The 64,937-nt window shown below is 38.5% G+C and overlaps 3 protein-coding genes across 3 annotated transcripts; 2 read left to right on the top strand and 1 right to left on the bottom strand.

The window, feature by feature from the left end:
• The first annotated feature begins 4,804 nt into the window (after positions 1-4,804).
• Positions 4,805-22,237, top strand: LOC110730405 (ATP-dependent 6-phosphofructokinase 5, chloroplastic-like). Its single transcript, XM_021910198.1, has 14 exons — positions 4,805-5,734; positions 6,110-6,437; positions 6,597-6,702; positions 7,102-7,175; positions 11,587-11,698; positions 14,740-14,835; positions 14,910-15,011; positions 15,151-15,225; positions 16,687-16,827; positions 16,951-17,067; positions 17,179-17,283; positions 19,828-19,908; positions 20,073-20,201; positions 21,802-22,237. Exons 2-14 carry the CDS (start codon positions 6,124-6,126, stop codon positions 21,979-21,981), a joined length of 1,632 nt encoding a protein of 543 aa, XP_021765890.1. The 5' UTR covers positions 4,805-5,734; positions 6,110-6,123; the 3' UTR covers positions 21,982-22,237.
• A 676-nt stretch (positions 22,238-22,913) lies between these two features.
• Positions 22,914-26,736, top strand: LOC110730366. The gene is made up of 4 exons (XM_021910154.1): positions 22,914-23,354; positions 25,221-25,364; positions 25,536-26,417; positions 26,509-26,736. The coding sequence occupies exons 3-4, from the start codon at positions 25,554-25,556 to the stop codon at positions 26,734-26,736; spliced, it is 1,092 nt and encodes a 363-aa protein (XP_021765846.1). The 5' UTR covers positions 22,914-23,354; positions 25,221-25,364; positions 25,536-25,553.
• A 23-nt stretch (positions 26,737-26,759) lies between these two features.
• Positions 26,760-27,590, bottom strand: LOC110730365. The gene is made up of 2 exons (XM_021910153.1): positions 27,117-27,590; positions 26,760-26,891 (listed from the first exon to the last, which is right to left on the bottom strand). Exons 1-2 carry the CDS (start codon positions 27,588-27,590, stop codon positions 26,760-26,762), a joined length of 606 nt encoding a protein of 201 aa, XP_021765845.1.
• Positions 27,591-64,937: the final 37,347 nt, after the last annotated feature.

Below are 64,937 nucleotides of genomic sequence, written 5' to 3'. Positions count from 1 at the left end.
CCTTAAAAGAAAACTTTAGTGCATACTCAAAGGATTTGCCTTCGGGAGAAGTTATCACTACTCCTGCCCCCGAACCGTTTTCGGTGGAAGATCCATCCGTAAACACGGTCCAGACTTTCTTTTCACTGTCTAGCGCTTCTTGGTATGAGCATTCGGCTAAGAAATCCGCTAGAGCTTGAGCCTTAATGGCAGCCCTCGGACGGTAGTTGATGCTGAATTTGGTGAGCTCAAAAGCCCACTTGGCTAGCCTACCAGATTTTTCAACCTTGCCGAGAACTTTTTCCAACGGCTGATCAGTTAAGACCACTATCTGATGGCAGTCAAAATAGGGCCTCAGCTTCCGAGCAGCTACTACTACCGCGAAAGCAACTTTCTCGAGTAGAGGATAGCGAGTCTCGGCATCCGTCAGTGTATGACTGACGAAGTAGATCGGTTGCTGACTTTTACTTTCTTCCTTCAGCAATACTGCGCTGATGGTGGCTGGGCTAACGACCACATATAGGTACAAAGTTTCTCCTTCAGCTGGGCTAGCCAGCGTTGGGAGTTGAGCCAGATGCTCCCGAAGCTGTTTAAAGGCGTCTTTTTGCTCTTCCTCCCAAACGAGCTCTTTTGTTTTCGGGAGTTTCAGGGCTTTGAAGAAAGGTAACCCCTTATCCGAAGCTCTGGAAATGAACCTCGAGAGGGCTGCCATTCTTTCGGTGAGCCGCTGAACATCCCGCTTCGTTTTCGGCTCAGGAAGGTCGAGCGCCGCTTTGACTTTAGAGGGATTGGCATCAATCCCCCTTTTGCTGACTATGAACCCAAGGAATTTCCCTGACTTCACGCCGAAGACACACTTCTTCGGATTCAGCTTCATTTGATGCTTTCTCAAGGTGGCGAAAGTTTCAGCCAGGTCCTTTACATGGTCCTCTGGTTTTTTTCTTTTGACGATCGAATCGTCAACATAGACTTCCATGTTTCGGCCCTTTTGATCGGCGAAAACTTGATCCACCAGCCTTTGATAGGTTGCCCCCGCATTTTTCAATCCGAAGGGCATCATTTTGTAATTGTACACCCCAGCGTTCGTGACGAATGCTGTCTTTGCTCGATCGTCGGGGTGCATAAAGATCTGATGATACCCCGAGAATGCGTCCATGAAACTAAGCAAGGCATGGCCACTTGTCGAATCGACTAGCTGATCGATCCTCGGCAAGGGATAGAAATCCTTTGGACAAGCCTTATTTAGGTCCGTGAAGTCAACGCACATCCTCCAGGTACCATTGGGCTTCTGAACCATCACCACATTTGCCAGCCATTCTGGATATTGGCAAGGTTCGATGAATCCTGCCTCCAACAATTTTTTGACCTCGGCTGCGATGTCTCGGTTCTTATTGGCGGAGTAATTCCGCTTCTTTTGCTTAACTGGTCGACACGTCGGGTCAACATTAAGCTTATGGGAGATGAGGTCTGAACTTATCCCGGGCATATCAGCTGCCGAGAAAGCAAACACATCTCTGTTGTCCCGAAGGAGCTGAATAAGTTCACAACGGGTGTTCGGATCAAGGTCCATCCCGATTGTTACACATTTCTCAACGTCTCCTTCGGCCAACTCAACTGTTTCAGTCCGTTGGTCCATGTCCATTGTTGATGGACTGGACTCTTCATAATCTGGCCTGCTGCCAATGTCGGCAGGTGTCCCAGTCTTTTTGTTCTTCGGCTGGCTCTCTGAGTCTTGCGGCTCAGCTGAAGAGCTAGCCTTTTCCCTTTCGGGCCCTTTACCTCTGGGTACAGATCCTTGGGCCGAAGCACTTAGGCCTTTCGGCTTTTTTGTGCTCGGCTCTCTTTCTTTTTCTTTCTCCTCCTCATCCTTGTCATCTGGGCGACTATTGGATGGTTTGAGGTAGTTGCACCTTCGGGCGTCCTTTTGGTTGCCCTGTATCCTTTCGGGGAAGCCGGCGTCTGAGACGTAAATCATCAGCTGATGATAAGTTGAGACGACCCCTTGGATCTCATGAATTATGGGTCTCCCCAAAATCACGTTGTACACTGAAGGAGCGTCAATTACCAAAAATTCAATCATGACGTTCCTGGCTGCCTCATCGCAGCCGATGGTGACAGGAAGTGTCACCTTCCCATCTGGATAAGTTGAAGCCCCGTTGAACCCGGATACCGGGTAGGGTACCGGCGTAAGATGCTTGGGCTTCAGCTTGATTTGATTGTAGGCCTTTCGGAACAGAATGTTTGCTCCGCTGCCACCGTCAACAAGGACCTTACTGACGTCGTGGTTGGCCACCGTGGCGATGATCACCAACGGATCCTCGTGAGGGAACGCTATCCCCTGGCAGTCGGCGGCTGTGAACGTCATGTTCGGCACCGGCGACTGGGGAGATTGAATGTCAGCATTATTCACCTGGTGAGTCAAAGCTCTAAGGTGTCGCTTGTGCTCCCTCCGAGAGTCTATTCCTCCCGAGATAACATTGATCGGAGGGAATTTCCCCTCCTGCTTTTTACTGTTCTTCCGGGGGAAGTCGAGGTCTTGCCGAGAGTCCTTTGCTGACTTCTCGGATTCTTTTTTCTCGCGGTGATCCGCGATGTATTTGTTCAAGTATCCCTTCCGGACCATGTCCTCTATCTGGCCCTTCAGTTGGATACACTCCTCAGTGTTGTGTCCCGAAGACTCGTGGAACTCGCACCACTGATTTTTATTTTTTCGCTGATACCACTCTCGGAGTGGTCTCGGCTTTCAGTAACTCTGCTCCTCCTTCGTCACGCTGTAAATTTTGGCGCGTGGAAGAGAGAGCGGAGTGTAGGACTCGTATCTGCCTGTGTATGAGGCATATCTTTCCTTCTTTGGGTCGCTGGCCAAAGATTGCTCCGAGGCCTTTGACTTTCCCTTTGCCTTATGGCCTTGGCCTTCAGACAAGGGTATTTGTCTTTGTTTCCCTCCCCCAAATTGAGGTTGGGTTTTCTCTTTGTTCCATTCTTCGGCTCGGATGAACTTGTCCGAGGCATTCAGAGCTTCCTCCAAGGTCTGCGGGGTATGCATGACCATGAAATCTAGGAACTTTCCGGGCTGAAGGCCATTCTGCATTGCAAAAACGGCTAGCCCCTGGTCCAGCTGAGAGACGCTGGATGACTCGTTACTGAAACGGGTCAGATAGTCTCGGAGGCTTTCGGTTTCCCCCTGTTGTAGACTCATGAGCTCTGCAGTAGTCTTCTCTCGGCGGTTAGCCGTGGAAAACTTGCTCCTGAACTTGGAGGAAAGATCATCCCACCCTGTTATGGAGCCTTGCCTTACTCCCTTGGAGATCCACGCTTGCGCGACCCCCTTGAGAGTGGTTGGGAAATATTTGCACCAAGTCGCTTCAGATCTGGGGCAAAGATGCATATGAGTCTCATACGAGGCCACGTGATCCTTCGGATCCGAGGTCCCATCATATGTGATGTGCGACGGTATTTTAACCGTGGGTACGCGCTCTTCCAGTATCCATTGCTCGAATGGTGAACTGGCGGGTAGCATAACGGCCTTGCCCTTGTTCCTGGCCGAAGGGACCGCGCTCCGCCCTCTTAGAGAGGTAGGAGTGGTTTTCGTCCCTGGCTGGGAAGTCTGGGCCTCGGCTGCAGGGAACGAGAGGCGACTGCGCACGCTCGGTTCCTTGCCGCCGAGTCGGTCAAGGACGCTTCGGCGAACAGTCTCAGGTTCTCGGTGAGTAGATTCTGGCCGAGAAGCTGAGCTGTTGCTCTTATGCGTTTCTGGTCTTGAGGATGAGGATCCTTTTAAAAATTGAGGGTTCTTTTTCCTCTCTTTTTCATTTTTCCAGGAATCCTCTTCCCACTCTTCCAGTTCCCGAAAGGAAGGAAGCTTCCCACCATCATGGTCTAACTTCCTCCGCTGATGCCGGGTATGCGGAGGAGTTCGATCACGAGGTGGTGGCATATTTTGTGCCCTCATCGCCTCCATGAGCACTGCCAGTGCTCTTGCCACCTCTTCCGAGCTGGGCCCCGTCAAAGGGGTCCTCGGCCGAGTATGGGAATGAGGGCGCACATCCGATGGTTGGCTTTGGGGCACTGAATGTGTCCTATGATCGGACTCACCCCTGCTAGACCGAGAGTGACTCGGCCTATAATGAGAGTCATGAATTACGGGAGAAAGGGAATCCTCCTTGTATGATCCTCCCCCCGAGCTGGCACCCTTGGGAGAGTTCCGGTCCGGCGAGGGTGATGGTGTGGGGGTTTTAGGCTTTTCGCCCGCTCCTTGACGGAGGCTTTTGCTCTTGCGGTTCTTAGCCATTGCTACTAAGATAATTGCAAGATGATCATGGTTAGAAATTTGGCTTAAAGATTTTTGAAAGTCTTCCCCACAGGCGGCGCCAAATTGTTTCGGGTGAAAACAATGGGACCTTGCCGAAGGTCCGCTGAAACGGAGAAGACTGGATTCGGTCCAAGTTATGTTGGGCCGAAGGTTTCCTGCACAGTAAACACACGTAAACTAGCCTCGGGGGTGTTGCCGAGGAAGGCCCCTCCGATGCTAAAGTCAGTACAATGTGTAGAAAGAGAACATTATGCAAGAGAATTAGTTGCTTGAGGCTTTGCTTGAATATATGAGAATGTATGGGAATCTATGAGAATATGTGAATCTGTGAATCAATACCTGAATGTATGAATATTGATGGCTTTTATACCTCTTCATACATGGAGAGGTTGGGCCTTAGCCCAATTGGCTTGCTTTGAGGGCTGACCTTTGACTTTAGCACAATTGGAGAGTTGAACCTTGACCTTGGGCTTTTAATTGGATCATTTAATGCCTAGGCCCAATTGGACTAAATTGAACATTATGTTTTTGTATCAAACTCATATTTAAATAAAGAGCATTTCAATCCTAACGACTACTTTGCATTAACAGAAATATTGTGCTTTTTCAATGCTTTTCAAGTCATGTTAGTGATATATAAAAAATAAAAAAAACAAATTATTTTCATTAACCGGGAACTGCAAGTTACCTTAGCCAGCGAACTTGTTTGAGTCCCCTCTTTCAAACAACAACTTTTGTGTGCGACTGGCTACACCGTGTGGCCATCTGACACACACCAAGTAACTCCTAACTGACGAGTAACTCCTGACAGACCAAGTAACCCCAAACCGAGTAACCCATGACCGACTTAGTAACTTCTGACTGACCGAGTAACCCCTAATCGACCAACTAACCCATGACTGACTTAGTAATCCCTGACCGAGTGAGTAACCCATATAGCACTAACAAAGTAACCCCCATAATAATTGGCCACACGGTGTGACCTGTCACACATAAAAGTCCCATTTACCCAAAAAAAAAAAAAAAAAAAAAAAGAAAATTAAAGGAAAGTTGAGTCCCCTATTTTTGACAAACATCAAACTTCAGTCCCCTCAATTATGCTTTACTCCAATAATTTTATACGGACCGGGTCCATACAAGCCTGTTTTAGCTTTGTACTCGTAAAATACCTAGCCTTCTAATTTGATTTTTGTCACGCGTTGACCTGAAAAGCCAAAGAAAGGCATGCCCTTTCAAACTTTCTTAAGAGACTACAATATTCTACAACTCACTATTTGATTTTCCCCCTTCAAAATAAATACTGTATAAAAATAAAAAGGATCATATTCCATTGACCTTGAGATCAGTTTTTCTGTTACTCCATTGTTCTACTACATACTCTTTACTTCCATAACTAAAATCTCGAACCACCATCCTGACTCTTCTCCCTGCTATTTTTCTCAGGTATCAATTTCAACATTTCTCAATTTATTAATTTTTTCGACTACAATTTTTATTTTAATTTATTTTGTTAGGAATCAGTTATATGAAATTTCGATTAAAAAACCTATAAATTGTATCCTTTAATTTAGATTGTTTAATTTTGATGTTAATTCACTCAATCGGTAAATTCTGTTGTTTTTATTTGATTTTATTATTTTATAATATGCTGAATGATTGTCCATTATTGAATTTATTGATAAATTTAGCTCCTTTGTAAGCATAATGCTAATTTCTGTGATTTATTTATTTATGTTATCTATATTATTAAGAGTTGTTTTGTTGTTCTTCAATTTTCTGTTAAAATTTGTGATTGTTGTTTGATTTTTAATTGTGTAGGGTTTTAACAATCAATGGCTTCTGTTTCATCAATGAATAATGTATGTTTTAGTAATATAAGTTCACATGTTTCTCTATCGAACCGAGATCAACACCGGCAATTGTATTACGGAAGTTTGAGTTTTAAGTGGCTGGGAAGACATATTAGTAGTAGGAAGAAGAGATTTGGAGCATGTAGTATTGTAGCCGAGAGTTCGGATATTCATTTTAGTGATCCTGAATGGAAAACTAAGTATCAGAAGGATTTTGAGTCTAAGTTTAATTTGCCACATTTGAAAGATATTTTGGATGTGAAGCCGAGGCCAAGTACGTTTTCCCTTATGAAGAGGTGATTATTTTTTTCTGATTTACTTCGAATATGATTGACACATTATCGAATTTCATGCATTAGAATGCAATAGATTTGAACTTTGGCTAGTGCACTTTGGTTTATTTTAAGTTGTCTTCGTGATGTGTTGTGTGTTGATGAATTTTTGGGTGGTGATAGGGAAGGTGCACGTTGGGCAGGAAAGGAAAATGTCATTGATAGTGCTGAAAAACCAAAGGATCGGAAAAATGATTATGTTGACAATGATGATAGGACGCTGCTAAAGGTATTTTTTTTCCCCTTTTAGTGAGTTTTTATATATGGGAAGCCAAAACCTTAGAATTTTGCTAATTGCCTACATCATAAGAATGTGATAAAAGTTCAATAGCTTTCTTTCGAGGGGTCTTAAATGTTCTAGGAATCCATATTTGGGGATGTTATTTGCTTGGTTTGTTTTGTTTAATCTATATCATTATTAAAAAGTAGTGTGGTGAGAGTTGAGAAAATGCTCATTATATAAATCTCATTAGTTTTTTTATTTGAAATCCAACAACGATTTGCTACTATCAAATAACTTCAAAGCTTATTATTATGCTGGTAATATGAATTCATTTTCGCGTTTTTACAATTGCTACTCAGGAAATTTATTTATTATTTGACTTTTTATTTTATTTTATTTTTTAAGGTGATCAAATATGCCTCACCAACTTCTGCTGGAGCTGAGTGCATTGATCCTAATTGCACATGGGTGGAACAATGGTAAATATTATGATTGTGCAATTTATGTTTTTGTTTTTATCTTCCCTTCTTTTAATTATATGTTGCCTGCTTTGAATAATATTACTTATGTATTAAAAAGTATGAATTTGATTAAGTATACATAATTCCATATTCAAAATTTTCAATCTGTTAAGTTTCTAGACTTTATGATCTCCATGGTGCGATCTTGAAATTTTCTTAGTTAAATCTTACCATGCTGCTGAGTGCTAACAAATTATTTACTGGGAAACTGGAACTGGAAAAGATATGCCAAAGCCCCTTTGTGGAATTGATAAAGCTATGTACTTTCTTGTCTAATATTTGTGTTTGTGTGTATCTACATGTAGATCTCATTCATCACGCTATACTAGGCTTTGATAAAAGAAGATGTGCATTGTGCGTTTAATATGAAATAAAAATACTAATAATGGTCACGCTCAAAGGAGAATAATACAGGAAAGCTATAAATTCTGTAATGCTATGTGAATTCTCCTAAACATCTAAAAAAAAAAAAAAAACTATGTGATTGTTATAGGCTGCAGAAGCTTCACGTTTGCAAGGTGGGAGCTAAAGAAACGAAGATGTTATGGTGCATTTGTAGCCCATACAATTACAGTTAAAATCAACAAGGATTGCAAGACAAAGAATTGGCTTTTAAGCAGCATAAATCAGTGAGACATGTGTTAGATGGTTTAAACTTCTTAAAAGTTTTCTTCTAATGCCCTATGAAGATATGTGAAGGCTGGTGTGGATTTTCAGAAATTTAGGCTAAAAATGAATTGAAGGAAGAATCGTAACATGACCCCATTAACTCATTAAGTGAGGTTTCAGAGGATGATCTTTCTTTCTCCATCCATCTCACGGGATCTTAAAAACTTACTTATCTCATTAGAATCATCTATTGACTAATCAGCATAATTAGGCATGGATATGAATATTCTACTCCAAACAATTACAATTTTTATATTTTTCATTTATATTCCCAAATACACTAAGATTTCTCTATATTCCTTTATTTTACTAAATATCTGTGCTTCGAATCTCCATTACATCTCCTTCTGTTTAATGAGTTTTCAAAACATACTTGATTTGAGGAATTTTGAATTCAATATTCTTTCTGCTCTGAAAATTTTGTAATGCATAACTTAAACTGTAGATGAAAATGGGAGTCAAGGAATTACAAATATAAGAGATGGATGGTAACATGCATTATAATTTCTGATTCTAAGATTACAATTTGCTTCAAACAGATAAGAATGACATAGGAGTTCTGAATTTCTCCCTACTTGAGAATAAGTAATTACTTGAAAATAACAATGAATGGAAGTTTTGACCAGAAGAGAGAGCTTTTCCCACATTGTCAGGTGGTACCATGGTAGCATGATGCTTCATAAAGATTATGATCTATGACATAAAAGGTGAATGAGCATTAAACAGTACCTTTTTTTTATTGGACATAAATAGGAAGCAACTATGTTGGTCCTGAAGGCTAGATCCCCTTCTGGCAACATATGCTAAGGACTTGGTTAATCTGGAGTTAATCTCTTATTTCCAGCCATAATGTTTGATGGATCTCCGTATGCATTTCATCAGCTACACTCTTATCAAACTCGTTTATACAAAAAAAAAAGTGCCTTTTTCAGCTTACTTGAACAGCACCTGTTTGTTTATTTCATGCTGGTCATGTTTCAAAATTGTAGACTTCATCTTGTTATCTTATGGAATTTGTGGTATGGATGCTATCTCAATGCCTTGTACCTAGACTTGGCAATCCTGACCTAATCGGAATGGCCCGACCATAACTTGACTCGACAACTGGACTCGAAGATTGACCCGATCCGAATTGACCCGACCCAAACTCAACCTGACCTAAATTTGACTCGACCCAAATTTGACCCGACCCAAACTTGACCCGACATTTGGACCCGAAAACTGACTCGACTCGAAATGACCCGACCCGAGATCGACCCGACCCGGAGTGTTGACCCGATACCCGCCCTACCTGAATAATCATTGACCCGTAATCGGCCCGAATCCCAAATTGACCCGACCCGAACCCAGCCCGAATATTGATTGACCCGAAACTGACCCGACCCGAACGACCCGTTTGCCTGGTCTACTTGTACCATTCGACTGCTTAACATTATTTTCTCTTTCTCATTATTGGATTAATTTCAATTTTTTCAAATTAGTCTTGGTGGCTGAAGGTGACCCATCATATGGACTTGTTAGGGTAAATCATGGTCAGGCATAGTTTAAGGAGTAGTAGTTTTATAAGAATCTTGATTCTTTTCAAATAGTTGATGTTTCTTCTTTTATTTTACCTACTGCTACTTCATTTGAATTTTGGCAAACACCTTTTACCATCTTATCCCCTTTACCCTATATTTACACCATTCCACTTTCTCTTACTTTCCTTTTTGTTTAACCCACCCACGTTTTTACTCCATCTTTACTTTAATTTTTTTGTACTTTCTTACTCATCCACTCATCTTTTTTAAACTTATCTAGTAACGAGAGTTTATAGTAATTAGTACTCCCTCCGATCCTATTGATCTTCCCATTTCCCTATTAGGAAGGTTCACAATGTTCTTCTTATTTAGAATCTTCTTGTATATGGTAAAAAATTACCATCAAATTTCCCCTATTAATTTAGTGAATATGCCAAAATTTGTACCTTTATTTCTTTTCCGTACAATTTCCTAAACAACTTCCACTAATTGAATTTCTTCATGCATGATTCCAATTTTAAATCATCGTTCTCTTTTATGAATCATCACATTAATTACCTTGTCCCTTTTTTTTTTCTTTTAATTTTTTTTTTGTTTTGAAAACTATATAATGTGAAATTTGGAATCTTAATTATTTTAATTGATACTCTCTCATTAAGATTTTCTTTTCTTAATATAGTCCCCGACTCCAAATGGGAAGAACAAATAGGATTAGAGGGAGTAAATGCGTAGTTCTTATAATGTAAATAACATGACTAAAAAAAAAAAACAATTGTCAGTGTCAACATTACTCCAAGTCTCCAATGCCTCAAATGCCTTTCTTTTCCCAGGAAAGGGAGATGAAAATCATCAAATCTACACAACACCTCCTTCCATGAAAAAGGTTGTTTCTAATTGATCATTGATTTAATGTGCAACTACGAGTTTTGCTTCTCAATTTAATAAACCATTTTGTTTAGTCCATTATTATTAAAAAGCCAATTAATATTAAATCATTGGTTGATTCCATTGAAAGTGGACCTGGAAAGAAACAATACATAATCTTATTTTTAATCTACTACACTAACTTAAGAAACCCAAGAAACTAACATTAATGAATAAAGTTGCAGATGGAAAAGGTCTGCAATAGTGTTGCTTGCAACAAAAATGGTTATTAGGCAAATGTAGTTGAGAAAGATAACATGGCTCACTAGATTATGATTTTAGACTTGGGTTTCCGTGGCACATGATTAGACTAGAGTAAGACTGAATATTTGATGTGCCGCTTTGATACACAGAGGGGGGCAAGCGATGATGTAGTGAGTTTGGACGGAAATGATTTGACCACGAGTGAGTGTTTTAAATATATTGGGTCTATCATCCAGAAGAATGGTGACATCGATCAAGATTCAAGACGTGGCACACATGCTTAAGTCGGGGTGGCTTAAATAGAGAGCGACTAAGGGAGTGTTATGTGACCGATGCATTCCTGATAATTTGGCAAATGGATTTGCATGAGAATGAGGTATTTGATCGTAAGAGATGGAGGAGGAAGATTTTTGTGGATGACTATACGGAATAGTCACTTTTGGTTCATGTTGCCGACCCCACTTATGGGATTAAGGCTTTGATTGATTGATTTCATGGCACATGAGACATGAATTTTAATATCTGTCATCTATTTACCGTCTTTAGAACTGAGTTTCATATTGAAACAAGAAGAATTAGGAGACTCAAGTGCACCCAAACTTACATACTAGTTGCAGAATAAGTTTTGTAATTCTTAGAAGCAAGGACTTCATTGCATTGTTAGTTTTGTTATTTGGAGGTTACTTATTCCTTCAAGTTCTTGGATGCTATCTTCTTTTTGTTAATTTCTTTTTTAAGGTTCCTTTTAGACAAGAAAAATAAAATTTCTATTGAGTTTGATAGTTCACTCCAATCAGTGAATTGTCAATCATTCATTCCGGTGTCTTTAGCATATCTTTTTTCTCTATCATATATCCAACACTCATTCTATTATGTATTTCTTAGTTTATGGTGTTTTTGCTTGCATGAGTTGAACTTGTTTGGAATTGTATGTTACTTTATTTTTGTCTTTGCTTTTGGCTTAATTAGTTGTTGCTTACTGATAATTTGGCAATTTCTGCATAGATAGTCAATTGTTGTTGCTTGGGTACTAAATTTTATCATTTCTCTAGGGTACACCGTGCAGGTCCACGTAAGGATATATACTTTGAGCCTATGAAGGTGAAAGCAGCAATTGTAACTTGTGGAGGCCTTTGTCCCGGTCTTAATGATGTCATAAGACAGGTTATTGGCTCTATTACTTTCATTGATGTATAGTCATATGCTAGTGTTTGTATGTTTACAAAAGTATGTGTATCCGGACATGTTAAATACTTTAATCTACTTATCTACCCTGTTATTATTTCTTTTGACATGATGTATTAATTTACTTACTCCCTCCATGTTTAAATAAATGAAACGTTTTGACTTTCATGGAGTTTTAAGAAGGCTAGTTGAATTTATTAAAATAATAGGTAGTGGGGTATAAGTTTGAGGAAAGAGAAGCAATTAAGGGGTTTTGTGGGACCATAAGTTAATGAGAAATTATTAAAAAATAGAGAGAAGTAACTAAAAAATTAAAGTTTCATTTATTTAATTTAAATACGGCCCGAAAAGGAAAACGTTTCATTTATTTAAACACGGAGGGAGTATTATGTTGTCCTCTCGTCAACTATTCAAAATTTTCTTAGTAATGTCCTGTGCCAAAAAAAAAAAAAAAAAAAAAAAAGAAAAAAGTTAATCAGTTGAATGGACTCCTGTTTACTTCGCCTTTCTTTGTAGCACTTGTGACAAAAAAAAATAATAAATAAATAAATAATCAGTGTATGTTTCATCAAATATGATGCAAGAAAGAACAAGAGAGAAGCTTTCTACATTAGGATTTTTTTTCTTTACTTTCCTTCTTCTTTGCTATTCACTTTGTCTTTCTCTATAACTCCCTTCCTTTGTCCCTTAATTTACTGATAATATTATGATTTTCTCATCGAAAATTTTCCAGATCTAAAGGCATTTGCAACTCCATATTGCATGAATTTAATTCCTCCATCCCTATTTTATTTTTAGATTGGATAGTTTTTTTTTTTAATTCAAACAAGGGCCTCCTTGCTTGTTTAACCTAGAATCCATTGATGCCATGAAACAATTATATGACCCTGCGTATTGAGGCTTTGTTCAAAGTTTTTTTTTTTTTTTTTTTCTTTTTCCTTGTCAATTAATTTTAGACCTTCTGAATCAATCAATCAATCAAAGCCTTAATCCCATAAGTGGGGTCGGCTACATGAACCAAAACTGATTATTCCGTGCAGTCATCGACAAAAACCTTCTGAATCCAATTGATTAATATTGGCATGATCTTTGCCTATGTTTGACTTATGGAATTATTTTATTTTAGGTTAGTTTTGATGTTTAAGTCATTATTAAGTTCTGTCCTTCAATCAGCATGTCAACAAGTTTTGGTCTTTTTCTCTTTTTCCTTGTCAATTAATTGCAGACCTTCCGAGTTCAATTGATTGAAATTGGCCTGATCTTTGCCATGCTGGCTTATGAAATTATCTTACTACCTCTGTTTAATTTTTTTATTTCACAAATAAAACCTCAAAGATGCAAATAATATGAAACGGAGGTAGTACTTTAGGTTGGTGTTTATATTCAAGCCATTATTAAGCTCTGTCCTTTAATCTGCTTGCCAAATACAAGGTTTCTATATTTTTTATTCCTTTCTCTGTAATCTGTTGTTTCATTCCTTGATTTGCTCAGCCGCTTTTGCTTTGGGCTCTGTCTTCCTTGGTGGTGCGGTTCTTGATGGTTGCCAATCGACTGATTTTTTATATCTTTTTGCCAAGCTTCATGAAGCTTTGTTGTTTAGTTTGTTTTTCCTACTTACTGCTTCTTTTTTCTTTTGTTATGTTTTATTGTCTAAGGTTTTAGTTATTTGGTCATCCCCTGATATAGGGAACCATCAAGATTAATACTTATATATATATATATATATATATATATATATATATATATATATATATATATATATATATATATATAATAAAACCTTATTTCTTTTAATCTTTAAACATCATTGAAATCCTAATAACAAGTTCAATCTTGTTGTATCATTCTATGCCTTTACCCTTATTTTTTTTATTATTATTTTTTTAATGCCTGTACCCTTTTAGATCATTTCAAAAAAATTATCTTTCAATTGTAAAGTATGTTTGTAAGCCTTATGTTTAATTTATTTTACTCACATAAAAGAATACACTACATAATGCAGATTGAGAGATGAATAGTAAGAGGCTTGCATGCATGAGTTTTTCCCTTCTCAAACCCAAAATTCCAATCTGCAAATAGGTGCCAACCTAAATGTTACCAACGAAGTGGAAAAAAAAATTGAATATAAGACATGATTGGTAATGTAAAACTATTACCTTGAGCACGGAAACTGAAGTTTAATCTGACCAAAATGCCTGGTTTTTTAATAACCAAAAATTGTACTGATTTTCAATATTGTCATCCTTAGCTTGGAGTTTTGGTCCTCATCTATGTTCACTTTATATGCTGTCATGTTCTTGAATAATCAAGTTTAAACATACACCCATGCCTAAAATGCGTGGAAGATAGAAGGGCAGTATGTAGTGTAAAACTATTACCTTGTCTGGGAAAATGTGAAGCATGAGCTTAGTGTTCTCAATTGGGAGTTCTTGTCTACTAACCTTCTCCAGGCTTTGCTTTTGGAGGTAATGTTGACTGTAAGATCTAAGATATGATAAATCTTTCACTATGCTTTGAATATGTGTAGCAGTGATGCAAAATTAATGATGAATGGGATCACATATCATTAATTACTGGGCTCTTTCTACTTGTAGTAGCTGAAGGACCTTTATGGTCTACTTTTGCTGAAAATCTTTATTGTGTGACTGAATGTGTATGTCTTATCTTCATGTATGATGCAATAAAATTTAATAGATAATGTCAAGTTAGTGTAAAGGAGCTTATTATTATAGGAGATGAAGGAAAGTTTTCAGTTGGTTGATGATGTGGAAAATGAGGTTTTCCTCTGCCATTTTCTACCTAAGAAAAATGGCCCATAAGTAACAAGTAACAAAACTTACCCTGGGAATTAATTATGATGGACCCATGCTCTTTTGCTGTTTATGTTTCAATTTGAGAATACTTGCCTCAGCATTGTATAATATCTTTCCTAATTATATTCTTTCTTCCGACAATCATGATTGCTTCACTTTTGTTTTACAAGATGCAATAGGGTGCTCATTTGTGTTGTACTTATGCAGATTTTTTTAACTCTGGAAAGATATGGTGTTCAAAAGATATTTGGTGTTAGATATGGCTTCCGTGGATTTTTCGATCCTGAACTACCTATGAAGAAGGTTAGACTAATTTTCTGGATTGGTTCATCTTATTCTGTCAATAGTCTTATAGTAATATCTCAAAAAATCCTCAGCTTTCTCGTGAGCACGTCCAAGACATCAATCTTGAAGGTGGAAGTCTTTTGGGAGTATCTCGTGGAGGTGCCAGTATGAGCGATATTGTAGATAGTATAGAGGTATTCAAATCTCTTACCCACTTATGCTCTCCTTTTTAAATCTCCAGGCTTTTTTTATATCAAGTGTTGGAATGTGTAGTGTAGCTCAAAGATAAAATTGTAAATATAATATTTTTTTTTTCTTTTTTATCATTTTCAGGCAAGAGAGATTGACATGGTTTTCATTCTTGGTGGCAATGGTACACATGCAGGAGCAAATGCGATACATAATGAGGTATATTTGATAAGGAATTTTTTTCTAGATATTCAAACTAAGATAGCCATTAAATTTAGAAAGTACCGTATGGGTGTGATTTTCATAGTGCTTCCTCTCTATGTACAATTACGGAAAGATCTTCTCAGCTTCAGTAGTATAGCCGTACAGGAGGTTTTGTATATTGCAGTGACTCGTGTTTTCGTAAAACTCTAAGTATAGATCTTATAAACTTCCTCTGTTTCTTTATAGTTGCAACACACACTTTATCACGGTATTTAAGAAAAGTGGACCTCACATGATATAATACACTTAAAATGGTGTTAAGAGGTTGTTAGGAGTATAATCAAGTGGGCCATGAGCTTTAAATAAAGGTAATAGTACAATTTTTGCCATAAAAACCTTCCTTTTATAGTGTGTTGCAACTATTGTGACAATTCTATTTTAGAGAAGTGTTGCAACTATAAAGAAATGGAGGAAGTATATGATTACTGAACAGTGCCTATGTAATAACCTTTGGAGCACATTATTAGATACCTATGTTATAAGCACATGTTTAAATTAGATGGAAACAAGCAGTGGAGTGTCTCAGTGCATCTGGTAGTAGTAATTGTTTACTCAACAAATAAAATATGCTATAGTTTCCATACAACAAAAACAACAATATCTCAATATTAGTTCTAATCGCACGAGATCAATTACATGAACCAAGATGTCATCTTTATAAGTCACAACTACGAAATCTTCTCCTCTTCTCACTTTTGCTCTATGATCCTGAAGATTGAACCTTATCATTTCTTATTTTAACCCCTTCCATCGATCATTCTTGTGTACCCAGACTTTTTTTTAGTATCTCCATCCTTCAGACTCCCCTTTCCTGAATTGATGGCTCCTAATGTTGGTGTTGGATATGTCCAAATCAATGAATAAATTCTTGTTCATCTGATCCTCATTTCTGTCACTCCTGCCCAATTGTGAATCTCTTTGCTGCAGATTACATCTCTTCTCTTATTTCCACACATCCTTCTTAATGTATACATATCCGCTACATTTTGCTTCCAAATTTATTTTCCTCGAAAGCTCAGTATCTCAATTCATTATAACAACAATTTTATGTAACTCCCCCTTCACCCGTAGAGGCATGTTGTTATCACAGATCTTTACATATGCTCTTTTTATTAACAGCTATCTAGCCTAGATCTTCTGGAAAATCATTGCAGTTTGGTGCCTCTATGGCTTTACTACATTAGGCTTCATTGTCCTTTGAAGTTGTATAAATAATGGATGTCCTCCGGGTGATTCAAGAAGTACTAGAAGTTATGATGGTGTACCCTAGAAATATCACTAGTTAAATATAGTATGTTTGTTGGTAGTGGCAATCTATAGCAGCATCACGCATGCCATTGTAGATACAACTGCTGTATACCTAGTTTTATTTTTATCTATTTATTTATTTTTCACTATTTGTTTAATTTCATGCAGTGCCGCAAGAGAAAGTTGAAGGTCTCAGTTATATGCGTGCCAAAAACTATTGACAATGACATACTTTTGATGGATAAAACCTTTGGATTTGATACTGCAGTGGAAGAAGCACAGAGAGCAATCAATTCTGCATATATTGAGGTCAGTTGACATGATTACCAAACTGTCCTCTATAAATAACTTATTACCTTATTTGTGATGTGTTGCTTTGTATTTCCTTTCATGTTATGTGTTTGAAATTTAAGCACCATTTGGATTATGTAGGCACATAGTGCATATCACGGTATCGGCCTCGTGAAACTGATGGGAAGAAGTAGTGGTTTCATAGCCATGCATGCATCACTTGCTAGTGGCCAAGTTGACGTTTGTCTAATTCCTGAGGTGAGTTTCATGGATTTATTATTTGTCTGACCTTTGCTGTCTCTCCCTGCAGGCTTGCTAATTACAAGAATTATTGGGGTCTGGCTGAATGATATTTGTATGTTTTTGCAGGTCCCTTTTACTTTAGATGAACCGAATGGTGTCCTCCCGCACCTGGAACATCTTATACGAACAAAAGGGGCAGCTGTAGTTTGTGTGGCTGAAGGTGCAGGACAAGTATGTTTTTCAAATTGGTCATGTCATTTGTCAGTGAATCTCTGTCATAATTTCTGTCTTCATTGAATATCAAGTCATAGCAGAGAATCTGTTTTTTCTTCTTTTTTTCTTAATGTGTTATGATTCTTGTTTTGTACTCCCTCCGAATCTATTTGTTAGTCCCATATACTATTTTGGGCGTTTCAAAAATATCTACCCATATTAAATGTATTCCATTTTTAACTTAGTTTTTATTTTCTATTTTATACATATTAAATTATGATTGATTAAATTAATTGATTGTTGATTGATGACTTGGCTCTAAGTAAGGAAATCCCTCCCTTGAATTATGCAATTATGGCTGATACTTTCCCAAAAAAATAAAAAAAATTAAAATAAGGCAAAACTAATTATAAACACTGTTAGATTCCAAATATTCTTCTTTTTTTATTTTATGTGATTGATTCCATATGGGACTATCAGATGGAAACACAGGGAGTATCATTTAAAAGGATGTAGTTCCAAAAGGGATAAACATTTATCTAGTGATTGAGCTATTAGGACAAGTGCATGTTTCATAAAATGTTTTTGACCCCTCACCACTTCCAAATCCTAACATGCACTCCTGATTTCTACTTAGTCACTTTTTTTTTTTTTTTTTAATGTCTGAGTAGTGAGTTTGGACAGGAAGGGTTTGACCATGAGTGAGTTTTAAATACCTTGGGTCGATAATCTAGAAGAATGGTGATATTGATCGAGACGTGGCCCACAGGGTGGCTTAAATGGAGAGCAGCCACGGGAGTGTTATGTGACCGTAGCATTCCAATACAGTTGAAGGGGAAATTCTATAGGATTGCCATAAGGCCAGTGTTGCTTTATGGTACGAGCTTCTAAGAAAGAGCACATTAAAATGATAGAGGTTACGGAAATGCGCATGCTAAGATGGATATGCGAGAACACTCTAAGAGATAGAATTAGAAGTTATTCGCAAGAAAGTGGGTGTTGCACAAACTAAGGGAAAATCCACTTGGTTCGGGCATGTAAGACGGACCCAAGGTGCACCGGTATGAAGAATGGAAGAGTGGGATCATGGTGAGCTTAAACGAGGTAGAGGGAGACCGAAAATGACTTGTTTGGAAGGAGTTAGGAAGGATATGAAGTAAATAGATTTGCATGAGAATGAGGTATTTAATCGTAAAGGATGGAGGAGGAAAATTTTTGTGGATGAATATACGAAATAATTACCTGTGGTTCATGTAGCCGACCCCACATATGGGGTTAAGGCTTTGATTGATTGATTGATTGATAATGTCTGTTATATAAGCCAAAGGTGGCTATGGTGTGCCCCTGAAATATCGATTATACCCTTTGTTGCTCAATGTTAATATAGGAATAATATTTTGGATAGAATGATAAATAAATGATGGTTACAATTACAATTGAAATGTTAATATGGTGTTTGAATGTGTTTAATTAATCTATGTGTTCTGGTTTCCATGGGCTTTGTTCAAATTCTATTGGCTGTGCTAGATGCAAGGCTTAGAAGACGAATCTGGAAATGCTGATCGTATGGATAATGAAGTGCATATTTAGCATCGTTGATTTCACATGAATTAAGTGCTTACTGTCTAAAATTGGTAATCTAATTAAATTCATGTTTTTATAAGTATCTATGTGCTGTATGTTACTGTGTGTTGTAGTTAAGACATGTCAATGACCTTGAACAGGGTCTGGTCTATAGGATCAGACCTCTGTATTCTTGATCTCTAAAATTCTGGTGGAAGAATGATAAATGTGTTATTTGAGCATGAATTATGGCTGTCATTTGATCTTCGGATCATGGGTGCAGTAGAGGATCATTCCCCAGTTCCTATGTGAGCTGTGGGATGCTCACACGGTTGTCTCAGACTCAACCTTTTTGGGTGCGACTATACCAGCACTAATGCACTAGATCCATCAAAACTTTGCAATTAATCATGCTTGGGCAAGAGTAGTACTAAGATAGGTGATTTTCTAGAAAGTCCTCGTGTGCAACCCTTTTCGCCAAATTTTAGTCATTTTACCAAATTAGTATAAATTAGCTGGTAACACCTTTGCTTTACTACAAGAGGTTGTGGTTTCAAGCTTTTTTCCTGAGGAGAGGCTCCTCATGCTTTCTCTTTCCTTACCTTTATTAAAAAAATAAAAAATATAACAAAAAAGAAAAGTGTTTTCTCTTGTTTGCCTATTGAAATTTGTTACGGTGATCTTTCCTGGTGTAAAACAAAGAGCAAAACAGCTGTATCAATAGCTAATAGGTAATCTTAATGGACAGAATAGGGACTATTTACATGTGAAATGTCACTGTCCACTGCTTCCAGATTTATCAATGGAAAGAAGATTTATTTGATCAGTAATTTAATTTGTCACCATAGAAAAGGTAGTAGTGTTACATATTTAACTTAGACCAGGTAGTTGAGTTTCTCTAACCAGGATTTCCTTCAGTTTGTTGAGTAAACAAAAAATATTTGTGTCACTATAGCTTAATCTATTGATTCCACAATTAATGGCTCTATTCATTTTCAGGAACTGTTGTCTGCACCAGATCTGAAAGACGCATCTGGAAATGCTGTTCTTGGAGATATTGGAGTACATTTTAAAAACCAGGTAATCTAAGTATATAATTTCTCTGTGCTTGGTTTTTTGTTTCTTCAATGCTCTTCATATCCTTTTTTTGGGTAAAAAGTTCTTCCTCCTTTTTCCCTTATCTATGAGACCATGCGATGTTCCCACTAATACCCTGACATGAGAAATTGTAAACATTTCCACAGATAAAAAGTTATTTCAACGAGAAGGGTATTCATTCTGATGTCAAATACATTGATCCTACCTACATGGTCCGATCAGTACGTGCAAATGCTTCTGATGCCATATTGTGTACTGTTCTTGGCCAAAATGCTGTAAGTTTTCTATATTTGGTTCGATATATTTATATATTGTCTGGTAATAGTTATATGAAGAATGTAGGCTTTAAGGAAAGGATTTGTTGTATGACTTGTACCACAAACAATAAAGGCTTAAAAGCTTCTTACACACATACTCCCTGGCGTGCACACACACACACACTCTCTTGCGCATACAACTTCAAAAAACAGGCGTTAACCTTCAGTTAATATTATATGCTCATGCAGCTCTTGTTCTCTAAAACTTAGATAGTCAATATGTTGGATTACAATCTCCCGTAGACTGATCCTCCTATAAATCCTGGTTTATTCAATTTTGGATGTAAATCTTTGAAAGAAGAAAAGAAAAAGAAGAGCATGGCCAATTAAGTTGGATGCTTCAAATGAACCCTAACAATTTATGAATAGTTCAAGTAATATAGGATATATCTGCTTCGGTTTTTCTTAAGGTAGTTCTACTTTCCCATAATGATTCCGCTTTTACTTTTTAGAAGAGCATGTCTAGCGCAGGATGAGTTTATGTTCAGACTTGGATTGTATTTTATGGGTTATTGGGTGAGTTTTGTAGTAACTCATGAGTGTTATCTGTTGTGAGATTTTGGGTTACATAGCTGGCTTACTCATTTGTTCTGCTTTATACATTTGCATTTCGGGTGACTTTTGTAGTAACTCATGAGTGTTATCTAATATGAGATTTTGGGTTACATAGCTGGCTTACTCATTTGTTCTGCTTTATACATTTGCATTTCAAGGGATCTTTGACTGCATGGATATGTGCTGTGTATCTTAACTTGCTGCACCTTTACAATAGAAAAAAATCATTAACCTCAATCTTGCCAACAACCTAGTAAACAATTACTCCATATAAGATAACATTACAAAGACCAATTCTAAGAAGTTCAGGTAAACCTTATAGAGACTCGAGCGAACTTTTGGCCTGGATAGTTTAACTTCAAATGCATAACTTCTTCGTTTCTCGCTCAAGTCGGGCTTATGAACTATCGTTGGATAGCTCTTGGACTCTTCTTTCATCTTCAACTTGAACCACCTATAAATTCTTTGTAACGAAAAAGATATAGCTGTTTGAAGTTGAGTAGTCTATTTTGACCAAGCAACTACTCAAGTTTGAGGATGGTCAAACCCGAGAGTTGGCCAATAGAAGACTGCATTATAAGATTTAAGAACGCAAAGATCAAATATCATTTGAATACACCTAAATAAGAGTTTGTGCCCATAGTCCAAAAAGGGTTGCCTTTTCCTTTTAGAAAGAAATATTTTTCTGATTTTGTAGCATTGTCTAGTGCAGTAATGGCATATGAGCGGTGTTTAGAAGAAGAGTCTAGATCTAAGCACAAGTATTATGCTAGTTTTGCAGAAGAATGTGATTAGGATGATGAGTTGTATGAAGCAGCCATAGTTCAATTTGTACAAGGTCCTTCATTTAAATGTTCATGGACTGCATGGATATGTGATGTGTATCTAAACTGTCAGCACCTTATAATAGAAGAAAATCATTAACCTCAACCTTGCCAACAACCTAGTGAACAATTACTCCATATAAGATAACATTATAATGAAGTTAAAATCCTGTTTGCAGGTTCATGGTGCCTTTGCAGGGTTTAGCGGAATTACGATGGGAATTTGTAACACTCATTATGTGTACTTGCCAATCACAGAAGTGATACATGCTCCTAGAACTGTGAATCCTAATAGTAGAATGTGGCATAGATGCCTCACTTCCACTGGTCAACCAGACTTCTCGCCCAGGAGTTGCTGATCGTTCATTCATTTGTCGATACAAATTATACTATAGTTGATTTTGATGAATTATAATGTATTCACGCCTACAGGAATATCAATCTGTGCGGAAAAATTAGTTGAGTGATGCAAAAGAGTAGGTATATTGATTTTTTTGTGGTTATTCTTCGAGGTTTGATGAATAATCTCACTTGATTAGAACTGCAGCAATTGCAATAGTACAATGTAGTCAATCTTTGAACAATGGTAACAAATTATACGATTTATTAATGCCATCAAATTATGTTTTCAAATGACTTTCTCCAACCATGTCCGTCTGGATGGCCATGTATAAAATCAGCTATGCACAAACTCTTTTATTATAAATATGTTCTATAATGGAATGGAATATAGTAACAGAACATTAACCGAGCAATACTAATACAAGGACTGCCAGTACTGAACAATTACAAATGCATTTCATCACGAATAAGAATCATTTGTAAAAAAAAATCACAATTGCGGCATTTAAAATACACCCTCATTGATTATTCTCGTACCCTGATATCTTCGGGTCAAAGATTTGCAGTTGCATAAAGGGGCGTAAATATTACAGGTACATCGTCGTCTTCTTTCGTTCACAAAAAAAAATTACTTATTTTTATTTTGTTTCCAAATAATTTTCAAGGGTGCAACCTTGGGTCTTACTACGTATATTGATCGATTTGATATTAACGATTATCAAAATTTTGAATTTGATTAGCAACGGTTACATTGTTGTTACTTCAAATACAAATGGTCCATTACTCCATTTGTAGGTGTATAGCGTTATTCGTTGATTGTATAAAAGGGTGTGATTTAACATGATATAATTACCTAGCATTACATAATTATGAGTTTATGAATGCACAAATACTGGTTGTATGAAAGTATAATATTATCTTGTGGACATAAATCTATGGCTTAATTAGAAAATAACACCTGTTAAAAGACCTAATTTTGTTTTTAACACCTTAAGATTTCGAAGTTTAATTATAACACCTGTTAAAAAATAAAAATTTTGCTTTCACCACCAGATAACAGAAACTGTGACGGAATTTTTTGGTGGGGCCCACATAGTCGTTTACCCTCCAAATTCCATCCCCTTCAATTCGAATTTATCTTCTCTGTCATTTATTACCACCCAACTAATTTTGCTTCATTGAATTTCGTCTGCAAATCTTGAACAACCAAAATTACTGCGAACATTCAAACCCTATACTGATTATTGTGATTGAGAAATTGAGTTGGAAGAGGAGGTGTCAATATTGGAGCGAAACAAGTCAGCGAGATTCCGTCAGCCATTTCCAACATCCAAAAAGCTTGGACTTTTTCGTGGATTCTGACAGCAACAGGAGTAAGATTCCAATACAGGTACCTTTCGAACCCTTTAAGGTAGTTTTCAACAAGTACTGTGTGCTGCATTATGCCATTTGTGTGGGTGTAGTAGGGTAATTTGGGAAAAAAAATTAGGAACCCTAAGAACAGTAAAATGGGTTAATTTGTAATTAAAGTTGAATTTGATTAAATTAAGTATGATTTAGTGTAATGTGTGAATTATTTAGTTTAAATCATTGATTTTATTGACTGTTGACTGGTTTGTCATTGTGTTGGTTTAAATATGTTTGATTTTGTTGATTAAAGTATTGCGGTTGACTGTGTAATGGGGTTAGCTATGTTGGGTTTTATTGATTTGCTTTGCATTTGTTTATTAGGTAGAAAAATGGCCGACAACGAAGATGGATTAATTGATATAGTATTTAGAGTAGGGGGTGCTTTTGTTACTAAACAAGTGTCAAAATCAAAGCATTTGCTTTGTTGGTGTGGTGGGTTATGTTATTGGAGGAGGGATGTGGTAGTGGATAAGATAGATTTGCATTATTTGAGGGTAGCTGCTGTGCATGGGTTTGTGAACTTTAATGTCCATGTCCCACCTAACTACAGACTTTGGTATAAAGAAAGAGGTAGGACCTTTAACACAGGGAGAAGGGAGTTAGTAAATGAAGAGGAAGTGAAGGGGCTGCTGGAGACAGTGAATGGGGAAGGGTATGTTGAAGTATTTGTGACTGCTAATGAAACATTAAGGCCCATACATGAGATCCAGGCCCAGTCCACTCCAGTAAAGGCTGAGAGAAAGGGGAAGAAAAGTTCAGGTAAGCCTGCTGTAGTTAGGAAGAGCCCAAGAATTAACAAAAATGAGCCTAAGGTGAGGGAGGGTGAAGAATCTCCTAAACCTAGATCTAGACAGGGGATAGAAAGGGTTGAAGGGGTTTCTGTTGAGATTAAGGGGGTTCCTGGTAAAGGGAAGTTGTTGAGTAAGGGGAAACAAAAGGGTAAAGCTAAGCTTGAAAGGGGTTCTGGCAGTGTGAAGGTGTTGGATAAGGGAAAGGGAAAAAAAAAATCTGTAGGCAAAGGATTGATTTTTGAGGATAGTAGTGAGGGCAGTGAGACTGGGAGGGAAGATGATTTTTCTTCAAGTGATGGGAGTGAGATTGACATAACTTGGGAGCCTGGAGAGGAGGAGTATGACAGTGGGGATGAGAGGTGGTTTGTGCAGAATTCTGAAGAAATTTTAGCTAAGGTAACAAGAAGTCTTGGGAAGTAGTTTGATGTACATGATGAGGGGGTTTCCAAGGATCCAAAGGCAAGGTTGACAGATAACTTGGATGTGAATGAGGTACAACTACAAGAAGAAATTGAGGGAGAATCAGATGACCTAAGGAGCTTGGATGGTTCATCTGATGAAGAGGACAAAAGTCCATGGTTTAATGACAAATCCGACTTCTCAAAGCCTGTTGTACTTGTTCATAGGCTTAGGTTTAGCAATGCTACAGTGTTGAGGAAAGCTTTAAGAGTGCATGCCATACAGAATAGGTATGAGTACTATTTTTTACACAATGATAGTACTAGGATTACTATTCAGTGTAGGAATAGGTGTGGGTGCAAGTTTGACACAAAGACAAGTAGGATGCCTTTGTGTATATGCAGGGGTGGAGTGAAGTGTAGTTTCAAGATCCATGCTACTAAGTTAAAAAGACAACAGACTTGGCAAATAAAAACCATGAAGTTGGAGCATAAATGTGTGAGAAGCAGGGAGAACAAGAAGGTCACATCAGAGTTCATTGCTGAGAGGTATCTTGAGGATTTCAGAACTAACCCATCATGGAAGGTTAAGAAAATCAAGGATAGGGTGCTTTATTGTTTGAAGTGTGACAAGTAATTGTTGATGATGTTAAACAGGGACTGGTTGAAGCTCTGTCTGAAGTTGTGCCTAATGCAGAGACTAGGTTCTGTGTTAGGCACATTTGGGCAAATTTCAAGTTGAAGTTCACTGGATCAGTTTTCAAAGAGCTCTTTTGGAGTGCTGCAAGAGCAACAACATTTGTAAGTCTCTAGGTGACCTTAAATTATTTTGAATAAGTAAATGCATGATATTGTTCCTGTTCATGTACCTACTTCATGTAATAATGTTCCTGTTGTGTATAAAAGCAAAATAAGAGCAACAACAGTTGTGTATGTTATTCTTTCATGATAATGTTCCTGTTGTGGTTGTAGGTTGAGTTTCAGATAGCCATGCAACAGATTAGGGAGCTTGATGAGGATGCTTACAATTATTTGGAGAACATCCCCACTCATCACTGGTGCAGACATGCATTCAGTGACAGTTGCAGGTCCAACATGTTACTAAACAACATGTGTGAGACTTTCAACTCTGTTATCAGAGATGCAAGAGACAAACCTATCCTCACCCAAATGGAATGGATGAGGAGGTACATGATGAGGAGAAATAATGAGAAGTGGGAGGACTCCAAGGAAATCACAACCAACATCACTCCATATGTGCATAAGCTATTTCAGAGGATGAGCTATGTGGCTAGGAATTGCATAATTGAAGCTGCCAGGGATGACACTTATGAAGTGCAGCTGAATGATGACCAGGTTCTAGTTGACTTGCCAAATTGGTCTTGTTCCTGCAATCACTGGCAATTAACAGGCATCCCATGTATTCATGCATTTGCATGCATAATGGATCAGAGGGTTGATGCTGAGCAGTTTGTCCACCCCTATTACACTATGGACACTTACAGAGCAGCATATGAGCCTGCAATTCAACCTATGCCAGGCCCAAAGCATTGGGAGAGAGTGAACATGAGAGAGCCTCATCCACCAGCATTCAAACAGCAGCCTGGAAGACCTAAACAGAAGAAGAGGAAGCTGGAACCTGGGGAGGGAACATCTGCAACAGGAGGGGAGCAGGGAAGAAAGAGGAGGAAAAGTCAGTGTAGGATTTGTGGTGGATTTGGCCACTATCCCAAGACTTGCAAGGGCCCACATGAACCTGAACCAACTGAGCAGAGAACTGCAGGAAGGCCTCCTTTAAATTCACCTTGGGTAGTTGAGCAAAGGAAGAAGAGGGAGATCAAAGCTGCTAAGAAGGTATGCTGTTGGATTTGTAACTTTTCTTTTAAAATTTGTGATGAAATTGGATGTTGATACTTGTTTATTGGTATTTGTGTTTAATAAACAGAGTGCAATAGGGGCTGGTCCAAACAGCATTGGGAATAGGACTTTTCCCCAAGAGCAACCTGGCTGTGAACCATTGAGTAAGAGGAAAGGTTCACACAGTCAACAAGGGCAGCCACAAGCCAAGCATCACACCACCCCCTCTTCCAGCCAACCTGAACCCAATGCTACTGGAGTGCAGACAAGGAGGGCTAAGTTGCTGACTTCCAGACAAGGAGGGCTGACACAATGATGTTTGAATTGTTTTTCTGAACTTTAGTTGTTGGTTGTATTTTCTGAACAATCAGTTGCAATATTTGTAGCTTTACTTTTGGGTATAGGACAAGGATCCTGTTTTGTTAAATTAATACTTTGCTGTAAGGCTTTACCAGCCAATTTTGTTAGGCACTGCAACAACAAATTTGATCAACAACTTAAATGCAATATCAACTACTTAGGTACTTACTTAATTCTTTGCTTTCATAATTGTGTACATTAGTTTGCTTGCAATAGTGGTTCACTGCCACTTATAAATCATTACATTACCATATTACTGTTTCATGCAATTACTAGCATTACAAGTTATACTTAATGCATTACAAACCCCCTAATAAGAAGGATCACTAATATGACCAAACTAATCCCAACAGCAAGACTAAGAACAGAGTGATCTGATCTAGCATTCCTTCCATGCATCTCTCTGTTCATCTTGTTCCTGTCAGAGTTTAAAGCCTTGCATTTCATTTTCAGCCTGTCCACTTCATTCAGCAAGCACCTCAACTGTCCACCAAGATCATCAACTTCCCTCTTGTAATCACTAATTTCCCCCTTCAACAGTTTCTTATCTAGCAACAAATTGTTGATCACCTCTGTTTGCCAGGCTGTCCCATCTTGTTCATCCACCCATTCAAATGCTTTACAACCTCTGCTCTCAGTTACAGGATCGTAGAACTTGCATGTTCTGAACTTACGACCAGGGTTCTCCCTTGTCCAACTGGTAAGCTTTGCAAAGGGAACACCACATTTGCACTTCTTCTCCTTTGAAGGTGAGAAACTTGTAGAAGACATTTCCTGCACCAATTTGCCATCCATAATAAGCAAAACCATTCGTACTATGAAAAAAATACAATTGAACCAAGGGAATTAAACAGTCACTCCTACAAATCAAAACCCCCAAATTATTTCTACAATGAACCCTAATTTCATTTTCTCGCAAATTACAGCACAATTAACACACAATGAACCCTAACTATTTACGAATTACATGACTATTGCCAGATACGACCTGAATTATGCATTTAAGTCAACAACATATAGATTAATTTACGCCTTATTTTTGAAAGATAAATTAGGGTTTCTAAAGTGCTATTGACGCAATTACCTGATTTGATATCTACGTCCCCCAAACAATGATGGTAAAATCAAACAATTTCGCCAATTTGTTAGTCAGAATTCGCAAAATGTGAAGCAATTTTGTGTAATCAGCTCAACAATTCTACATTAGTGAAGGATGTCGTAACTATATAAAGCAGTTTGGAAAAAATAGCCGTTATTGTGGGCCCAGCTAACAGATCCTCTAACGTTGTTCCAATTTAGGTGGTGAAAGCAAAATTTTTATTTTTTAACAGGTGTTATAATTAAACTTCGAAATCTTAAGGTGTTAAAAACAAAATTAGGTCTTTTAACAGGTGTTATTTTCCATATAGGTGGTCCCTATGTACTTAACAGCCAAAAATCTAGCTCATAAATATAGTTGACTACATACATTATAAACTGTAGATCATCTACATAAAACCTAGTTAGCTCGTTCACCGATGTATATTTTTTGGTAATCTAGACTTATATGCCAACTATACAACCAATACAGTCAAAACATAATGTACATAGTGCACCATGCGCAGGGTGCATCCGATTAAATAAAAAAAGGCCAAAAGAATATACTTATGTTTGACAAAAAACATACATGTGTTTGATAAAGAACATGCATTATCAAAGAATATAAAGACATAACAAAAAGAACGTGATTAAAACTTTATTAAAATTTCCTAAAAAATTACACATTAACGAAATTTTTTTTTACCAAAGATATCATTTTTCCAAAAATAGTTTTTATTCTCTCCAAAAATTCAACTTCCCACAATAATTATTGTTTTCGTTGTCTAATATTATTTTCAACTAAAAATAATTCAAGATTTCATCTTCAAATTTCAAAATTCAAAATAACATATGTTAAAAGAACATAAGTTATAATGTAAAAATCATACGGATCAAACTCAAAGAACATACGATAATTAATGACTCTATGATGGTGAATAATTAATGGCGGATTTTGACGAGAATAATCAGTTGGTGGAGTTGGAATGATTTTATTTAGAATTTTTAGCTACTAAAATTATAGGTAATAATATACTTCATATTACAAAAGATTAAAAAATATTGCAAAATATTTCATTAAATTAATAAGTTTGGCATATATTGATTCTCATAGATTATGGATAGCGGGTAGATAATTTGGCCTTGGATGTGGCTTTTTTTGCCTTCATTAACAATATCAATACGCTCATTTAATTCAATTAAATTGCCTAAGACTGTTTTCTAGTTAAAGTATAACACTTAAAAAACACAAAAAGTGTAAATGAGTTGAATCTTTTCAGTTATAAATTATTATTGTTGTTGTGGGATAGCTCATGCTGAGCTATCACCACGCTCGCAGCCTTGCTCACGGGGTGTGCACTCATCGCTAGAAGAATACTCAAAAGGGCTCACCAGCCCGATAGAGTCAGCTTATAGGCTGACCAAGTATGACTCCGTCCAAAGGAGATCGTACAACTATAAATAAGAAACCAAGTACAATGGAAAAGAAATTAGACACAAGAGTTATTACACACTCTCCCTCTATCTAAGTACACTTTCTCTCTCTAAATAAATTCTAACTTAAGCATCGGAAGGGGGGTTCCTCGAGCCACCCCCGAGGGAAGTTACATTTGTCACCCTGTGCAGGTTATCCAGCTGGACCCAACCTGCTCCAGTTAGAACCGCCAGATTTGTACCCGGAACAATTGGCGCTAGAAGGAGGGGAAAGGATCATCTGAACCTAAATTTCGCCAACTGAGTAGGGACCGGCTGGTTAACCGCCATGGCCGAAGAGGAAGCAATGCAAACACCAACCTTAAAAGCAATTGAGAACAACCAGACACCACAAACAACAGCTTGCCGAAATACCCAAATCAAATGTAACCCAGAAAACCAACCCCGTCGGATTGACGCCTGGTGTAACAAAAGCAATGGTGAAACCAGTAGATCTGGTGGGATCCAGCTCTTTTTTTAAGTTTGGAATGCCAGTAACAGGCCCGAACAATGAACCGATTATCCAAACACCTTTAACCCAGAAATCTCAGCCTGTCAATATGCCAGCCATCCTCCAAAACCTCTCCAAGTGTAGCAAAGAGCAACTGGCGGCAATAATGCAGTACTCACTAACTTTGACAAAGGAACAGGCTCAACATCAATTGCTGCTACTTCGGAGCCAGTAGTCAGGAAGCCTGCATCACCAGATCTCACCCCGGAGCAAAACGAACTAATCCAATTGAGGAAGAAGGTCCTAGAGTTGGAAGCTCGCAATCTAAACTAGGAGTGGGGAGAAGATCCAGCAGTTGAGAAAGGCAGCCCGGAGGCATGAGCCACTCGCAGTAGATATCTGATCTCTGAGCGAGGGCCAAGCCTGGATAGGGGAAAGCATGCACGGCTCCAGGTGATTCCAGATGATTCCCCATTTTGCAGGGAGATTCTGGAAGAACTAATGGAGAAGATCAAGATGCCCAGCTGCAAGTACAATGGCACCACGACACCTAAGAATCATGTCTCAAGGTTTGAAAACCACATGGTGTTATATACCATGACCGACTTAGTTTGGTGTAAGGCATTTCCCCTAACTCTAGAAGGGCTGGTTGCTGAATGGTGTGGAGCCATTCCAAAAAGATCTGTTTACTTATATAACCAGCTGAAGAGGATGTTCATGGAACATTTCATCACGCTCGTAGATCGTACTAAAATGACTACAAAGCTGATGTCATTAGTTTAGGGGAAGGAGGAGCCCTTACGAGATTTCATTACTTGATTCAATAAGGAGGCAACAACGATCCCAGATATGAGTCAGGAGGTAGCCTTGTTGGCCATGTAAAGTGGACTCTTGCCTGGATCACCGTTCAGAGCTTACATGGGACGTAAAAGTCTTAAAACACTGGCAGAAGCATTGGGATAAGCTCACGAGTTCATAAAAGCATATGTGACAGGGCCATGCTGAGTAAGGCTGAACAAGGTTGGAGAGACTCAGACAGATCAGTGGGAGTTAGGAGAGCTGACCACCGAAGAGGAGCGTGGACTGGGAAGTTTGAGCAGTTGTAGGGAATTTTTCAAACTCGTCTTTGAGCCCTATGGTGGTTCATGCTTTTAGGCATAGCAGCATTCCAAAAAAAAGAAGCTAGAGATAAAAGAGTCGCCAACAAGTTTTAGGAACTTGTAAACCGTTCACGGGTGTGTGAAGGTTACACCCTATTCATGATCACAGAGATCACTAACTCCATAGTGGTCCGGAACCATGACTGGATGCTCGGGAATGATGGTACAAATCCAACCTAAAAGTGATTGAACCCGCCCTAAATAGGCCTGTACTAAATTCTTATGATATTTATATGCGCTTCTCGATCAACATACATACATCAAGTTAATCCTAAACCTGTTTAATCTACGTTGGTTGATTATTGATGCGTAATCAAATCTATTATTAGTGATCACTTGAACTAAAATCATATTAGCCTAAATTAAATGATTAATTATCTTATTAGGCGTGATTTCTAGTACAAATTCCCTTTAAACCTGCAAAAAGGGGTGTGATCAAGTAATAACAATAAATCATGAATAATCAAGCAACATATGATCAATACAACAATTATCATCATTACATCATCAAAATATCATTAATAGTAAGATCTTATGATACTAAACGGATTAATAACAAATCCTAGCATGTTACTAATAACAAAATCAAAGCGTTGACCTAGACATGATACTAGAAATCATAAAAACATCCTAAACATGATACTAGAAATCATACAAACATCCTAAGCATGATACTAGGAATTAAAATAATATTGTAAACATGATTTCTACTCCAAAATCAAAGAAATAATAATGAGGGTAATTGAATTACCCACTTTGATGCCTCAACCTTCTTGCTATTAAAATAATACACACGTTAGTAAACTTCAAGAAAGTTAAATGAATAAAGTAAATAAATCAAAAATGAACTGAAATATAGATTTGGGACCAAACCCTCAGAACTATCAACCTTTCATGTCAAGGTCGAAGGCAACATCTAGGATGGCTAGGAGCATTCAAGTCTCGTGAATGAGGTATGGTGTTTGATGTGGGAGAATATCAAGGATGTGTTTAGGATGTGAACATGGATGATTGATAAGGATTTATGATGATTATAGGTGGTTATAGCTTACGATTGATGGTTCTAGCTTATTTGAAAACGAGAAACATACCTCTACTTATAAGGAAAAAAGAGAGTCGAAGCGATCAGAAAAGATCAAAATTTGAATCGGAATAAACAGGTTTCATCTCGGGGCGATAGACCTATCGCGGCGCGATGGTTCTGTCGTTCTGCGATGATTCTGAAGATAACAAAGTTGTACGGAATTTGATTCCTAATAGAATTATGATTGTGGAATATATCAGAACATCTTTGAATTTGATCAGGATAAGGACTATCATAAAGAGAAGTTTTATTCGGCTTCGAACTCTTTGATCTTTATCTTTTTCAAAAATGATAGATTAGAACCTTCTAGCGACTTCTAGAAGCCCCTAAGGAATCCTAATTGGTTTAGGATTGAGAATAAGGTATTTGGACCCTCACATGATCATTGGGTCGTAAATAAGGTGGACTAGGCTTGGTTTGGGCTCGGTTTAGTATTTTGGCCACAACTTATTCGTTTTAAGTTGGATTTGGGCTTATAATATATTTTTGGAAAGCTTTTTTCAAGCCCCATCCAACTAAGAAATAATTGGACTGAGATTATGGACCAAAATAATCATATTTGGACGTTTTTATGAGTTGGACACGAAATGAATGAGTTTAGGGGACACGAAATGAATTATTTTGGGTTTAAAGGCACGAAATGAATGGTTTTGGATTAAATCATTTTAGGAAAGGTTATAGGAATAGTCAAGGCTTAAGGGAACTTTACGAGACTCTTCAACTCTTTACCGAACTCGTTAATCAAAGACGTGAAAGGTACTCATCACTAGGCTTGGTTTTTAGGGAGACACAATCAAGTGTCTACAGCTGTACACCCTGCTCACTCACTCAAGGTCCCACATCTTCAGCATGAATAAATCTGACGACAAAATGGCAAAGACCACCCATAATGGTAAACAGGAACTGTGATCCTAGCAAGTGGTGTGACTTTCACATATACCACGGGCATACCACCGATGAATGTACGCATCTAAAGGACTACATTGAAGATTTAGTCCGACGGGGGTACTTAAACCAGTTCAAACAACACTCTGATTACAACCGACGAAGAGAGGAAGATAAGTCAGGCTATGACCGCAGAAAGGGTCAGAAAGATCAGGGTGAAGGTAGGGACCGTGATAGCAGACCAAAAGACAGAGTACATGTCATCAGCGGTGGGCTAGTACACGGTGGCACGGTGAACAAAGCAAGAGCTGATCTGCGCGCAATAATCCACTAGGTGAACTACAATCATAGGCGTAGATGGCCACCTCTACCACCACAACCACGAGCAATGTTTAACGAGTATGACCAGAAAGGCATAGTCTACCCTCATGATGAGCCTCTCGTAGTCACGGCGAGGATTGCAAACTGGGAAGTAGACATAGAACTAATAGACGACAGCATCTCAGCCAACATAATCTTCATCGGTGCGTTTAAGAGCTTACAGTTAAAAAGGACCTAAAAAGGGTGAGTTATGAAGTCACCGGGTTCAATGGGTCCAGGCCTAATACTAGAAGGTATAATGGAGCTATCAGTCCAAGTAGGGGAGGGATCCAGGCAACGTGACGTCCGGGCTGAGTTCTTGATAGTGGACTCACCCTCGCCCTAAAATGTGATTGTAGGAAGACCTCTCATCCACAAGATAGAAGTGGTCTCTACCTATCACCTGGCCATGGCTTACACAACTAATGATGGAAGATCTTGCAAGCTAAGAGGAAGTCAAAAAATAGCACAACAGTGCTACATTACAGCTCTTAAACAACAAGCAAAAGCAAAATCCCAGTCAAGCTCAGAGGTGAAGCATGAGGCTCAGGGTGAAAAAAATCTCAGAAGACAAAAAATGAAGAATATCGTAGTGAAAAAGACAAAAACAAGCTAGCCATGGAGAACTTTGAGCCCGCGAAAGAAGAGGTAGCTAGACCGCTACCCAGTAGTGAGCATGAAGTAATTGAACTCACAGAGGGAGATAGCTCCAGGACAGTAAAAATTGGTAAGGACATTGAGCCTAGAGTACGGGTAGACCTCGTAGAGCTGCTAAGTAGAAACAAAAGCATCTTTGCATTCTCGGCCGACGAGATGCCTAATTGACCCGGAGGTCATGGTCCACAGGCTGAACGTGAAGGAAGAAATCAGTTCGGTCAAGCAAAAAAAGCGAAGTTTCTCTGCTGAAAAGAATCAAGCCATACAAGAGGAAGTGAATAAGCTGCTAAAAGCCGAATTCATTGAGCCATGTGATTACCCCGAATGGCTAGCCAACGTAGTCATGGTAAGAAAGCAAATGGCTAGTGGAGGATGTGCGTTGATTTCACGGATCTCAACAAAGCATGTCCAAAAGACTGCTACTCGCTGCCACGAATTGACTAGTTAGTAGACGCTACAAGTGGACACGCGTTGCTAAGCTTCATGGATGCCTTCTCAGGATACCACCAAATCAGCTTGCATAAACCAGACAGGCAGAAAATTGTATTCATCACTGAAGGGGGGGTGTACAATTACATTGCCATGCCCTTCGGGTTGAAGAATACAACGGCCACGTTCCAAAAGACAATGGATAGGGTGTTCATCCACCAAAAAGGCGGAATGTAGAATTGTATGTAGACGACTCGATCGTCAAAAGCATCACACAGGCAGGGAATATCTTGGATCTGGAAGAAACATTCGCCACACTGAATAAATATCACATCAAGCTGAACCCGAAGAAATGCGTCTTCGGGGTGAGTTTTGGAAAATTCCTCGGTTTCATGGTGAGTGAAAGGAGAATTGATGCCAACCCCGAGAAGGTAAAAGTTGTTCTTAGTCTCCCAGAACCTAAGTGCACTACGGACATATGCGTTTAACGGGGAGGATGGCAGCGCTGATGCGCTTAATCAGTAAGTCAACGGACAAAGCCTTACCGTTTTATCGGCTATTGAAAGGAAATAGAGAATTCAAGTGGGGTGAAAAAGAAAAGATAGTCTTCATAGGAATTAAGGACCATTTGACCAAGCTCCGCACAATGATCAACCCGGAGCCGGGTGAAAAGCTCTAACTGTATATTTCAGCCTTGACGCAAACAATAGGAGCAGTCCTCTTGGTTGAGAGAAGCAAGCAGCAACGACCAGTTTATTTTGTAAGCCACGTGCTGACTGAAGCTAAACAAAGATACCCGCTGGTGGAAAAGTTAGTCTTGGCCGTAGTAACAACATCACGAAAGCTGAAGCCTTACTTCGATGCACATGTGATTCAGATTCTTACAAACCACCCGTTGGAAAAAGCTCTGCAGAAGATGGACGCTTCAGGACGATTGCTGAAATGGGCAATCGAGCTCTCTGAGTACGAGCTAGAAGTCAAACCAAGAGCAGCCATAAAGGCTTAAGTTCTAGGTGATTTCATAGTAGAAGCCTCGTACGAAGAAAAGGAAGACGAAATTGGAATTTGGAAAGTGGCGCTAGACGGATCGACCGCCCAGATAGGCAGCGGTGCCGAAATAATTCTGACCTCGCCTGAAGGCAATGTGTTTCAATATACCATCAAGTTCAAATTCAAGGCATCAAACAATGACGCGGAATACGAAGCGACCCTAGCTGGATTGCACATGAGCATAGCAGCCGGAGCTAAGAAAGTACACTTACAGACTGACACTCAGTTGGTGGCAAGTCAGCTGAAGGGAGAGTACGAAACCATAGAGCCGATAATGCAGAAGTATGCAACCAGGGTCAAAGAGTTGTCAGCCAGCTAATGCATTTCCAAGTGGACCTGGTCCCCAAAACAGAAAATTCCCAGGCTGATGCACTATCAAAGTTATCCAGCTACACTCTTCAAAGCCTCACAAGAACAGTCATGGTAGAGGTCCTAGAGGAGAGAAGCATCGCTGAAAGAAAACAGGTGAATTGCACCACGCAGCAGCAAGCGTGGTTCTTAGACATATAAGCATACAAAGTGCGCGACATAGTGCCTGACAACACAGTAAAAGCCAAGAAAGTCAAGAAAGATGCCAATTGGTACGTAGTGATGAATGGAGAACTAAACAAGAAAGGGTTCTTAAAACCACTCTTGAGGTGCATCCTAGAGTGGGAGCAGGAAGGATTCATGGAAGAAGCACACTCTGGAATCTACGCAAATCACATTGGTGGAAAAGCTCTAGGAGTTGAAATACTCTAAAGAGGAGCATACTGGCCAACGTTGACGCAGGATGCCTTGGCATACGTCAGAAGATGTGAGAAGTGCCATAAATACTCACCGGTCATCAATCAGCCAACAAATGATTTAACTCCAATTCTCAGCTCGATCCCGTTTGCTTAGTGGGGAATGGACATATTGGGAACATTCACCACTGGGTCAGCAAGAAGAAAGTACCTCATAGTAGCAGTGGATTACTTCACCAAGTGGATTGAGGATGAGCCCACGAAAGACATGAAGGCATCCCAAGTCAAAACATTCATTTGGAAGAACATTATCACAAGATTTGGGGTGCCACAGTGTATAGTCTTTGACCACAGCTGCCAATTGGACTGTGATACCATCAAAGACTACTTAGAAGAGCTGAATGTCAAGTACACAAGTGCCTTAGTATGCCACCCACAAAGAAATGGCCAAGCTAAGGTAGCAAACAAGCTGATCCTAATAGCTTTGCAAGGAAAGCTGGTGGAACACAAGTACTTTGGGCTGACTTAGTACCAGAGGTGTTAAGGGCAAATCGAACAACGGAGAAAGAAGCCACTGGCAAGAGTCCATTTTCCTTAGCCTATGGAGCAGATGTTGTTGTTCCCGCAGAGGTGCAAATTCTTAGTCTGCAAATTTAGCACTATGAGCAATAAAGAAATGAGAAGCATCTTCTGGAAGAACTGGACTTCCTCCCAGAGGTACGGCTTAAAGCAGCCCTCAAGCTGGCTGCTCAGAATTGTAGTTACTCAAAGGCCTTCAACAAAAGAGTCAAACACCGAGAATTACTACCTGGAGACTTAGTTCTCAGGAGAACTGCGACAGTCAGATGAGGAAATCAGCACGAAAAACTGTCAACCAAGTAGGAGGGCCCTTTACTCATCCACAAGCAAGTAAGACCAGGTGCTTTCCTCCTCTCTAACCAATAAGGTCAAGTCTTAAGGAACAGTTTCAATGCGGATGTGTGAAAGAAATATTTTGTTTAATGTCATGCAATTAAGCAGAAAGCGTAGCGAAACTCCTTTTATTTTATGCAATGTTGATCAAGGTAATTTAAGCCATTTAATCAATGAAATACAAGCCTCTACGTGAGGAGTATCCTATATAAGCTTGTCAAAACATGTTTATACGTTATGTTATGCTTTAGCATCATCCACTGACATGCAGGGAAATTAGAATAATTAAAGTCTCCATGTTTATGCCAAAAGTACCAAGGTAACATACGGCAAAACATATCACCAAAGGAGATGGTCTAAAAGATCACCCAGATTCATAGGTTGCACAACCAAGAGAATACAACGGCATTGCCTAGTTCAACCTACCAACTCAAGTAAAATAGGGCACCGCCATGGAGACGCCTGAGGTGATTGTCTTGCACATTCAACTTGAGAGGGTAGGGCAGAACGAAAAACGTAAAGGGGCGAAGTGGGCAACACCAAGGTTCTTTTGGTCTCACCCATCTCACTTTTGTAGGGAGTAGAGGGGACAACACACTCACAAACCCTCGCATAAATTAGGTGAGCAATACAATAAAAAGCCTTCACTAAACAGGCTAAATGGCATAAAAATAAGCCCTCATCACATAAGATGAGTAGCATAACTCTGAGTCTTCACCTAATTAAGTGAGTGACACAAAAAACGCCCTAGTCACGCAAGACAATTAGCATAACCTTAAGTCCTCACCAGATGAGAGGCAAAAAGCCAACACCTCCATGCAGAGCAAGCAGCTCAGCGGTAAAACCCCACATAGCTAAATGGAGGATGGATAGACTAAGCAGCAGTACGCATAAGTCTACGCTAAACACAGCAAGCAAGAGTAAAATAAGAAGCGCATAAACAGCAAATTCCATTGACAAGCATAGCAAACGAAGTAAGAAATACTAAGGAGAGCGCACAAGCAAGAAGGATATACATTCCCCGTTTAGCGTGGAAACCCAACCTAAGTGGTTTCACCTAGAAGGGGGAGTAGCATGGGGAAGGAGACTCTGAGTTAAGGTTTAAGATCACTATACCACGACTCAGAAAAACTCCCAGAAAAGAAACATGCCAAAAAAGAGTGAGTAACAGACAAAATAACAATAAAGTCACCAAAATGCATGCATATATTCAGGCTAAACCGTCACCCACCAAGGTGAGGAAACATTCAGCCAAAGTTAAAAAGCATACACAGCCCAGCCTCCCAACCTCCATCATGACAATCAATGAGCAACCTGGCGAAAGTAAAAGAAAGCACAAAAGCCCTAAGTGCTTCCTTCTTAGTAGCCTTAAGCTCAACCTCCCGTCTAGCTTGTAGTCGAGCCACCTCTGCCTCCAACGACTAGGCCTTGGCCTAGGAAGACTCTAGCTCCTTCTCACAGTCTTCCAACTTCCTCCTAAGGGGTTGGAACTCCTCCAGCTAAAGTTGAAGGGCATCTGCTGTCTCCTTCTAGGGACCCACCTCGCCAACCAATGCATCTCTCTCAGAACAAACACGCTCTCAATCGCCTTATCCTTTTCAACCAGAGCGGCACTCTGATTCTGATATTCCTTCTCCATTGAAAGAAGCATTAGCCAAGTCTCCAACCGACTTGGTAAGCTGTAAAATGACAAAGAGCAAGAAACGACAAGTTTTAATTAAGCAAATTAAGCAAGAAAGGGAATAACGAAAGACAAAAACAACAGAACAACAAAGGAGTAAAACAAACTAACCTTCTGGAGGTCATGGCAAGCAGTGGCAGCCGGAAGACTGACAGAACCACTGGTGGAGTTAGCATGCAGCCTGATACCTTGGGTAAGACGGTATCCTAGAGTGCCACCCTGCTGCGGGTTGTCCATAAATAGAGACTCGTCAGCCCGAACATTCATCAGAGGGCAAAAAGGTGCATTCTCAGCCCCAGGTGGGCATAGAAAAAGACAGAAAGCAGCGTTAATGGGCACCTCCCTAAACTCTTTAGGCCTAGTAGGACAAAAAGTGCCACCAGCTGACCGAGAAGTTGCTGAGAGTGGATTTTAAAAAGCATCACTCAAAAATTAGTGAACAAAGCGATTGAGCTCGCTGGAGTTATGGGTACCAACCTCCTTCGCAGCATTTTCGCCAAGAAGGCCAGTGTTAGCAGAATGGGAGGCAAGCGGATCCAAAGTAGAGGAGGTGCGATCCCTCTTAGCAACCAGTTGGTCATCAACAACATAAGGGAAGGCAGAAGGATCCTCCAGGTCAACGAATTGAGGAGCTCACTGTTGTGTCCCAGCAAACTGAGAATGACCGCCCCTATTAGGGCTCTACAAACAACCTGGAAGCCCAGGAGAACGGGGAGAAATTCTGGGAAGCTCATTGATAACATTACTAGGAAGCTCAAACTCAACAGTTTGAGCAGGAAGAATAACAGACTCTTTGGCAGCAATAGAAGTGCCAATACTGGTAGTGGAGAGCTAAACATGCTCAGCTGAAGATGTGGGTTTCTCACCCACCACAGCGTCAACCTCAACCTCCGTTTCAAGAGGGAGGTTAAGAACACTGTCAGCTACATCATCGACATTTTCACCCTTGGGGTCAACAAAAGCTTGTTCTTCTGGTTGGTTTACTTGGGAGGACTGAGGTGCCACCTGGCCGGAAGTGGTAGAAGGGTCCTTCACAAAAGATGAAGTTCCCTGCGCCACTAACGCCTCAGGTCCCGAAGTATTTTTCTCGGCCTGTTCCGAGGTCCCTGCTGGCTCCAAACAGTAGAAGAAGAAGGCTTAGCCTTAGTTATGCTTGGCCCAGCGAGGTTTGTGGGAGTCACAGTTCCAAAGAAAGATCTCATCTCAGTTGGAGCCAAACGAATTACACCCTTTAGCACACCAGCGCGAACCTTAAAAGTGTCAAAGAGCTTAGGAGGGTTGTCAAGAGTGGGAGTGATAGGGTCTTTCCAATTATCCTGCAGATCAAGAAGCCGCCTGTCCAACTTGCCATAACCTGAAATAGCAGTGAAAAATAACAAAAAAGTATATGGTAAAGGCAGGCAAAAGTGAAAGGAAAAACTCTAAAATAAAGAGGAAAAACACATACCAGACTCATGAGTGGAGTACAAGCGCATGGAAAAAAGTTGTGCGTTGCCAACAATATAAAGTGAGTTAGGCAGCCAGACCTTGGGATACTTGGAATCGCCAGTATTAGCTCCCTGCAGCGCGTCGAAAGCATATGTCTCTCTGGCAGTCTTAGAAGGAGCAACAGTGACACCAGCCATGTTAGTACGAACGAACCTGAAGTTGTGTTGTAGAGCAAAAGACGAAGGAACAAACACCCAAAAGAATTTGTCAGTCTAGTCCTTAAAGCGACTAAGCTTTGGGTGAGACAACACCCTGCCATCTTTGGGAGCCACATAGTACCAGCCAGACTTAGGAGAGCTGAAAGAAGTTTGTTTCAGGCTAATCAAGGATTTGAACAGGTTCAATGATTCAGGGTAACGCCTAAAGCGCAAGAACCATAACAGGCAGATCAGTGTGTGTAGGGAAGCAGGGTGAAGCAGGACAATACAAAGGTTGTAGTCGCCAAAAACCTTGTCCAAAGGAAAGCGTAAACCCAAATCCAGCTGAGAAGCAAATAATACAATGTGCCCGTCAGGAGGAGTAGATAACTTTGAGCCCTCAGCGGGAAAGACTAGCAGGTAGCCTAGCCCGAGCCCGTAGAAATCCTGGGCCATTGTCGCTACATCCAGCCTCTCAGTATCCTTATGCCAGCTGGAGTCAAGCATACAGTTCCCAGGACCAATACATCTCTCATCTAAATAAATGTCAGATTTCCCCCCTTCCACGAGCTCAACAACGTAACAAGGCTTGCAATCTTGAAAGGCACGCTCACTAGGGGACTCAGCAGCCTTACCTATATTCTTCGTAGGAGAAGGAGATGGCAAAAAAGTTAGAGAATGACAGGCTAAAGTCATATCACCTAATCAAATGTAATTCCTAAAACAACTAACTAAAAATAGATAGGGAAGTAGGGTCGAATCCACAGGGAAACGACGTTCTTCTATTCCTAATTAATTATTATAATCTAAATTATCATGAAACAATAAGGTTTGTATGAATTAATCTCAGAGAATAATTAATAACAAAAAGTCTAGGGTCATAGGTTAACCAATAATTAATACTCTGGGATAAAACATAACAATCAACAATCAATTGCAATTAACATGATTAACAAGTTCTCGTAATTTAATAATCAACATAGATCTAACAGATTCTCGCAATTTACTAGATCTAAGTTTCTATTGAAAATAGCCTTTAATATCAAATTAACATCTGCTCGATTCATCAATTCAATATTGCTATACTTTTACAATCAAATCACATCTGCTTGATTCATGATCCAATTGTAAATAATTAAAACAATTCAATAAGAAATTATCATGCAATATCAATAATCAATAATAACATATTATCCCTTCATATCAATTATGGATCCCCCAAAAACCCTAGAATTAAACTACTCAAGCATAATTAAATCTAAACTAATCAAAGCAATTAGAGAAAGCATGATTAAAACAATAATAATAAAGCTAAATATGAAAACAATAATAAAAAGAACTTAAAGAAACAATAATAATCAAACTAATAATAACAAAACAGAAGTCAACTGTGACTAAAAATCTAAAACTAAAACTAATACTAATACTAATGATAAAACCAAAACAAAACTAAGTCTAAAACTAAGCTAATAAAACCTACCTAACCTACGTAGAGCTACTCCTTTTTATAGGAAAAGAAACCCACAAATCCCACTCAGAATAAAACTCCAAAAGCAGCCGACGTTTACCACTTCTTTGAGCCCCGTAATTCACGCCCATCAGTTAAGGGATTGGGCTTTTGTTAACAAAGCCCAGCCGACTTTCAAATCAGCTTGAATGTTCAGCGCGCGATCGGGCCCGGCTATTAAAGCGGTTCTCGTGTTTAGTTTGATTGTTTGGCTCTTCGACTTGGGTCTTAAAATATTCGGTCGTAAAATACGATGTAATTCTAATATTTTCGTAGTAGCTCAATAAGCTCGAAAATTATCATAATTCTGCGAATTCCTACAAAATAATACCAATTCTACAAAAACACTAGAAAACGTATATTAGTAATAAAAATAGCTCCGTAGAGCTCAAAAAAGCACAAATATGATCGTAAGACGGGGAATTAAAATATATATAAAATAGACTCATCAGAGAACGACCAACCTGCACTATATAGCGATCAAACGATTCACATCAACCATATCATTAAGCAAGCAAAACTGTTTAAAGATTGAACATGGGGAATAGGACTAACAAGGGATACATCAGGGGGATTAACCTTAATCTCGACGGCTAAGAGCTGGTGGCGCTAGAAATATAAAACAACAAAAATAAATGTAACATATTACATTTTATGTAACAACAAAACTCCAATAATCCAAATAAAACTCCATCATTCGTTAGTTCTAAATCAAAACAACAAATAAAAATAAATGCATAATAGAATTAAGCCAGAAATATAAAACATATTACATTTTATGTAACAACAAAACTCCAATAATCCAATATATATTAATCTTAAGCACATTAAAACCCGTACAACATTATATTATTATGTAATGACAAGACTCAATAACATTAAGCTAGCTCAGCATGTTAAGATTTACAGCTAAACAAACCCGTAGAACATTAAATACGTAGCAACATTATATTAAGCTAAACAAACTAGTATTATTCGCTTAGTATCTTAACTTTTAATCTGCAAATGCTAGAAATACCCTGATAAGAATGCGAACACAATGTCGAAAAAAAGGGGAATCTACTAATTTTATTAGTGGATTCAATCAACATGAAACAAATTATATTAAAATAATTTATTCATTAAAAAATTATGTAAAGTATATATATATATATATATATATATATATATATATATATATATATATATATATATATAAAATTCCAAGAACAAAATTAATTATTCATATTTTTAATAAAATGTAATATATTGTAGAATTCTAAAAATTAAAAATAAATTAAAGAGTCTACCTCATGGCACCTAGTAGTCAAGAAAATGTGGAAGATTGCAGTGTCGGAGTCAAAGCGGACGGTGCTACTGTCAGGGACGGTGTTAGGGTCAGACCGGACATTGTCGGGGAAGGTGTTGTGGATATATATTCTCAGACCGTCAAAACAAACGATCAATTGGGATATTCCAAAACCTTTGTTGCCAAAAAGCTAGGTGAATATGGGTGACCTAGGGGAACTTCTTTCATCTTATATTGCATCTTCTCGAGTTTTCTCAGGATTTTGCTTAGAAAATGAAATAGAATCGAGCCAATCAAAATGATCAACATCTTCATAACACTTACTTGACATTATGATACTAACCACTGACCAAAATATCCAATTCCCACTGATTAAACATAAATGAAATCACCAAATAATTGCAGATTATTCCAGATTATTCAATAGCAAACATCAAAAACTCAACATCAAAACCTCAATGCTACAAACATTATATAATAGTGACCCATCGGGCGATGGATTGCCAGTGGGTGAACCATAAGGGATGGCTTGGATTTGCTGATCTGCCCTATCGGGCGATGAGATTGCCAGCAAATGACATACAAATTATGATTTTTGTATCAATCCCTCCATTTTTTTTAAACTATTCTTTTGTTGTCATTTTTATTTAAGCATTACACTTCCTTATTTTTAGTATACTACTTTATTTAAATATTATTTTTCTCTCCTCTCATTGACCTTAGCCAAACTTAATACTAATCTATTATTTCTTTCTTTCTTTCTCACATATCTTTCTTTTCAATAAAATATAAACACCACATATTTAATTAAATATAATTTTTTTAATACTCCAATCATCCCACTTACATAATTTATATTAAATTCAATTAATAAGTTACCTAAGATTATTTGCCAGTGAAAGTGTAACACTTAAAAAAGCCGGAGGGAGTATCTAACTTATTAAGCATATAATATGTTTTAGATGGATTAGTGAAGGGATTATTTCAAACATCAACTTTGAGCCCCACTGTGATCATGCATTTAAGCATGGTGGCGTCCAAAGGGAAAAAAGCTAGAGATAAAATAGTCGCCAACAAGTTTTAGGAACTTGTAAACCGTTCACGGGTGTGAAGGTTACACCCCATTCATGATTATGGAGATCGCTAACTCCATAGTGGTCCAGAACCATGACCGGATATTCGGGGATGATGGTACGAATCCAACCTAAAAGAGATTGAACCCACCCTAAATCGACCTCCACTTAATTCTTATGATATTCATGTGCCCTTTCCGATCAACATACATACAACAAGTTGATCCTAAACCTGTTTAATTTATATCGGTTGATTATTAATGCAAAAATAAATCTATTATTGGCGATCACTTGAATTAAAATCATATTAAACCTAAAATCATATTAATTATCTTATTAGGCGTGATTTCAAGTACAAATTCCCTTTAAACCTGTAAGAAAGGGCGTGATCAAGAAATATCAATAAATAATAAAGCAACATAATAATTATTTGACACAAAAATCATCATCAAATCGTCATAATATCATCAATAGTATAATTAGCAAGACTTAGACATGATACTAAACGGATTAATAACAAACCCTAGCATGTAACAATAAAAATCAAAGCTTTAGCCCAAACATGATACTAGAAAGCATGATATTAGAAACATTAATTAAGCATCCTAACATGATACTAGAAATCAAAAAGACATCTTAACATGCTACTAGAAATCATAAAGACATCCTAACATGATATTAGAAATCATAAAGACATCCTAACATGATACTAGGAATTAAAATAATATTCTAAGCATGATTTCTATATCAAAAGCAATGAATAAAGATAGTAGATCTACTCACTTTGATGCCTCGTATTTCTTTCTATCAAAACTATACACACGTTAGTAACTTCAAGAAAGAAATAAATCAAACAAATAAATCAAATAAGAATTGAAATATCAACCTTTCAACCTTTCACATAGAGGTCGAAGGCAACTACGAGAAAGGCTTGGAGTATTCAAGTCTCGCAAAGGACGTATGGTGTGTGATGTGTTTAAGCTTATAGCTTAGAAAGGGATTAATATGATGATTGTTGGTGATTAAGCTTGTTGATGATTGAAAACGGGGTAAAAAGACCTCTATTTATAAGAAAAAACAGGGTCGAAAGGTCAGAAAAGAGTCTGAATCCGACTCGGAGTAAAATAGGTTTCCGCCACGACGCGATATTTTTCAAAAGATAGAAACTTTACAGAATCCGACTTCCAATCAAATTGGGTTAATCGTATTTCCGTACATATTCTAGTTTTATTAGAATTAAATCTATTGAAAAACAAGTATTTTATTCGAAGTAAAATTCTTAAATTTTTATCTTTTCGAAAATAGAATAACTTACCTTCTAGAGGATTCTAGAAGCTATTAATAAATCCTAAGGGATTTAGGAATGATGTTTAAAGTTAGTGGACCCTCCACATTGTCATTGGGTCGTAGGTAAGGTTTGGTTTGGGCTCATTTAGTATTTTGGCCATAACTTCTTCGTTATAACTCGGATTTTGCATATAATATATTGTTGGAAAGCTCTTTTCAAACCCTATTTAACTACAAAATTATTGGACCCATATTATGGACCAAAATAAACTGGTTTGGACGTTTTATAAAGTGGACACGAAATGAATGATTCTGGAAGACACGAATTGAATTATTCTGGTCTTAAGGACACTAAATAAATGATTTTGGATTAAAACATTTTTAGAAAGGTTAGAAATGGTCAAGGATAAAGGGAAATTCACGAGACTCTCCAACTCTTCTCCTAACTCGATAATCAAAGACGTGAAAGGTACTCATCACTGGGTTTGGTTTTATGGGAGACACAATCAGGTGTCTACAGAAGCCCCCACTTTGACTGAGTTTGGAGAAATGTAAGTTTTAAAAGCAAAAGTCAGAGTAAATCGATAGGGAAGGAGAATAATTCAAAATGTTCTGCGATCCTAAATCATCCTTTTTACCGCCGACTCCTGCAGAAAACGTCAATTCTACAAATAAAGGAGTCAAGGGAGAAGAAAATGCGTATCTGACACCAACGTATCTATAGAAAACACTTTTGGTAGCTTTCCACGCCTTGAGAAATCCACCGGATTATAATTTTCCACGCCTCATGAATTCTACCGCGAACCACTACTCCTCGAGTGAATCCTTGGATGATAATCTTCCACGCCTCGAAAAGACTGATATGAGATAAATTCCACGCTTCGGGAACCCCATCGCGAATCACTACACTTCGAGTAACTCACAAGTGAAGGTGACAAGTTTCCACGCTTCGGGCCAAATGTCATAGTTTCCTACGCCTCGAGCAACCTATTGAATGATGATTTTCCATGCCTCAGGAAGTCTAATCTAGGATAGTCTCCACGCCTTGAGAGCCTATCGTGAACTCCTACGCCTCAACCAATTCACAAGTGAAATTCCATATTCCAGGGATAACACTAAGTATCCATGCCTTGGGATTCATCCGCCATCTTCTACGCTTTGAGAAGTGCACAATAATTTACAATTTTCCACGTCTTGGGAGAACTTGTCTACGCCTCAATTTTTTTGTATCAAGTTGTTTTGTTTTGACAACCTCCACATTCTCAAGGAGCGCCGTCGAAGACCACCACGCCTCGAGCCGTCTTCTCAAATCTTCTCGTCTTCACGCCTTGGAAGTGATAGCTTCTCATGCCTTAGAAAACCTACCATAAAACCTTACTCCTCAAGATTTTACCGAGCTCAAATCAATTTCCGCAGAAATATTCATCTATGGTTATATCTTACGTGGAGAATCCTATCGAACCATCTGTAGCAATTGTGATCATGATCGGGCCGACCACTTCTCAAATGTGATCGTAATCGGGTCGAGCACCACTCAATATGATCGTAATCGGGCCGATCACCACTCAAATGTGATCGAAATTGGGCCGATCACCGCTCAAATGTGATCGTTATCAGGTCGATCTTTTATCAAATCAAGATCATTACGTCGCGTCGCGTCAAGGTGTATCGCGCTGCACTGGATTTGTTGCACTACGATAGGTTCTGTCGCGATGCTCTGGAATCGGATCAGAGCTTTTGAACTCGTTTTTTGCTCGTTCGGCTTCGCTGTTTACGCCTTTTCGCTCATTTGCGCTCAATCAAATTTCCTCAACTCTTTTGTAAAGGTTGCTCGTCCGCTAGGGACTTAGTGTACCTGCATCTATATTTTGGACAATAGGACTTTGCTCATGTGTATAGTTTCCTTGAGGTTGACCCAAAACTTGGTGTTACTTAACTCATTGTGTGACTTAATGTGCTCAACTTGACTCGATGTGATGTGACACGTATGTGTAGACTCAACACGATGTGATGACACGACATGAATCAATGTGCATTGACTCGTAATTGCATTGTACAATGATTGTGCACGTGCACAAATGCAGATCGACAAAAAAATTTCCGTCATTTTTGTGGAGGGTACTGACTTTCTCCTTAAAAGGGGACGTGAAAAGGGATGAAGTGAAGCGTTGGTGAAAAATGAAGTTTTTGAGCTTCCCCAAAAGGAAAAGGATGAAAAGAATAAATCAAGTGATGGTGCATGTTTAATGAGCTTAGTCATGTGTACGCGTTGGTCGTTGTATCTCATGGTGCAAAGTTTGATGACTCGATAATGGAAGTATTTGGGTAACTTAGGCGCGGAGGCTAAGTACTTCATACTTTGTGATGCAATGATGATTATGAGCAATCAATGATCAAAGATGACAAGGCATGCTTCAGAATTGTGTCAAGATTCCATGACAATGGGTTCCTAAGGGAGGGATTATATTGTTATGTATCTGTAATGTGTGTGAAAGTGACACTAAAGTTAAGCTACAAAGGCTCAGGGTGTGGAAAAGTATTTTGAGAAAAGTCAAATGATGATGACTCTTAGGTGGGTAGGCTAATGATGTAGGAATTAAGCCCCCAAGTCTAGCTCTAAATAGATAGGGATGAGCATTGGAGATCCCTTGATATGATCATGCATGAAGGCGTGATGAATGTGAATGTGAATGAATGAATTCTTATTACAGTCACACCCCAATGCGAGGTTGCCTACGTATCCATTAAGAATCAGGCCGAACGTAGCTCTAGCCGAACCTCGCACAAGTGTGTGTATACCTCAAGGATGTCTTTCAAGGGTTGTAACGGGGTTAGACTAAAGGTTGAAGAAGAAGAGATAAAGGCTCAAGACCCAAGATAAGTCCTCAAGGTGTACAACCTTGCATTTGAATCTTGGTATTTGTATGCTTGAGGTTTCTCACTTTTGAACTCATTTTTCTTTGTTTTTTTGCATTTGAAATTTGTTTTTGAATTTTCTTTTGTATAAGTGTGGGCGATCTTGATCATGCGCTCTATCCAATGGCGGAGCCACATTAGAACAAGGGGGGACAGTTGTCCCCCCATTTTCGAAAAAAAAGTTTTTTTTTTTAAAAAAAAAAAATCAAGAAAATACAGTAAAAGGCTATAAATATCATATACTTACAGTAAATATCACAATATTGAATATGGTTTGGTGGTTGAGTCCTTAGTAAGGCTGTGCCTTGGTCTTAGGTTCGATTCCCTACTCTACTATTTTTCAGCTTTTTTGTTTTTTTCCCCTACTTGTTTTTTGATTACTCTAATTTTCAATAGTCTTTTTAATTTGATTTTTCATTTCCTATTTCTTGTTTTAGGATTTTTAATTTTATTATGTGCTTAAACTCTATTTTTTTTACATTTCTAATAAATAGATTACTATTAATTAATTGTTTGTAACTGTGTTTTAACTTTTATTAATACATACGAAATACATATGTAATAATATGATTGATTTGAGAAAGTTGAGTTTATTTTTTCGAATGTAACTCAAACCCAGACCCTTCATATCTACCATCAATTTGTTCTAACGATAATTATTTGACTTTATGATAAGGTAATTAATTCGTATATATCAATTATGTGATTACATAACGGGATTTATAAACATAAATTTATTCATTTTTGTTGGATAATTTTCTTAATATACAATAAAACTTTTTTATTCCTCTTTTGCCATATAGAAATAATTGGCATATGTGATTTCAAATAAATATTAAACAATTTAGGTGATCAATTTTTTTCTTGAGATTTTTTCCGAAACTTTAACCTCCAAAATTTGTCCCCCCGAATTATAAATCATGGCTCCGCCTCTGGCTCTATCACTCACTTGGAATTCATGTTTCTCAGGCACGGTACCGAGCACTCGATAAGAGACGTAATCTGAGACATGTTCATATCAAAGACATATTTATATCAAAGACATTGAAACACTTGCCCTTTTGTACACTTTCATTTCTATTTGCTTTTTAAACTTTTTGAAGTTTTGGTAATATTTACTCAAGCTTTTGTATTTGGCTTTGCATAAGTTGCACACCATCCCATCCCAAGGTTAGGTAGATGTGGGTTGAAGAAAGAAAGGTATATCGTTAGACGAGGCTCAAAGTGGTTTATCAAGAAAGGTATTGTAATTCAAAGGATGAAGGTGATATGATGTGGCTACAAGGGGTGCCTCAAATCATTGGTATACCTTGTGCTTAGTTCGGTGTGGATTTTGTTTTTTTTTTAATAAAATGCAATGCAATGATCATATGCAAAGAAAATAAATTCTCATTTTATTAAAAGTGGAAAAGGGTGAAAACAAACTCATGAAATAAATCTATGAAAGATGAAGGGTGCCTATGCTAGACTAATTAAGGGGAAAGGGAAAAAAAAATAAGAAAAGAATCATGAAATCTTTGTCATTGAAGCGCGCCTCGTGCTTTGTGCTTATCATCACTCGGTCTTCTTACCAACTGGAGGAACGGGAAGCTTGTTATTATTGATCAAATATTGGATGGCCTCTTTTTAGCTTCCAACAACTCTCGGTAGTATGACCCCTACCTTGATGGAACTTGCAATGGGCGTTATAATTCCAGTTGGGCGATCTATTTTTGGGTGCTGGATCTTGAAGAGGTCCAATGGGAGTGATGAGTCCCTTAGAATAGAGTCGATCGAAGGCAGTGTCATAGCTCATAGAGGTGAACTTTTTCCTTAGTTGCTTTCTTGGCCTTTGATTATTCATGGCTAACACATCATTAAGATTAAAGATACTAACATTATTACTAGAGTAGGTGTTTTCGGTAGAAGAAGGGTTATCGTTCTTCTTTCCTTTCCAGCCACTGTTGCTATTATTGTTAGTAGCTTTTTGTTTTGCAAGATAGTCTTCAATTTCAATGCCTATGTTATAGACAACTTTGAAAGTATTTAAGTTAAAATTGATATTTCAAATGCTTTTGATATTTGTCTCGGAGGTTCTTAATGAACATCCTTACAGATTCTTTCTCAGTAGGAACTTCAATCATTCTAGCGGAAGTTTCTTTCCATCTATTATAGAAAGCAATGAAACCTTCATTCTCTTTTTGTCTAAGCATTTCAAGTTCCCTATGATCAGTTTATACTTGAATATTACATTTGCATCTATCAATGAAAGTATGTGTAATAGTCTCCCAAGTGGCAATTTTCTCGGCTCTCATGGAGAAAAACCATCGTTGGCATACTGATTGAAGAGAAAGTGGGAAGAGCGAGGGAAAAACCTTATTGTCAATCCCCTTGATCTCCATGATTGTCTCAAATGCCCTAAAGTGGAAGTAAGGGTTGTCAATAGCTCTGAACTTAGGGATGTCATCGGCAGAAAACTTGTGCGGAAGAAGTTCTTTGTCCATTAAGACCCCTTTAGAGCTTATACCAAAGTACTTGTAATCATTGGAGATTTGACTCAAGCTGTCCTCCATACGCTTGATTGTTTCGACTGGCACCTACTTATTAGGGTCGTTAATTTGAGTGGTAAGCCCTTTAAGCATCTCGGTGAGTCCATTGACGGTTTGTTGTTGGTCAACTTCTTCTTTCTTGGCCATTATTACGAACTTTTTCCAGCGTCGAATCGATCTATCAAAGAATAGTACTTGAACGAAGGTGTTGTCCTTGATTAAACTCCCTTCTCTCCTTGTCCAAATGCTGTAGAAAGGGAAATCATGGACACTTATTGTCAATCACATGACTCGAACTCGGTTCAACATGCATAGGTGTATGAGGTGAATGATATATATGGGGAATGCATGAAAGATGAGAGAATGTGGAAAGTGTTATAAGAAGGAAAATGTAAGGTATGGAAAGTATGTGGGAAGGTATATGTGAATGCGGAAGGATATGAAATTTTTTGGGAATAAGATGAACCCTCAACTCGAATGACGGAAAGAACGACTCATGCATGGACCTAAGACATGGTCATGGTGAAAAGACATGTACAAAGTGTGTGAAGACTCATGAGTGAAAGTGATATGCAAAAGACATGTGTAATGACCATGGGACTAAATGATTAGAATCAAACAAGGGCTAAGTTAAGACCTCTTTTATTCTTTAAACCGGTTAATTATGAAAATTAGACTTGACACGAAAAGAAATAAAAAAAGTTGGACGCTAAAAAAGGACTCCTAAACTGGATAGGTTTTAGTATTTTAGTCATTTTTTATTTGTGACTCTGATTGGAACGAAACCAACTCCAAATGAAAGATAAAACCCGGGGCTACAGATCCATAGGTTTTACGACTCATAAATCTTTCTAGAACTCCGCCTATGACCAAAATGAGTTAACGCTTGTGTAGGATACGGGAATAAAAAAATCCAAGTTGACTTAAAATAAAAAAAATAAAAAAATAATAAGAATTATGGCTTGACTTAATAAAAAAAGAAGAGGGTTAAATAAGAGGAACAAGTCCTTGGTTCATATGTTTAGACATACTTACAAAAAACAAGTCAACACAAAGGGTTAGTTTAATCACAAACAAGGTATGCATAAGTAAGATATGCACAAGTAGTCACAATATGATGCAACGAGTTTGTAACCTAACCATGACTCTAATTCTCTAAAGTTCAAGGATTATGGTAGTCAAAGAGGGTCCTTGGTTATGAGTCCAAATGTATCGCGCGGAAGCCTTACCTTTGGAAGGGTTGGCGCGTATAGATGGGACCCCACAAGTTAGACTTGCTTCCATGGTTTGGTGAATTCACAAACTCGGATGTACTCGTCGTTGCACGGAGCGTTCGATTGGGTAGATGGAGCATGAATTCCCAGGGGCTAAAACCATATGTAGAACACATATGGGTTCTAAAAAGAAGGAAAAACTCAATCAGGAAGTAGAATCGGCGAAACAGTACTAGAATCGGTCAAAACAAGAAGGCAGACTCCTGGCACGATGTCGGAAGAACACGGTGCGAGAAAACAGGAGCCATTGCGCAGCGATATAGCTATCGCATGGGATGGATCATGTCGTCTCGCAACAGTTCTTATGCTTCAAGGCAGTTTTCTGTGTTCGGATTTTTCGATTTTCGCAGAATTTTTTCGATTCTAGTTGTGAAAGATATTTCCCAATTTTCCTACGTGTAAAAGTCCTATGTTTTTTACGCATTTCGGATGGTCTTTCCAATGCGGACCTTTTTATGCTTATGCCACAATGTTAATCAAAATTACGCACAATGAATATCTGGAATTTTTCAAGTCTCATCCACTCATTCTAAAGTCAATTGTCAAAATAAATTTTAGGAATCAAAATTAGAAATCCTCCCTAGTGGATTCGCCAAAAAACTGTAGGGAATATTACAAACATGAACTTTGAGCCCTATTGTGATCATGCATTTAAGCATGGTGGCGTCCAAAGGGAAAGAAGCTAGAGATAAAAGAGTCGCCAACAAGTTTTAGGAACTTGTAACCCGTTCACGGGTGTGAAGGTTACACCCCATTCACGATCATGGAGATCGCTAACTCCATAGTGGTCCGGAATCATGACTGGATATTTGGGGATGATGGTACGAATCCAAACTAAAAGAGATTGAAGCCGCCCTAAATCGGCCTTTACTTAATCCTTATGATATTCATGTGCGCTTTCCGATCTACATACATACAACAAGTTGATCCTAAACCTGTTTAATCTATATTGGTTGATGATTAATGCAAAAATAAATCTATTAATGGCAATCACTTGAATTAAAATCATCTTAAACCTAAAATCAAATTATTAATTATCTTATTAGGCGTGATTTCTAGTACAAATTGCCTTTAAACCTGTAAGAAAGGGCGTGATCAAGCAATATCAATAAATAAAAAAGCAACATAATAATTATTTGACACAACAATCATCATCAAATCATCATAATATCACCAATAGTATAATTAGTAAGATCTTAGGCATGATGCTAAACGGATTAATAACAAACCCTAGCATGTCACTAACAATAAAAATCAAAGCTTTAGCCTAAACATGATACTAGAAAGCATAATATTAGAAATATTAATTAAGCATTGACAAGCGCACATTAGGGCACGCTTTCAGGCATATAAATGGGTGATTTTTGATGTATTTAGGCCCGTTTTAGTCGTTTATTGCCTTGTTACACTCGTTTCCTTCATATTACATGCTTCACGGGTTTCGGTCTGTTTTTGGTGTGTTAACAGGTACAGTTGACCAAGTTATGTCGAGTCCCAAACCATTGGTGCAACATCAGGCTATTATCGATCCTAGTCCACCAAGCTAAGGCTTTGCTGTGGTTCTCAAGGCCTTGAAAGGCAAGTTAAGTAGTAGGCAAGGCAGAACAGTTCACGAATATGACACCTGTTCACTATTTTGCTCATAACTTTCGATATACAAATGATAATGGAGTGATTATAATTGCATTGGAAAGTAGACTTGAAGAGCTTTCCAAAGATATATTGCACGTCTCAAACGGAGCTCTGGATAAGAAGTTGTGACTGTTTTAAGAAGACCAAAGTGCCTGCAACCTTCCTGCCTATGTTTGCACGGCCGTGCCATTTTCCATGCATCAGCACGGCCGTGCCAGGCATTAGCACGGCCGTGCCAAAATTGAAGATATTGCGGATCAGCTACTGACATGTTTGCACGGCCGTGCCACTTCTAGCACGGCCGTGCCACTTCTAGCACGGCCGTGCTGATTTACGAAGGGAAGCCTGCGATTTACTTTCCGATTTAAAACACATATATACAGCCCGATTGTAAGGGTTAAGAGAGACAGATTTTGAGATAGATTAAAGACATATTTTTCAGAGAGACTTTGTAGAGAGATAGAGAGCACTTCCGTAGTTGAGATTTCATAGATTTGATCTAGTTAATCGTAGTTTTCCGGATTGATTCGAAGCAAGATTCGTTGGGATTCTTTGTATCATTCATTGACATCGGATATCAAAGTTCCAAACTTTGTCATTGATTCGCATCAATACAATTGGTATTATTCATTCGTGTTTATTAATCAAGCTTTATTATTCCTTAATCAGAATTCATGTTTAGATCTATTATGCTTTTGGAATTCATTGTTGCTTTGATTATGAATATGTGTGAGTAGTCTCCTAGCTAGGGTTTCGGGATGAAACCCGACCTAGGTAATCTATGTAATTGAGGGTTGATTTTGATAAACGGATTGTGATTAAATTAATTATATGCGATTGCATGTTAATTCATTATAATAGGAGTAGCTAACCTAGAATCTTGAATTTGATTGCATGATATTCTTGATTTGAACAAGAGATTGTGAATTGAGTATTTCATTGTTGAATGTGGTTTGATTATGTATCGAGTAATGTTAAGTGCATGAGAAATCCAAGCTTAGTATTGCCCGTTGTCTTCCTACCACATGATATTGATTAGACATATAGTCTTTGCATATCCCGTTTGTCTCTGTGATCCCTTGCTGCTTAGTTACCAATGGTTAGGCGGATTCCCGTTCTCCCTAGTGTCTTAGTTTATTGATTATTTCATCTTATTAGTAGTATTTTAGAACACCATCTTCCATTGATTTCAAACTAGCTTAGGTTTTAGGATTGATTAGCAGTTACTCCCGTTCTTCGTGGACCGAACCTTTATTTGCCATTATACTGGTTATAGGGTGTTCGTATAAGTATTGTTTGATTAAGAGTTAGATTGTAGCGACCGATTTAACGCTTATCAAGCATCCTAACATGATACAAGGAATCAAAAAGACATCCTAACATGATACTAGAAATCATAAAGACATCCTAACATGATACAAGGAGTTAAAATAATATTCTAAGCATGATTTCTATATCAAAAGCAAGGAATAAAGATATAATAGATCTACTCACTTTGATGCCTCGTATCTCTTTCTATCAAAATAATACACACGTTAGTAACTTCAAGAAAGAAATAAATCAAACAAATTATTCAAATAAGAATTGAAATATTGATTTGGGACCAAACCATCAGAAATATCAACCTTTCACGTCGAGGTTGAAGGGAACTACGTGAAAGGCTTGGAGTATTCAAGTCTCGCAAAGGACGTATGGTGTGTGATGTGTTTAGGCTAAGGCTAAGAAAGAGAGAGAGAAGCTTATATCTTAGAGAGGGATTAAGATGATGATTGTTGGCGATGAAGCTTATTGATGATTGAAAACGGGGTAAAAAGACCTTTATTTAACAGAAAAAAGAGGGTCGAAAGATGAGAAAAGAGTCAGAATCTGACTCGGAGTAAAACAGGTTTCCATCGTGACGCGATATTATTCTCGCGACGCGATAGAAACTATCGCTCAGCGATAATTTTCAAAAGATAGAATCTGACTTCCATTAAATTGGGTTAATAGTTTTTCCATACGTATTTTAGTTTTATGAGAATTAAATCTATTGAAAAACAAGTATTTTATCCGAAGTAAAATTCTTAAATTTTTTTCTTTTCGAAACTAGGATAACTTAGAACCTTCTAGAGGATTCTAGAAGCTAATAATAAATCATAAGGGATTTAGGAATGATGTTTAAGGTTAATGGACCCTCCACATGGTCATTGGGTCGTAAGTAAGGTTCGGTTTGGGCTCAGTTTAGTATTTTGGCCATAACTTCTTCGTTATAACTCGAATTTGGGCTTATAATATGTGGATTGCTAAACATCGCCTGCAAATCTCCACATAAAGCCCAAAATTCACTTGATTTGACAATATTGCCCTTAACATTAAAAAAAAACACACTCACACTCTCATCACCAAACACTCATCTTCTTTCTACATCTCTCTAAAAAAAATCAAACTATGGCAATGTCGAGGCGGCGGCGGCGGAGAGAAGGAGGTCTCAAGGTGGCAAGGTACAATTTTTAAAAAAAAAATTACAAAAAAAAAAAATAAAAAACAGCCGTGATTGGCGGGGCACCTGGGTTGGACGTCCAGCCAGGGGTGGTGGCGCCAGCTGCAGATGCCGGAACCAGGGGCCTGGCGTCTGGGCTGGACGCCGTAGCCACGGATGTGGCGTTTTTCCAAGGCGCCGCAGCCGTGGCTTCGGCGTCCAGCCCAGACGCCAAGGCCACTTGTTCCGGCGTCTGTAGCTGGCGCCACCACCACTGGCTGGGCGCCCAGCCCAGGCGCCCCCCCCCCCCCCCCCCTTTTTATGTTTTTTTTATTTTTCTTTTCTATGTTTATTTTTTTTTAAAATTTCTTTGTTTTGAAAATAAGAATATTTTATTTTTAATGTGCATTTTCTTTTTCAATTGTTTGTATATATGTTGTTTATTTTTATAATTTTATTCAATTTTGTTGTATTTTTTTTATGTTTATATTTCCTTTTCAATTATTTGTTTATTTTATTTGTACATTTTTATCTTTATTCCTTATTACAATTTGTTAGTACATTTTTTTGCTTATTTGATATTGTTTTTTGTTAGTTAATTTATTTTAATTTATATTTATGTTTATATATATTTTGTATGTGTTGGTTTTTTTTCCTTTCTTTGTGTATTTTTTATTCTATTACTTTTTAAAGTGTTCTGTTAATTTCTTTATTATGTTAATTTGTTAGTATGATTTTAGTTTATTTGATTTGGGTTTTGGTAGCTATTTTCCTTATAATTTTTTTTATGTTTATATATTTTTAAATAATTTGAAGGTGTCGCAATTTCACCACGGTGCGGGGAAGAATATAGATTACCATGATATGCCACCGGCCACTGCCGTGGATGCGGTATGTGTCATTAAACATTTATTGTTGTGTTTGTTTAATTGCTATATATTGTTCCGGGCATATTCACAGACAAAGAAGACTGGATCACGATGTATGACCATGACCACGACCACGACCAAGAATGTACTCAAACGCACTCCTGTTCCGCCGTTGGCGACCTCTAGGTCGCTCGACCCCTTCGGGGTCATCGTGATCTAAGCTATGGTGGTGGTCGACACTGTCTATGAGGCATTATCCTGATTGTATATCACGATCCTGTATTCTTATACTGTTATACAATCGTAGTTATCTTTTGAAGCCGCCTGAAATTTACCGAATTTGGGTTGAAGTCGTGTTAAATTTCTTCCGTTCCTTGTTAATTTCTTCAATTTATGGTAATATCGTTCTTTTTTCTAATCAATTTCCTTGCTTTTGTGCTTGAATATCATTCAAATATACTTGGTTTTATTGATTTATTGTGAAATTACATTGAATTTTTATTTATTGTGTAGTAGTAGAAAGCCATTGTATTTAAATCTAGGGTTTAACAGCATGGCGTGTTGCGTGCATGGGGTTTATTGAGCGTTTTAGTTGATTTACGTTTCAATTATTTTGGGGTTTTTGTCTAATTGAGTGACAATCTTAAATGTTGCAGAATTTCATTTAATTTGGTTTTGTTTTATTACTCAGATCCTCCTGTTTCGTTTTCTCGGCTGGGTTTTGCGCTATAAACTTAAGAATTGGCCCGGATAGATTGGGTTTCAATCTTATGGAATTTCTTAAATATGAAATGACAATACATCATACCATGTTGCCGTCTAGAGTCCTTGAGAGATTTCCTAGTTGCTACTACAAAACAAAAATCAGATCTAATTGCAACTTGTTTTCCCCAATCAATCGCTTGTTGAGCATCTTCGAAGGGACTATCATGTATAAAAATCCTACTATGCCATATTATTTTAAAATACATATAATTATATAAAGATTAAATTAATACATTTAACACAAAATTAACATAAGTAATTTCTAAAAAATTTATTTGTAAATTTCATTTCTATATATAATTTACACATACAAAATTAAACATAATTTTATTAACACATATTTAAAACATAATTTCAGATTAAAACAATTTTTTTTAACTTATTAACACATATTTAATTTCAAATTTATCAAAGTTAAAAAACCACAAAAAAAACAAAAACTTTAAATAAAATTAAAAAAAATTACAAAATGTTTAAATAAAATTAAAAAAAATTATAAAAAGTAGGAGTGGCGGTGGCGTCTTGCTAGGACGCCACAACCATGGTGGCGGCGTCCTGGCCAGGCGCCACAGCCATGGTGGCGGCGTCCTGGCCAAGCGCCACTACCACAGTTGCGGCGTCCCGGCCAGACGCCACCGCCACGGTAGTGGCGTTTTGACAAGCGCACTTTAGGGCGCGCTTAAGAGCATATTTTAGGATGATTTTGGATGTATTTGGGGCCGTTTTGGCCGATTATTACCTTGTTATGCTTATGTCCCCTATATTACGTGCTTCACGGGTTTTCGGTTTGTTTATGATGTGTTTTCAGGTAATATCAACCAAGTTTAGTCAAATCCCGAGCCCTTGCGAGCTGGCCTTGACCGAAGTCCGAGGAGTTAAGGAAGTTCAAGTGTCGTGCATTGATTACATAGCACAGGCAGCACGAACGTGTCACCATAGGCACACCCGTGCTGGCCTATGAGCAAGCAGCCCCAAGCAAGGTAGCACGGCCGTGCAAGCCAGTAGCACGGCCGTGTCAGTATCCACGCACCAGCACAGGCGTGCAGGCCATTAGCACGGCCGTGCCAGATGTTGCCCGTGCCCGTGTCAGTTTCAGTATGAGCCCCGTGCTACAGCATATTCAGCACGGCCGTGTCATCTTTAGCACGGCCGTGCCAGGCAGCTGCACGGCCGTGCCAATTCTAGCACGGGCGTGCCAAATTGAAGAAGAAATCCGGTTTAGCTACTGACAAGCTAGCACGGCCGTGCCAAATATAGCACGGTCGTGCTGATCCAAGGTCGACTGCGCGCTTGACTTCTCCGAATTAGAAGACGTATATAAGGCCCGACTTTAAGGGGCGTTTTTAGACAGTTTTAGAGATAGTTTTTGGGAGCCCTTTGTAGAGAGTTATTGGAGAACGTTCTTGGTATTAGAGATTCATTAGTTTTCTTAAAGATTATTCTAGCGATTTTAGTTTCTTGGATTGATTTGAAGCAAGATTTGTGAAGATTCTTTGTATTATTCATTGACGACGGATATCAAAGTTCTAAACTTTTCCATTGATTCGCATCAATACAATTGGTATTATTCATTCTTGTTTATTAATCTAGCTTTATTATTCCTTAATCAGAATTTATGTTTAGATCTATGATGTTTATGGAATCTATTATTGTTGTGATTATGAATATAAGTGAGTAGTTTCCTAGCTAGGGTTTCGGGATGAAACCCGGCCTAGGTAATCTACGTAATTAAGGTTTGATTTTGATAAACGGATTGTGATTAAATTGATTATATGCGATTGCATGTTAATTCACTATAATAGGAGTAGCTAACCTAGAATCTTGAATTTGATTGCATGTTATTCTCGGTTTGAACAATAGATTGTGAATTGAGTATTTCATTATTGAATGTGGTTTGATTATGTATCGAGTAATGTTAAGTGCATGAGAAATCCAAGCTTGGTATTGCCCGTTGTCTTCCTATCGCACGATATTGATCAGACATATAGTCTTTGCATATCCCGTTTGTCTCTATGATTCCTTGTTGCGTAGTTACCGATGGTTTGGTGAATTCCCGTTCTCCCTAGTGTCTTAGTTTATTGATTTATTCCATCTTATTAATAGTATTTTAGAACACCATTTTCCATTGATTTCGAACTAGCTTAGGTTTAAGATTGATTTGTAATTACTCTCGTTCCTCGTGGACCGAACCTTTATTTGCCATTGTACTTGGTTATAGGGTGTTCGTATAAGTATTGTTTGATTGAGAGTTAGATTGTAGCGTCCGATTTAACCCTTGTCAAAATGGCGCCGTTGCCGGGGAACGGTGTTTGTTAATTGCTCTTCGATTTCTTGAGTCTAGTTCTTCAAACAAAAATACAAAAAGATTTTTCTTTTTGGCTACACTTGTAGCTTTGCTATTTGATTGGTTTGGTTAGTGTGTATGCGCAGGTCTAAACAGGGAGAGTTAATACCCTTCGATCCTGAAATCGAAAGGACTTTGAAAAGCAATCGGAAATCCCAATCGAAATCATCAAACTCTCAAGGAAAGGAAACCGGCCCAAGCACACAACCAGTTCCAATGACAGAAAATCAGCCAGTACCACGACCCCTTAAGGAGTTGGGAACTCCCGGGGCGTATAGAGCTTCAAGTGGGATTGCTCCACCCACTACTGAGGCCAATGATTTCGAGATCCGGCCGGCTATGATCACCCTCATCGAGAGAAGGCAGTTTAGTGGTGCCAAGCATGAGAGCCCTTTGGCTCATTCGAACGAATTTGAGAAGTACTGCAATACCATCAAGGTTAATGGGGTGAATCAAGAGTTCGTGAGATTGAAGCTTTTCCCCTTTTCACTTTTTGGGAGAGCTCTCGAATGGTTAGAGAAGGAGGTGAAGCCGAACTCTCTACACACTTGGGATGATGTCACGACAACATTCTTGGGAAGATTTTATTCCCAAAAGAAGACGGTCGATGCTAGAGCTTTGATCCAGGGATTTCGGCAAAGGAGTGGGGAGTCAATCTATGAATCATGGGAAAGGTACAAGGAGTACCAAAGAGAGTGACCACACCACGGAATCCCAACATACCAAGTTCTACAGATTTTCTATGGAGGATTGAGTCCTCAAGGGAAGACCAGTTTGTATGCGGGAGCAGGTGGCCCCATTATGAACAAAACCGAAGAAGAAGTCATTGATATCATAGAAGATGTGGTACGACACCACATGGATTAGAAAGATGGAGAGCGAGAGGCCACGAGAAAGAGTGGAGGAGCGGTCTATTCGGTAGACCATCTTAATGCAATCGGGAATTTGACATCGCAAATTGTAAATCTAGGTAAGGAAATGTCAATTATCAAAGAGAAGCTCGATGCTCCACCACATCAAAATCTTCCATCCCATTCTAAGGGAGCAGGTATGCACTCTAACTCTAATAATATGCCTGCTGGATGTATATTCTGTGAAAACTGTGGTTCTTATGACCATGATACCTCTGCCTGCAACGTAGATTCCCAATTTCAATCTAACTATAATGATGGTAATGAGTGTGATAACGAACAAGTCAATGCCTTGCCTTATGATAATAGACCTAGGAATGACGATAACAGATATTTACCACCTAATCAAAGAGGGAACAATTATAATCAACAGGGTAATAATTCTGACTACCAACAACAAAACCAGTGGGGAATCAGGAACCAAAGGGACCAAAATCCCCAAGGGTCCCATAATCAACATGGTAATTTTGGTAATCAGAATAATTACCAACAAAATGCAGGTAATCAAGGTAATCAAGGGCAATACAATCAGAACATGAATGCCAATAACAAGGGAAACTGGAATAACAATGGTAACAGGAACAACTTCCAAAATCAAAATCCCCAACAGTCAAATGCACGTGGTTCCTGAGCCTCTAATGACAACTACAATGCTCAAGGACCATCGCAAAGGACTAGTTTGGAGGAGATGATGGAAGCACAGACCAAAATGTTCAACACTTTCATGGCCACCAGTGACAAAAAGTTTAATAAAGTGATGACACATAATAAAATGCTTGAAACCCAGATTTCTCAGTTGGCTAGTGCTATAAAGGATGGGGTTGAAGTGTCAAAACTCCCACCTCAAGGTATTGACCCTAAAAGCTCTGTAAATGCTATCACCACTAGGAGTGGAAAGACATTGAGGGGGAGCGATGAAGTAGTACCACCTAGGAGTCACTCTGTGACTACACCTACCACTGATACGGTTATAGAGAGTGAGGAGGAGGGGACCGGAGAGAATGATAAAACTGTTGAGGTCCTAAAAGAAAAGGATGTAACACAAGTCAAAGAACCTAATCTATTGCAAAAACTTCCTTACCCACATAAGTTTGTGAGACATAAGTTGGATGTTCAATTTGGTAAGTTTTTAGAGACTTTGAAGCAAATTCACCTTTCCATACCATTCACTGATGCTATAAAACAAATGCCTAACTATGCTAGGTTTTTGAAAGATATTTTGAGTGGCGGGAGGAATTGTGATGGGGTGGAAACTGTTAGCCTCACCGCGAATTGTATTGTAATCATCATGAACAAGATGCCTCCCAAATTGGGAGATCCAGGTAATTTCTCAATCCCTTGTGCTATTAATAAAATGAAAATTGATAATGGTGTGATCTTGGGGCTAGTGTTAGTCTTATGCCATATTCTGTATATCAAAGATTAGGGGTAGGAGAACTTCTTCCTACCAACATTACCCTACAATTAGCTAATCGTTCGATCAAATTTCCTAAGGGTAAGGTAGAAGATGTTCCCCTACGGGTTGGAAATTTGTGATACCTGTGGATTTTGTAGTTTTGGAAATGGATGAAGATAATCATATACCTATTATTCTTGGGCGACCTTTCTTAGCTACCTCTGGTGCTCTCATTGATGTAAAGAGTGCCAAGATTTCTTTAAAGGTAGGAGAGGAGGTCCTTGAATTTGATCTGAACAAAAGCATGCAATATCCTTTGTCTACTTCCGAAAACTGCATGATGATTGACACTATTGATTCGATTGTCTCTAGTATACATACACAATTGCTTTCTACTAACCATGATCTTGAGCCAAGTGATACCGATGAGAGCAGGTACATAGAGGAGCAAATGCTAGAGGAAGATGATGGTGATGACGGTTTCAAGGAAATTACACCCATGTAAGCACTTGCTATGGCTACCACAAAAGAGGTAAATGAGGCCCCTAAGGTAGAATTGAAACCTCTACCATCACATCTAAGGTACGAATTTCTTGGTCCTAATTCAAATTTTCCTGTCATTGTGAATTCTTCTTTAGATGCGGATCAAACTCGGAAGTTGTGTGATGTATTGAGAGAGCATCAAAGTGCCATAGGCTATACCATTGATTACCTCAAGGGTATTAGCCCCGCTATATGTATGCATCACATAACTCTCGAGGATGGTGCGAGGCCTTCTATTGAGAGGCAGAGGAAACTCAATCCTCAAATTGGGGAGGTGGTGAAGAAAGAGATCACCAAACTCCTTGATGCAGGTATCATCTTCCCCATTTCAAGCTCTAGATGGGTTTCCCCTGTGCATGTTGTCCCTAAGAAAGGGGGAATGACTGTAGTTGAGAATGAGAATGGTGAGCTCATCTCAACTAGAACGGTGACCGGTTGGCGGATGTGCATAGACTATAGACGTCTAAACGCATCTACCAAAAAGGACCATTTTCCCCTCCCTTTTATTGACCAAATGCTCAAAAGACTAACTAGGCACAAGTATTATTGCTTTCTTGACGGTTATTCGGGGTTTTTCCAAATACCTATAAACCCGGATGACCAAGAGAAGACGACTTTTAATTGTCCATATGGTACTTTTGCCTACAGGAGAATGCCTTTTGGACTTTGCAATGCACCGGGCACTTTTCAACGGTGTATGATGAGAATTTTTGGGGAAATGTTAGAGGCCGAGATGGAGGTTTTCATGGATGATTTTTCTGTTGGAGGAGCGTCCTTTGATGATTGCCTAGTGAACTTGGGGAAGTGCCTACAACGGTGTGAGAAGGTGAACTTAGTCCTCAACTGGGAGAAGTGTCACTTCATGGTTGAAGAAGGTATTGTCCTCGGTCACAAGATCTCAAATGCCGGCATAGAGGTGGACAAAGCAAAGGTTGAAGTTATAGCAAAGCTACCACCACCGGTCAATGCAAAAGGGGTAAGACAATTCCTAGGGCATGCGGGGTTCTACCGGCGATTCATAAAAGATTTCTCTCTTATAGCCAAGCCTTTGAATGCCTTATTGCAAAAGGAAATTAATTTCAAGTTCGATGAAGAGTTCCTACAAGCTTTTAACACACTTAAGGAAGCTTTGATTTTGGCCCCGATTGTGCAAGGACCACGGTGGGATCTACCTTTTGAGTTGATGTGCGATGCTAGTGATACGGCTATTGGAGGTGTTCTTGGGAAACGAGTTGAGAAGAGGCTTCACGTGATCTATTACATGTCCAAGACCTTAAATGAAGCACAAAGGAACTACACCACCACAGAGAAAGAGTTCCTAGCCATTGTTCATGCATTTGAGAAATTTTGGGCCTACCTCATTGGTTCCAAAACGATTGTCTACACCGACCATGCAGCCATCAAGTACCTAATTTCGAAGAAGGAATCCAAACCACGCCTCCTCCGATGGGTCCTCTCTTTACAACAATTTCATGTGGAGATCCGGGACAAGAAGGGAGCCGAGAATGTGGTTGCGGATCACCTTTCGCGCATGGAGAGAGAGCAACAAGAAGATGATGGGATGCCCATTTGTGATGAGTTGAAGGATGATGTGTCATACCTCCTCGAGGAGAAGATTCTACCATGGTTTGCGGATATGGTAAACTACTTGGCTTGTGAGGAGTTTCCCCCTGATTACTCCAAGAACCAACGGAAGAAGATTAGGAGAGATTCAAGGCATTACATATGGGATGATCCAATTTTGTTCAAGAGAGGAGTAGATGGTCTCCTAAGGAGGTGCGTTCCGCAGGAAGAAGT

This window comes from Chenopodium quinoa, unplaced genomic scaffold (genome assembly GCF_001683475.1).
Source record: "Chenopodium quinoa cultivar QQ74 unplaced genomic scaffold, ASM168347v1, whole genome shotgun sequence".
In the NCBI taxonomy this organism is placed as follows: Eukaryota; Viridiplantae; Streptophyta; class Magnoliopsida; order Caryophyllales; family Amaranthaceae; genus Chenopodium; species Chenopodium quinoa.
Note: the sequence above shows the minus strand (reverse complement) of the source record. Positions and strands in the feature narration are given on the sequence as shown.

Coding starts and splice junctions, on each gene's coding strand:
- LOC110730405 (XM_021910198.1), top strand. CDS start 6,124: ATGGCTTCTGTTTCATCAATGAATAATGTATGTTTTAGTAATATAAGT. Junction 17,068..17,178: donor ACGTTTGTCTAATTCCTGAG/GTGAGTTTCATG, acceptor ATGTTTTTGCAG/GTCCCTTTTACTTTAGATGA. Junction 17,284..19,827: donor TGGCTGAAGGTGCAGGACAA/GTATGTTTTTCA, acceptor ATTCATTTTCAG/GAACTGTTGTCTGCACCAGA.
- LOC110730366 (XM_021910154.1), top strand. CDS start 25,554: ATGCAACAGATTAGGGAGCTTGATGAGGATGCTTACAATTATTTGGAG. Junction 26,418..26,508: donor AGATCAAAGCTGCTAAGAAG/GTATGCTGTTGG, acceptor TTTAATAAACAG/AGTGCAATAGGGGCTGGTCC.
- LOC110730365 (XM_021910153.1), bottom strand. CDS start 27,590: ATGGTTTTGCTTATTATGGATGGCAAATTGGTGCAGGAAATGTCTTCT. Junction 26,892..27,116: donor TTGCTGTTGGGATTAGTTTG/GTCATATTAGTG, acceptor TTGTTGTTGCAG/TGCCTAACAAAATTGGCTGG.